General features: G+C 39.5%; 2 protein-coding genes and 1 pseudogene across 2 annotated transcripts; all 3 read right to left on the bottom strand.

The window, feature by feature from the left end:
- Positions 1-18,161: 18,161 nt before the first annotated feature.
- Positions 18,162-19,092, bottom strand: LOC125396259 (vomeronasal type-1 receptor 4-like; annotated as a pseudogene).
- Positions 19,093-37,933: 18,841 nt separating this feature from the next.
- Positions 37,934-41,221, bottom strand: LOC148119817 (vomeronasal type-1 receptor 4-like). Its single transcript, XM_087896684.1, has 2 exons — positions 41,203-41,221; positions 37,934-38,886 (listed from the first exon to the last, which is right to left on the bottom strand). Exon 2 carries the CDS (start codon positions 38,870-38,872, stop codon positions 37,934-37,936), a length of 939 nt encoding a protein of 312 aa, XP_087752810.1. The 5' UTR covers positions 38,873-38,886; positions 41,203-41,221.
- Positions 41,222-59,697: 18,476 nt separating this feature from the next.
- On the bottom strand, positions 59,698-60,745 carry LOC125396288 (vomeronasal type-1 receptor 4-like). Its single transcript, XM_048428135.3, has one exon. It carries the CDS (start codon positions 60,634-60,636, stop codon positions 59,698-59,700), a length of 939 nt encoding a protein of 312 aa, XP_048284092.3. The 5' UTR covers positions 60,637-60,745.
- Positions 60,746-72,089: the final 11,344 nt, after the last annotated feature.

Raw genomic sequence — 72,089 nt, 5'->3', positions numbered from 1 at the left:
GTTGATCATTATGTGATTTCATTCCATATAAATGTTTACTAGTTATTTTTAATAAGTAGTTCTCAGTGTGAAGTTCAAATGCACAACCTTTGCAGCAAGAGCCCTACAGTTAAAGCTGACCATCAAAATATAACCTGAAAATTTTCATGTAACTGCCAGGCTGCAGATAGGGGTGATGTCTAACAGAACCTTGTGTTACTTCCTAGAACAGAGGGTAGCAGAGAACTGTGATCCTAGCAGATGACTCAGGACATCTGTAACCCCACTGAGTTACCTCAGGGCATGTAAGGGAACATGGAACAGCTCTGAACCAGGCGATGCTGATAATGGAATTAATGGAATTAATGAGGGAGTATATACTGCCATGAGATAAGTGCATTTTGTGAGTCATGAGTCCTCAATTTCAACTGCATGTATCCCAGTAAGTAGGGGCAACTGGTTCCCACTATCTGAGAGCTCATGTTGGTATTTGCTTCACTGGGGCCTTTTGGGCAGCTATTAAGTCAGATGGCTTTGCAGCCTGATTTCCCTCCAACCTGTTTGTCAGGCAGACTGCGTTTTATTTACCAGTCCTATCTGATTCCAGAACTTGGACTCAGGTAAGATGCTCAAGTTCTGGAGCTCCATTCTCATTTCTCAGGGATTTGCTGTAAGCTTTGGCACCTTTTCTAGGATATGAAAAATCAGAATATTACAGTGGCTGCATGGGTTTGTGTGTTTTGAGTACTTGTAATGTCTCTGTTCACTGCCCTCCTTTTTGTTCAACTCACAGGATAGCTTTGAGTCTGTGTCCAGATGATCTTACTGGTGACCTTCATCAACCTAGCCTTGTTCTGAGATTTGTGATCAGGTGGCCTCATGATTCCAGAAATGTCAGCTATTGCTTTCAACTGTTCCTTTAGCAAAGAGGTAATTATTGTCTGTTTCAGTAAGTCCTAGAAATCACAGTGCCATCTAAATATCTGTACAAATGAAATATGCTCCAGATATTAATAGAAAATACATCAGCATTAACTGACATATTTAGAATAAAAATTAAGTGTTTTTTCAGTGATTGGAATCTGCCAGAATCCCTGATATCAGTTTACTCAAGTACTGATGGAAGATATTAACATTTTTTCTGTTTGTTTAATCTTTGTTTCATGGGGATTCCTACCTTTCTAGTCCTCTCTTTCCCTTTCCAAGCTTTAAGTCATATTTGAGACCAGGCTGTGATCTTCTAACAATTGATTCCTTTCTACTGAAGTCACTGTCAGTGGATGAAGAGGTGTCTCATCTTCCACATCATTTGGGAAATGCTAAAGGAAATAAATTTAAAAGACAGGATAAACTTGTGTTTAGATTGATGAAGTAAGTTACATCCAGCTATTCTGGTTATCTCTAAAAGAAACAAGCAAGCTGGCGAACAGACAAAAGTAAAAAGATTGTTGTTCTTTGCTGCTTAGCATGGTATAACCTTAAGATGAGCTGTTTCAGGATGTCCTCCTCCATGGTCTGGATCCTAAATAGCAGAGTTCTCAAGATGGTAACGATAACTGTACACTGAGTGCTGTATTCTCCACCAGCCAGGCATACAATGACTGGTTTTAAGACAAGTATTATAATAGTATGTGATAAAATCAAAAGTCTTTAAGGATGGATACAGACAGGAAACCGTCAAACTGGGAATTAGAAGGCTATTGTAATCTATGCCAATATTAGAAAAGTATAAATGTATCAAAAGTAAAAAGTTCAAGTGTTACAAACACTAGTCATAATGCTGGAAAACTTATACCTAAAAGATTTTTTTTGTCTTTCATCTATCTCATTATATTTGAGAGAGAGTCTCTCTGTAAACGAGGTTAGCCCTGAATGACATTCCCTTGCCTCAATCTCTCTAGTTCTGAAGCTGCATTAATGTATCATGATGATCTCCAGGGTTTGACAGACATCTGAAAATCTTATGTACCTTATTAATCCATTTAGAAAGGTAACCTTAGTCAAAGACCCATGTAGAGGTCTGACATGGTACTCTTGCCTGTGGATGGATAGCAATGCCTCGGGATTTCTGTTCCATTTCAATATCTCCAGGAACTAGTCTCCTTTGATCTTTCTGGTGCCAGGGACCACCCTTCTCAGAGGCAGAAGGAAAGTAGGGGTCCTGAAGATCACAAAGCATGGCATCTGCTCCCTGGATTAGCCACATAGAGTCTTCTGCTTTAATGGAAGGCTCCATGATACAGCTGAGAGAATTGAAGATCTTACCTCCATGTACTCACCTGCACCTCTGTGGTGCAGTCGGGCTCTGGAGCATCTCTGGAAAGATGACACTTTCCTGGTCATATTTGTACTTTAGAATTTTTGGACTCTTGGCTTCTATAAGGAATTGCAGATTTCACATTTCATGTTGTCACAGTGTCAGGGGAAGGAAGGCCTCTGCAGAACCCCAGTCCCTGAAGTACAGCTTCCTTCTTTCCACAATTACTACATCTGTTTTGCTCAGAACTTATTTCAAGCTAAGTTAGAGATTAATTATTTTGAGAGGAAAAGTGTGAGTTGAGAAAATGAACAACTAACTAAGTTTTTGTGTATGAAACTCCCTGTATCCCCTGACTGTTTTTTTATCTTTCCAAAGTGTCAAGCTGTGACCTGGGCAGAATCTACTTCTGACACATAGACCAAGTCTCTTGCTGTTCTTTCTCAAATCCCTCATTGGACAGGAGTAGAATAAGTGATTCTCAGCTCTAGGGATTCTGCTTACTGAGTAAGTTCCAAACAAAGACCAGGACAGTTTAGAGTCCCTTGTTCTTCCTGTGCCCATCTGTAGTGAAGAACTTTGCTGTAAATGACTCATTCATTCCTGCCCATTAAATACTTTAAATATCATGTGGGACTTCTAATATAAAAACCTCCCCAATATTTGGCCTTATTCTAAAAGCAATCTTTACTTAGAAAACTTTAAGGGCACTATTTTAACTTAGGTGTTCCTAGAGTGGTCCTTCTGTGTACTTTTCAAGCTAGTTCCCCTGATGCCCATCCTATCCCAGATGCAACATGATACACATAAAGGTGGGTTCAGAACTGAGACTAAAAATGATGGTACCATGTGTCAGGATACAAGATCAACTAAAAAAATTCACTAACCCTCATATATACAAATGATAAAGAAGCTGAGAGAGAAATCAGGGAAGCATCACCATTCACAATAGTCACAAATAACATAAAATACGTTGGGGGTAACACTAACCAAACAAGTGAAAGACATATTTGACAAGAACTTTAAGTCTTGGAATATGGAAATTGAAAACAATACCAGAAAATGGAAAGTTCTCCCATACTCTTGAATAAGTAGGACCAACATAATAAAAATGGCAATCCTGTCAAAAGGAATCTACAGATTCAATGCAATTTTTATCAAAATCCCAACACAGGTTTTCGTAGGACTGGAAACAACAATACTCAACTTCATATGGAAAAACAGAAAACCCAGGAACAATCCTATACATATATAAAACAATGCTATATAAAAAAGAAACTTCTGGAGGCATCATCATCCCTGATATCAAACTCTATTATAGAGCAACAGTAATGAAAACAGTTTGGTATTGGTATAAAACCAATAGATTGACCAATGGAATCGAATTGAAGACCTGGATATGAATCCACACACCTATGAACATGTGATTTTTGACAAAGAAACTAAAGTTATACAATAAAAAAAGCATCTTCAACATATGGTTCTTGCATAAATGAATGTCAGCATGTAGAAGAATACAAATAGATCCATACCTATACCCATACACAAAACTCAAGTCCAAATGGATTAAAGACCCTAATAAAAATCTAACCACACTGAACCTCATCAAAGAGAAAGTTGGAAGTTGTCTGCAATGCATGGGCACAGGAGACCACTTCCTAAATTTATCCCAGTAGCACAGACACTGAGAGCAACAATAAATAAATGGGACCTCCTATAACTGAGAAGCTTCTGTAAAGCAAAGGACACAGCTGTTATGGATTTGCTGCTGGTCCCCACAAACCAAGGTGACTGGTAACCTGGGCATCCCTGGCAGCTAGCCATTTGGGTGGCGGGTGGACAAGGAGCAGACAGATAGGCACACCATACAGAAGGGTTTGCTGCAAGCTGCTGGGGTCCCAAGCAGGGATGGCACATGAGACCATGCGGCAGGCTCCATGTGACTGTGGCGGGTGGTGAGAGAGACGGATAAACATACAATACAGAATAAAGTTAGACATTTATTAGATGGGTTATGGAAGGGAAGGAAAAAGGGGAGAAGGTGGGGATCAGAGAGAGAGAGAGAGAAAGAAAGAGAAGAAGAGAGACACGGGGCGGGGGAAACAGAGAAGTGGGGAGAGAGCCTCTTCCAGAGAAGGGACAGGAAGAGAGGAGAGTGGAGCAGAGGCTGCAAGGAGGAAGTCAATAAGACAAAAAGGCAGCCTGCTGAATGGGAAAAGATCTTCACCAACCACACATTGTACAGAGGACTGATCTCCAAAATACATAAAGAACTCAAGAAATTAGACATTAAATTCTAAATAACACAATGTAAAAAGGAGGGGTTACTGAACTAAACAGAGAATTCTCAACAGAAGAATCAATGACCAAAAGATATTTAAGGAAATGTTCAACATTGTTAGCTATTGGGGAAATGCAAATCAAAACAACTCTGAGATACCATCTTACACCTGTCAGAATGACTAAGATCAAAAACACCAAAAATAGCCTATGCTGGAGAGGATGTAGAGTAAGGGGAACACTCGTCCATTGCTGGTGGTAATGCAAATTTATACAGGCACTCTGGAAATCAGTATGGCGGTTTCACAGAAAATTGGGAATTGACCTCCTGCAAGACCCAGCAATACCACTCTTGGGCATAGACTCAAAGGATGCTCAAACACACTACAAGGACATTTGTTCAGCTGTGTTCATAGTAGCATTGTTTGTAATAGCCAGAACCTGGAAACAACCTAGATGTCCCTCAATGAAAAATGGATAAAGAAAATATGGTGCATTTTTATAATGAAGTACTACTCAGTGGTTAAAAGAAAAAAAAGAAAAAAATTACATCTTGGACTTTACATGCAAATGGATGCAACTAGAAAAAATTATCCTGAGAGAGCTAACCCAGACCCAGAAAGTTGAGCATGGTACCCACTCATAAAGCAAAAAAAAAAAAAAAAAAAAAAAAAACGGAGCCTGTTGTCCATGACCTCAGAGAAGGTAAGTAACAAAGAGAACCCTAATAGAAATGTACATAGATCTCCCTGGGAAGAGGAAATAGTCAAGGTTTCCTGAGAAAATTGGGAGCATGAGAACTGGAAGAGAAAGGAAGGCAGATGTGTGATGTCCTTCTGATATATGTTGCTCTTATTGGTTAATGAATAAAGCTGCTTTGGCAATGGCAGGTCAGAAAATAACCAGGTTAGAAAGGATATAGAGGAAGAGTAGATGGAGTCAGGCAGATACCATGGAGCTGCCAAAGGAGCCAGATGTCCCAGAATCCTACCAGTAGTTCACATCCTTGTGGTGATACACAGATTAATAGAAATGTGTTTATTTAAGATGTAAGAGTTAATCAATAAGAAGCCTGAGCTAATAGGCCAAATAGTTCTGTAACTAATATAGTTTCTGTGTGATTATTCAGGTCTGGGAGGCCAGGAAACAAGCGAGCAGTCTCTATCTACAGTCTCCAGACCCACAATGACATCGTTTGAGAGATTCTGTTTTCCAGAGTTTCTTGTGGTTGTACTTTAATGTCGAGCCTGTTTATAATTGTCCAAATGCATCAACACTAGTTTTCCTAGTTTGGGAACTTAGCAATGTCACACAATTGTTGGCCAAATGTGCTGACTGTGATATTGGCTTGTCTCACTGTCATCTTCAATCTGCCGTGCAAACTCACAGCAGATAAAGGTCATCTCATCTCCACCTCCACTTTCTTATGTTGTTCTCACGCTCTGACTTTGGGGAGAAAATAAAATATCCATAGCTGACAGAAGCATTACTGCCTGTATTTTCCCAGTGTTCACACAAATCTAAAAGTCACATGATAGCAATGGTGGAATGGGAAGATGGTATGAATCCACTTTCCACCTGCCTGGAAACCCTGAGCTGGTCTTGAGACTGTGAGATGCCAGACTTCTTAAGAAAATGAGATGCATTGTTATAATATTTATTTTAATGTCATAATACATTTCATCATTAAAGGAAATGGCAGTTTTGTGGGAAAGGTCTGTAATCACAGCATTGGGGATGCTGCACCAGCTCAAAATCAGCCTGTACTGCTAACTGAATGCCAGATCAGCCTGTGCTACTGTGATTGCTAAAGAAACTCCATTTTATGCTAGGCACCTATCTTGATACCACAGCCTTTTTTCTCTGACTCCAGTACTGGAAGATAAGTTGCCAGTAACCATAACTCAGTGGCTCTTTACCCAAAAATGTGACAATATTTTTTGTTACTATATGAATAATTGCCTTTTTTGGCTTTTGTAAGTCGCTTATCCAGATACCCAAAGAGTGTTTTGAGTACCTTAACCACTTAAACTTGGCAGAGCAGACCAGTTTTTGCTTGCTGGGGTAGATATTGAAGATCTTCTTGTGGTTTTACCACTTAAAAACCCTTCCCCATATCCCTCCTTAATGACATGTCTGAGATTTGGCTTTAAGGCTATCACCCTGCTAGCTGCTAATTCATAAATCTTTTAACTATAATTGGATTGAGTCTATGATCTTCTTCAGGATACAAAATCGATAGCATGACAAAACAAATATTATTCCTCACCTCTAGAATTCATTAGGGCAAAATGTTTGCAATATACATACCTTTAGGGCATAGAGAATAGATGAAGAATAAAATTTCTTCACTTCACGGTGAGCATTCAAGACATTAGGAACACAGATGTCTCTGCTGAAGAGAACATAGGGCTGAAATCAACATAACAATGTTCTAAAAATGTGTTAATATTTAGTGCAAAAGAATCTGTGTCACTATGATTCCTGTATAGAAGAGAATAAAATCTACCCAGAAGAAGAAAAGGAAGCAGGTCATCAGAATGAGAGTGCTCCCAGTAGCTCTGATTTCTGGAGGGGAATTATGTGCACACCTGGAGCTGTGAAGGTAGAGGACGCACTTGTGATGCTCTTACAGATGGAGAGCCATGGACCCGCTGCTCCAGCCCATCAGACTCTGAAAGATGTCTTTTCTTTTTGTTCTTTTGTTTTGGTTTTGGTTGAGAGTATTTTGATTACTGCTTCTATTTAACTTGCTTTGGAGGTCTGTTTACATTGTTCATTTGATCTTAATTTAACCATACTTGGTTGCATATGTCAAGAATTTTATCGATGTATTCTATCCAAACTTTTCCAGTTTGCTGGAATACAGATTTTTATAATATATCCCTATGATTCTCTGGATTTTGTTGCTATCTTTTGTCATGTCTCCCTTTTCACTTCTAATTTTATTGTTTAAATACTCTCTTTTTATATTTTGGTTAATTTAGCTTATAGTTGGTCAATGTTGACTTTTCTAAAGAACCAACTGTTTTTTAAATCAATTTTTTAATACATGTTTCTGTATCATTAATGCCAGCACTGAGTGTGATTATTTCTTGCTCTCAACTCTTTGGGGTGTTATTTTTTTCTTCTCCTAGAGCTTCAGGGGTGTCACTTCTGTGAGATCTCTTCAGACGTTAAGTGTTCCTCTCATGGTCCTCTAGAGATGACTTAGTCCTAATAACAGTTGAATCTGTTTTTACTGTGGACAGTTTTCCTTTCTCCTTCAACGACTATTGATAGTTTTATTAGATATCATTGTCTGGGCTAACATCTCGGTTATTTAAAAAATTTGTATAACATTGTTTCAAATCTTTCTGACTTTCCTAGTCTCCATAGAAATCTCAATTGCTATTTTGATGGATCTACATTTATAAATGACTCCATCTTTCTGTCTGCAGTTTTGACTATTATGTTTTGCTCTGAACATCTTGTATTTTGAATATTATGTGACATTGAATATTTATTTTCTTGTGCTATTTAATCTTCTGTATGCTTCTTTACACCCTGGTAAGTATATATCTGCTTAAATTAAGGAAGTTTCCTTCTATGATGTTTTTGTTTGTTTAAAATATTTTCTATGCCTCTGACTTGGGTCTCTTCTCCTTCTACACCTATGACGTATGTGTTTGCTCTTTCTATACTGTCCAGAGTTTACTCTTTTTTTTCATTTTGCTGATTTAACATTTTTTTTGACTGAATGATCCAGTTCCTTGGTGCAGGAGAATTATTTGTATTCTGTCAATCATGTATTTTAATAAAACGCTGATTGGCCAGGAAGAAAGTATAGGCGGGTCAACCAGACAGAAAGTAGAGGCAGGGCAATGAGAAAAGGAGAAGACTAGGAAGGAGGAAATCCATTCCTCCATTCCTGCCCAGGCCACCGAAGAAGCAACATGTGAGCTGACAGCTAGAAAAGGTACTGAGCCACAGTAACCACAGACAAGAATTATAGGTTACCGTAAGATATAAGAATTAGTTAATAAGAAGACTGAGATAATGAGCCAATCAGTTTTATAATCTTATGGAGTCCTGTGTGTGATTTTCTTTGGGGCTTGCCGGCTGTGGGGTACTGGGCGGGACAGATACCCCAATAAGCAGGCCCCTTCATGTTACAGTTCCTCACCTTGTATTTGAGATGTGATATTTTCTATTCCACAGACAATGTTTACAGGATACCTTCAACACAGCTTCAATACAATTGATGGCCACAGCCCATGGAGAAGAGTTGGGTTTCCAAAAGTCACAGCCCTAACTCTGGCAAAGCACTGACTCCAGTGTCAGACAGGTCTGGCCAATTCTGTTACTGGACACAGACTTACACAGAGCCAAAGTTTTCTTCATCCTTCATCAGGACCTCTGAGATAGAGTTGAGTCAGCCTGCCTCCACACATACAATGTCAGCAGAATGCAGCTTACTGGTCTGCTCTTGATTCCTCCCTCAGTTTCCTGATTTATATAACTCAGGACTATGCACTACCCAACATGGGCTGAATATCAATCATCAATCAAGAAAATGACCCATTATCCTGCCTACAGTCCAATTTAACATTTAACTACTGTGCTTAGAAGATACATAAAACAAAATTGGGTTTTCGCTTGTAATCCCACAGCTTGTACCAGCTGTGCCCTGTCAGCGTTCTTTACATTTCCTGGGTTATTAAGGGTTATCATTGTAATTGTGTAGTCTTCTAAAACTTTTACCAAAAAATGCCATACATGCAAAACAGCATGTCACAACACTAAAGGCTATTTCTGCTTTTGTAAAAACAAACCTGCTTGCTCAAGATAACCAAGGCAATTGCAAGACGTTTGTTTGCTAAGTTGAGACCCTGCTTGCAAATAGAGAGGACAAATGCTTAACATGAACCCAGAGTGCAGTCTTGTGTGTTTTGCCTTTATAAACTCCTGACCAAGGAAGTTGGTTGCTACATCTTGAGAGTTCTGAATCTCAGGAGCAGTCCTGGTGTCGGTCTGCTCAGAAGCAGGGACGAATATCTACATAAGTTAGACTAGTGAATCTATGAATGACCACAGACCCATAACACGATCTGATGTAGGCATTTTCTCCATTGAGGTTCCTCTTCCCAGATGACTGTAACTTGTCTAAACTTCACAAGAAACTGAAGAACACGCTGGCATTCCTTGCCTGCTTTGCAGACAGCTGTTCCATGAAAGAAGAGTGTCTTTTCCCCCCAGCAAATGTTTCCTGCTTATGTCTCCCTGGGAAGAGGACCTTGTGAGTGTGCTAAGTTTAGTAACTTCTTCTGGCTTATGTGTCTTCTTGCTACATTCAGAGGAAATAATTCAATATGAAGGAAATAGCTATGCAGCAATGCCCCATGATGCAATCTGTTGGGTTACTTTCACATCAGGAGTGATGACTGAATTGTGAGCATGAGCCTTACATGGACTATCAAACCCACATAGCACCCTTTGGAGGAGAATTTATCTCTTGTATTTTCCCATTTATTTTGTGACCATCATTCATGGCATATGTATTTTATTATTTATTGATTTATCCTTTGATGTTTCCTTAGCACTTTTAGAAAGAACACCAAGTTATGACCAGAGGAGGCCTCTGTGCGGCAGAGAGTTTGCTACTCTCACTGGCCACCTCCACTGGGCCCTGTATGCTGGACCCAAATGAAAGACATCTGACTTTTCTCCCTCTGTTTTTTCTTATGCATATTGTTCCTGGGGGAGCCAGAGCACATAATATACAGGAATACATTGCAGATTCAATGAGCTGGGGTATAAACCCTTTATGTAAACCAGCAGATGTTCAATAATCGTGTTCTAAAGGTATTACTGTATGTTCTTGTGTCTATTTTCCACTCAGTTCTCTGTGATAATACATTTGTCATGTTTTTGGATCCTGGACTAGAAATAGAAAGAAGAAAGAAAGAGAGGAGAGAGAGAGAGGGGAGGGAGAGAGAGGGACAGAGAGAAAAGAGAAGGGAAGGCAGGAAGGCAGGAAGGCAGGAAGGCAGGAAGGCAGGAAGGCAGGAAGGCAGGAAGGCAGGAAGGCAGGAAGGCAGAAAGAAAGAAAGAAAGAAAGAAAGAAAGAAAGAAAGAAAGAAAGAAAGAAGGAAGGAAGGAAGGAAGGAAGGAAGGAAGGAAGGAAGGAAGGAAGGAAAAGGAAAGAAAGAAAGAAAGAAAGAAAGAAAGAAAGAAAGAAAGAAAGAAAGAAAGAAAGCAAGCAAGCAAGCAAGCAAGCAAGCAAGCAGGCAGGCAAAAGTGTTTCTGTTTAAAAGGCTAAGAGTCCCAGAAATGAAAGTTTATAGATTCTTCCCACTGGTATGCAGGGATGATGTTCATACACTGTAGATTGTGAATAATAAGTGCATTTATACACCTTGGTCCAAGGGTCATGTGGGTCACGTGTCCTCTCTCTCCCTGACCTGGGTGAGAGGAGCCGTGCCCAGCACTGTAGATCCAGTGCAGTGCTGCAGAGGACTCTTCATTGACTGATGAGGAGAGATTTGGGGAGGTCTGTTAACATGATAGAAATTATTCACTTCACTTTTTACCCATTATTCTGGCATGCTGTTCTAGTGAATGAAATTATGCTTTATGACTGAGTGTTATACACAGAATGCCTCTGTATTCCAGCACATGGGAGGCAGAATTAAGATGACTACAACTTTGAAACCAGTCAGTTTCTACTAGTGAGACTTAGTGTTTTGTTGTTTTTATGTTTATTTGTATTAAGGAAAAAATAAGACAGCTGCATGCCCTTACCCACAAATAATAAAACTTAAATTCAACATTAATTTACAAGTAATGTAAAATCAATTTTGGGGCAAGATGCATGTGGATTTCTTTTTTAAGTTTGTCCTCTCCTCTTGTTCCCCTTCTCTTTAGCCTCTCACCCATGGGTGTGTCTTTCATCTGTCCCCTCCACTACTTCAAGGCAGAGTCTCATTTTGAAGCCCAGGCTTTCCTGGAATTCACTATGTATGCTATGTAGGCCTTAAATGCATGGCAATTGTCCTGATCACCATAACACATGTTTGCACTGAGAGTAAGCCACCACACTTGGCCACCTAGACCTTGTGAATTAACCAGATACCTGCCCTGCTACTGTCATTTATCTCTATGGAATAATGAGCACCTCCATCTACAGCATCTCCTGCTGTGTTTCTCAGAGCAAGTATGTTTGGAGGATCAGATTTTAGAAAAGGAGATCCAGGGAAAATGAACCAACAAATCCTAACCTTGATTTTAAAAAAAATTGACAAACAATTCCTGATCCATAATACTAGTAAATACTCAGTCTCCAAGATTTACAATTAAATCTTCTGGTGGGACAGCAGAATGGAGAATGAGGTGTCTGTTTCACCCTGACTGTGAACTTTAGGTCTGCTCAGAGCTTAAGTTTACCAGTTTTTGACTCAGAAAAGAAAAAAGTTACCTTCTAGAAATACTGTGATGAGATTTAGCTTTCTTATTTCTACCAAGGAATTGTTCTCTGAGAAGAAATTTAAAATGCAGAAGACCACATCTGTTCACTAAAGTAAAGAAAACACAGCATTACGAGGAGCACAAACAACTTGAAAGCAGTTCAATAGCTGTGTTTTCGATAGTAGTTCTCCTTTCCTTAAAAAATGATACACGTTCGAACTTCTGTTGAGAATTCTCTGTTCAGTTCAGTACCCCATTTTTTTCCATTGGGTTAATTAGAGTTTTAGTGTCTAGTTTCTTGAATTCTTTGTATATTTTGGAGATCAGACCTTTGTCTGATGAGGGGTTGGTGAAGATCTTCTCCCAATCAGTAGGTTGCCTTTTTGTCTTAATGACAGAGTCCTTTGCTTTACAGAAGCTTCTCAGTTTCAGGAGGTCCCATTTATTCATTGTTGCTCTTATTGTCTGTGCTACTAGGGTTCTACCTAGGAAGTGGTCTCCTGTGCCCATGTCTTGTAGACTACTTCCCACTTTCTCTTCTATCAAGTACAATGTGGTCAGATTAATATTGAGGTCTTTAATCCATTTGGACTTGAGTTTTGCGCATGGTGATAGCTATGGATGTATTTTCATTCTTCTACAGGTTGACATCCAGTTATGCCATCACCATTTGTTAAAGATGCTTTCTTTCTTCCATTGTATAGTTTTAGCGCCTTTGTCGAAAATCAGGTGTTCATAGGTTTGGGGATTAACATGTGGATCTTCGATTCGATTCCATTGGTCAACATCTCTGTTTTTGAGCTAGTACCAAGCAGTTTTCATTACTGTAGCTCTGTAATAGAGTTTGAAGTCAGGGATGGCAATGCCTCCAGAAGTACTTTTATTTTATAGGATTGTTTTGGCTATCCTGGGTTTTTTGTTTTGCCATATAAACTTTATTATTGTTCTCTCTAGGTCTGTGAAGAATTTCGCTGGGATTTTGATGGGAATTGCATTGAATCTATCGATTGCTTTTGGTAGAACTGCCATTTTTACTATGTTGATACTCCCAATCCATGAGCATGGAAGATTCTTCCATTTTCTGGTGTCCTCTTCAATTTCTTTCTTCAAAACCTTAAAGTTCTTGTCAAATAGATCTTTCACTTCCTTAGTTAGAATTACCGCAAGATACTTTATGCTATTTGTGGCTATTGTGAAAGGTGATGTTTCTCTGATTTCCCTCTCTGTATCTTTGGTCTTTGTGTATAGGAGGGCCACAGATTTTTTTGGAGTTGATCTTGTATCCTGCCACGGTACTAAAGGTGTTGATCAGCTGTAGGAGTTCTCTGGTAGAGTTTTTGGGGTTGCTTATGTATACTATCATATCATCTGCAAATAATGAAAGTTTGACAGAAGAAGTTCGAATGGCCAAAAGACACGTAAGGTCATGCTCAACCTCCTTAGCGATTAGGGAAATGCAAATCAAAACCACTTTGAGATAACATCTTACACCTGTCAGAATAGCTAAACTCAAAAACACCAATGATAGTCTATGCTGGAGAGGATGTGGAGTGAGGGGAACACTCATCCATTGTTGGTGGGAATGCAAACTCGTGCAGCCACTGTGGAAATCAGTGTGGCGGTTTCTCAGGAAACTGGGAGTCAACCTCCCTCAAGACCCAGCAATTCCACTCTTGGGAATATACCCAAGAGATGCCCAATCATACTACAAAAGCATTTGTTCAACTATGTTCATAGCAGCACTATTTGTAATAGCCAGTATCTGGAAACAACCTAGGTACCCCTCAATAGAAGAATGGTTAAAGAGGTGTGGAACATATACACATTAGAGTTTTACACAGTGGTAAAAAAAACAATGACATCTTGAATTTTGCATGCAAATCGATGGAAATAGAAAACGCTTTACTGAGTGAGGTAACACAGACCCAAAAAGAGGAATATGGCATGTACTCACTCATAAGTGGATTCTAGCCAGAATTAAAGGACATTGAGCCTATAATTAGTGATCCTAGAGAAGCTAAATAAGAAGGTGGACCCAAAGAAAATCATATAGTTATCCTCCTGGATATTGGAAGTAGATAAGATTGCTAGGCAAAACTTGGGTGCATGGGGGTCTGGGGAGTGGATGTAAGGGGAGATGGTTAGAGAGAAGGGAGAAGGGGAGGATTCAGGAGATCTTGGGGGATTGGGATGGGTGGGATGGAAGAAGGGTGAATATGGGAGCAGGGAAGTAAATATCTTAATTAAGGGAGCCATTTTAGGGTTTGCAAGAGACTTGTCTCTAGAGGGGATTCCAGGTCCAAGGAGAGGTCCCCAGATTGTTCCTTGGGCAGCAGAGGAGAGGGTGCCTGAACTGGCCTTGTCCCATAACCACACTGATGAATATCTTGCATATCACCATAGAACCTTCATCTGGCAATGGATGGAAATAGAGACAGAGACCCACATTGGAGCACTGGACTTAGCTCCCTAGGTCCAAATGAGGTGCAGAAGGAGGGAGAACATGAGCAAGGAAGTCAGGATCACGAGTGTGCGTTCACCCACTGAGACAGTGGGACTGATCTAATGGGAGCTCAGCAAGGCCAGCTTAACTGGGAGTGATAAAACATGTGATCAAAATGGACACTCTAAATGTGGCTGGCAATGAAGGCTGACTGAGAGGCCAAAGACAATGGCACTGGGTTTTTATTCTGCTGCATGGACTGACTTTGTGGGAGCCTGGTTTGTTTGGATGCTCACCTTTATAGACCTGGATGGAGGGGGGAGGACCTTGGACTTCCCACAGGGCAGGGAACCCTGATTGCTCTTAACACTAGAGAGGGTCGTTGGGATCTGGTGATTATAAATGGGATCCCAGGTCCAAGGAGATCCCCAGATTGTTCTCTGGACAGAAGAGAGGGTGCCTGAACCGGCCTTGGCCCATAACCATACTGATGAATATTTTGCTTATCACCATAGAACCTTCATCTGGCGATGGATGGAGATAGAGACAGAGACCCACATCATAACACTGGACTTAACTCCCTAGGTCCAAACGAGAAGCAGAAGGAAAGAGAACGTGAGCAAAGAAGGCAAGATCAGAGAGAACCTTCATCCCACAATGGATGGCGATACAGACGGAGACCCACATTGGAGCACCGGACTGAGCCCCCCAAGGTCCAAATGAGGAGCAGAAGGAGGAAGAAAATGAAAAAGGAAATAAGGACTGCGAGGGATGCGATCACCCACTGATACAAGGGGAGGGATCTAATGAGAGTTTACCAAGGCCAGTTGGACTGGGACTGAACGAGGACGCAATCCAACCAGATTCTCTGAATGTGGCCGAATTCTCTGAATGTGGCTGGCCCGGAGTCTTTCTGAAAAGTCATTGACAATGGCACTGGGACTTGTTTCCTCTGCATATACTGGATTTTGCGGATCCAGTCTGTCTGGACACTCACCTTCGTGGACCTGGAGGGAGGCGGGAGGAACTTGAACTTCTCACTGGGCAGGAAACCCTGACTGCTCTTAGGGATGGAGAGGGAGGAGGAGAGGGAGTGGGGGGAGTGGGAGGGTGTTGGGAGGAGGGGCGGAAATGGAAACTTTTATAATTTAATAAAACTACTAAAAAAAAAATGGCAATTATAAAGTTAAAAAAAAGACTAGAGAGGGAGAGAGAGGTGGAGAGGGGAAGCGAAAAGGGAGACGGGGAGGAGATGGAAATTTTTAATAAATAAATAAATAAAAGAAAAAAACAGAAAACAATAAAACGAAACACAAAGCCGACATAAGACAAAGCCTTCCCTGGTTTCTGTCCTGTTGTTCTCACTCATCTCTTTCCATGCGGATCCCCACTCTCTGGTTTCATAGCCACTTTCTGGTCCCTTTTCAGGCACCACTTGTCACCCTCCAGAGGTAGTGGGACCTGGGAGAATGAGGTGGACAGAAGTCTCTTGCAATAGTCAACTTTATTCATAGCAACAGACAAGATATACTTTGAGGGTAAGAACGTTCACATGAGGTGTTTTTATCCACCGAGGCATCTCTCAAGATCCCCCTCTATTCTTAATGGTGAACACTCTCTCCATCATTCAGGTTAAACACAACTTCCTCCACTCTTTCTCCATGTTCATACATCACTTCTTTTTGAGTCAAATGACATGCAAGTGTTTGTTAGTCTCACCTTTCATGTCAGATTCTGGAAAAACAGCTGTAATAGAAGAGGGTGAGACTCAGAGAAGTAGTGGATGTTCCCTACAAACACGTCTCACATGAGAAATGTGAGAAGGAGCTGGAGGGATGGTTAGGAGACCTGCTCCTCTTGCAGAGGACCCTGGCTCCTTACCCAGCACTCACATCTAGGACTTATGACTGCCTGTATCTCTAGCTCACTGTGGTCAGTGCCTAATATGGTCTGTGTGGGCAGCTGTACAAATGTGACACACAGACACACAGACATAAAATAAATCTTAATACCAGAAGAACAAGGTATTTAATAATCTGTAACAGAATATAATACACATCACTTATTTTAATAATTGGTATTTATAGCACAACCAAGCAAAATATAAAAATGTATACATCATTGTGAAATAGAACCATAATGCTCACAATATGTTACAGGTGTTTAGTTAGATATGACAGGGAATTTTTTAAAATATGGCATAAACTGCCACTAGTGATTCTACAATTTCATGTTCAATGATTATATCAATTTTTTTCAGAATGGGTATATTATGTTCTTAGAAGCATGTTGATATCTTATTGTGTGGATCTAATTTAACAAATCAAGCAGTGAATCCTTTATTTAAATGGACAAAAAATCAGATCCTTTTGCAGCTCTTTGATGACAAACAGCTGGATAGTGTTGTGGAGAGCAACCAGACAATAACCAAGGGCAGCTGATAACAAGCCTCGGTCTGTTTCCATCACACTCTATATTAATCTTGCAAAAAGGAAAATCCATATTTTTAATCAACATAGAAACTATAGATGGAGATAAAATGAAACTTTACCGTGTATTTATTTATCCCGTTTATCCCATATGAAAAATCTTAATTTGTGCAGAGAACCTTCATAAATATAAGACCACAGAAACATTTCAATGCATTTAAGTTCTGTGACTGGTGCATTGGGATTCCAAAAAGTGGATATAGTTCATAGCATTTTTCACAGTTCTGTAAAATGTTTTCTACAGATGGAAATATTCAGACCCTTTGAAGAATCTCAAAACTGCATCATAGCTAAACTAACATTCAGCAACTACAGCATCAGGTACAAGATATGAATTTCTTTGAATAACATGATTAAATCACTATAAAACTGATAAAATAAATCAAATTCGATGTGGAATTCCCCTCTGTATGCTGTGAATATGGTTTATTTCCATTGGTTAATAACAATCTGTTTTCTCCTATGGCAGGGCACAATAGAGCTAGGTGGGAAAAGTATACTTAACAAAGGGAAAAAGAACCTGAGTCAGGCAGTTGCCATGCAGCTGCTGGAGGAGAAAGGCACCGAAACTGTACTAGAGGCCATACCTTCAGGTGATTAATAGAAACAAGTTAATTTAAGATGTAAGAGCTCCCTAGAAATCCATCTGAGCCATCAGGGGAAAGTGTTGTGATTAATTTAGTTTCTGTGTGATTATTCATTCTGGGAAGACAGGAAAACAATGTTCAGTATCCTTTTACACAAATTCATCTGTGTGTTCCCCATCATGGTGATAGTAAAATTAGTTTTACAAAATATAATTAAGACCATTTTCTCTATGCTGGAGACATGACTCGGTAGTTGAGAGCACTAGCTTGTCTTCCAGAGGACCCAGGATCAATTCCTAGCAACCACACTTTTGTTCAGAGCAACCTCTCTAACTCCAGTCAGTCACGGGCTTTTGATTATCTCTTCTACTCTTCACAGGCACCAAGCATGCATGTGTTACAAGGACATAATGCACGAAAGTGTCCACACAGAACAAAAACAAGATGTTTTTTTAAAAAAAAATCCCTTCAAAAGAGAGGAAAAGAAGAGATGAAGGATTTACATATCAATGTAATTTACTGAGATCTCTCTCTCAGTTCAAGGCTGTGAGTTATTAGGAAGATTATTTATTAATAAACACATGCTTAAAATGCCTTGTGAGATTTTTATCTTACTTAAAATATTATAAAACTGGAATATTATAAAATTCATTGAACAGATAAAGGAGAGAGACATTTTCTCAATTTCTCCCACTGAGCATGCCAACACTCAGGGAGAAGTCTATCCCTGTGAATCAACACAATGGGGCTAAAAGTTGCATAACCAAGGATCATAAATTCTTGAATATTTAACATCAAGGAATTGTCTACTAAAGAAAGACTTAAAAGCAGAGAAAAAACACAGTTAGCCCAATAGAAGAAAACAAAACAGAGCATCAGAAGGAGGACACTCTGAGCAGCTCTCAGCTCAGGGGGAGTTCTGTAGAGAAGCTTGGAGTTCTGGAGGTGGAGGACATGCTGGTGGTGCTTGTGGAGAAGAAGTACCATGTAGCCACTGGCCCCTCCCATGGCTCCCTGAAACACTGCATCTCTCAGGACCATGAGAGGGAGAGCAATCCATTTTGTTTTCTGACTTTCTTGCATAAAATAACAATAGTCATCTTTATTCTTAAACTGTGATATATTCAGACTTGTATTTGTGACGGAGTGGATTAGGTTCATACCTATTAAAGCATTGAGCATCCAAAAGAATGGAAAGAATGGAAGGATGTGCCATGCAGACTTTGGTCTGAGACTCCTCCACCCAGATGCTCTGGGACTGATGATGATGGCCTGGACCACAGTGAGGAGACCGCTAGTGCAGATGGAGACCCCACGGGCCACCCTTGTCAGGTAAATGAGGATCTTGCATCCTATGTCATCTAGGAAGTTTCTCAAACCAAAAGCTGCCATTGTCTTTGGCAATCCTTTTGCAAGAAGGATTATGATGTTTGTGAAAGCCAAGTGGATGAGAATAAGGTGTATGGGTTTCTTCTCAGGGCCTCCGAACCAACTGAACATATAATTCACAGAAACAGAAATGTTCCCCAGAGTTCCAAACACAGTCATGAAGAGGAAAACTATTTGCTTAATAAATATCAAAAGCATTTCTTCCTTCCTGGGTAGAAAATCTTGTATTCAGGATACATAAAGTTTTCCAGGAAGACATTGGTAATGCTAGACATTTATCTGAAAAACATTTTGCATAACATCATTTTCTGTTGTACGAGAGTCAGTGATGGACACATGTGCTGCTGTGGACTGGGTCCCTGAACTCCTCCTCTTCCCTGTGGACTCTGAGTTATGTGTGTGCTCTGACAGGTGAGCTTGGTAGCTGGAATGAAACCCTAAAGTTTTAAAGGAGGTATGTTTGAGCTCTATATTAGCAAATATGACTTCTTAAAATGTGTATTCGTGTGTGTGCCTGTCTGTCAGTCTGTCTGTGTACATGAGTGGATTAACAAGTTAGCTCTCAAACACAACTGAAATGTACTGCAAACTTCCCCAACCAAACTTTTTCTTTTTTTTACTCTCCACTGAATTTCCAAAGGCATAGGTCCCTTTCATATTTGTATCTTAATTAATGTAACAATGTTTAGATTTGCATTTGGCATCAAAGATTTCTACATCCTAATATTTTTAAAGTTTGTATGTTGACCATTCTATGATTTCACTCAATATGAATATTTACTAGTCTTTTTTAAAACGTCGTTCTCGATGTCAAGTTCAATCGCACAACTTCTTTAGATAGAGCCCTACAGTTAAAAGTGAATTATTTAAATGTAACCAGAAAATTTTCATCTAACTGCCAAGCTGCAGATATGGTTGGTGTCTAGCAGAACTTTTTGTTGCTTCCTAGTAGAGAGGATAGCAGAGAACTGTGATCCCAGTGGACGACTCAGGGCATCTGTGCCCCACTGAGTTACCTCAGGACATCTAAGGGAACATGGAACAGCTATGAACCAGGGGATGCTGATGAGGTAAACCTAAATGGGATTAATGAGGGAGTATATACTGTCATGAGAAGAGTGCAGGTTTTGAGTCATGAGTCCTCAGTGTCAACTGCATGTAGCACAGTAAGTTGGGGCAAATGGTGTGAGCAGGCGTTCCACTATCTAAGAGTTCATGGTGCCATTTCCTTCTGTGGGGTCTTTTGAGCAGTAATTATGTTAGCTGGTATTGCAGCCTGCTTTTCCTCCAACCTGTTTGTCAGACAGGCCGCTTTTTTTATACACCAGTCCAAGCTGATTCCAGAACTTGAATCTGGGTAGGATGTTATTCCTCAAGTTCTGGAGATACATTTTTGTTTCTCAGCGATTTGTGCTTAGCTCTGTGCACATTTTCTAGGATAAGAGGAATCTGAATATTACGGTGGCTGCATGGTTTTTTGTGTTCTGAGTACTTGCAATGCCTCTGTTCACTGCCCTCATTCCTTTTAAATTCACAAGATTGTTTTAAATATCTATGTCCTGATGTCTTATGAATAACCTCATGGTTTGAAATGACAGTTATTGCTGTCAATTGTTCCTATAGAAAAGAGTTAATTATTGCCTGTGTAAATGAGTCTTAGAAACCCTGATACCATCTAAATAGCTGTACAAATGAAATATGATTCTGATAGTAATAGAAAGCACATAGTATAGACCCGAAAATGTGGACCCATTTTTACCTTGTCTGACAGGCAGAGAGTTAGAGGCTGTTTAAATGATTGACAAATTTTTCTGTATGTCTCTACTTAGGATGTGATTGTTTTGTTTTTGATATTAAAATAGTTTATTTAAGTAGGTCTGTGCCATTCTGACAGGTAGTCAGGATATGCAGATGTACAGAGCATGGCAGCCCTGATGATATCACAGCTACTAATGCCTCCATAAAGAAAAGCAAAAAGAGATTCCTAAGACCATAATCCTGCCCTCTTCATACCACCATGATGCAGGCCCAGAAAAGGGTACCTAAACCAATAATCTTGACAACAATTTACTGCAATCTAAAAAGAAAAAAAAAGAAAGAAAAAGATCATGGTGATAACTGGTGATTTCTAGCCTCTTGATGGACTTGCTACACAGATTTCCAGACTTAATGAGTCCTGTTTACCTTGGAGCCATACCAAAAAATACAGACTAACCATTTCACTGTTTTACTCTTTGTGACACAGAAGTCATTTTGACAGTAAGGTATCCAATCTACTGTTAAAATGTTAGACCTAAAATCTGAGACCTCAATTTTCCCCTCAGGTAAAAAAGAACTCTTTCCAAGGAATGATTAATGCCCCTCTTCAAATATGAGGAGGGAAGCCTAAGGGTTTTGCTGCTGCTCAGAGACTGAGACAATTACTTAAAAGAGCAATGTGGTTGGACTTCACCCATCAAAAAAACCTTTTCTTGTCTTTTAGTTAAAATGATTTATAAAATTTGTAATATGACAAATTACATGTTTATCACTAATTTCCACTCTAAAATTATAGTATTTACCTGGTAATATTTGTACCTGCTTTAGTTTACCATAAATGTTTTTAAAAAGTTTGATGTTTCCTATGAGGGCTTAAATTTGACATATTTAATAAAAACTTAGATTTTAATATGACAAAATTGTTAAAAAACACTCCAGACCAATTAAAAAAAGACATTCCAACCCTGATGATCCTTCTCCCCTTTAATTAAAAGACTGTAAGGGCATGTCTATTCACAAAACATTATCTAATAGTAGATAAACTCTCTTAACAACAATTTCCCGCAGAGACAGAGATCCCAGAGGAACTTTTCCCCCTAACCCTTGTTTTCAGAGGTCAGCAATCACTGACAGGTTTGACCCTTTTTCCTCCCAGGCCCCTAAGACATGGACATGTATAATTAAAATACATGTACAAAAGACGTCTAAGTCTGGGATATATGAAAGTGTTCAGCTAAGGCAGACACTATCAACTGTCTTGTTGCAAAATTACAAGCTTTATTAAAATTAATAAAAAGAGAAGAAATTGTGGAGGCCCAAAAATGTGGGCCCATTTCCACCTTGTCTTGCAGTCAGAGAGTTGGAGTTTGCTCAAATGATCAACAAGTTTAGCTGCACATCTCAACTCAGGATCTGATTGCTTGGTTCTTTTAACATTAAAAGAGATCATTTAAGTAGGTCCATGTCACCCTGACAGGTGTTCAAGAAATGCAAATGGACTTTTGCTTCTTCTTTTGTAACTATGAGGTCACTTGGGGAGTCTTTGCCTTCAGCATCCATGGTCTAGAACAACTCACTGCTTAAACAACAAATTGTTAATGTTTAGATATCTCAGAGTGATAAATCAATTGACTTTTTGAGTTGTCTTACATATCATGTTAATAAAGTCTTTTGTTAACTATTCTCTTCACACCCTTCATCCCCTCCCCTGTTTACTTTGGGAATAAAAGCTGTGGAAAAATAAATGCAGGCGATTTTCAGAACTCACAGGAATGCACTCCCAATACTTTCTATGTTTTATGTTCTGTTATTTTCATGGGTATCTGTATTCTTTAGTTTTATTTCTAAATTCTCACATTTCTACCCTGGAAAGAGGCATTTTTGTCAGAGCTGGTCCTTGGCAGCACATCAGCATTCACTGATATATTTAGATTTTAAAAAATTAAGTGTTTTTTCGGTGATTGGAATCTGTCAAAATCCCTATTGTCAGTTCAAGTACTGATGGAAGATATAAGCACATTTCTGTTTGTTTAATCCTTGCTTTTGAGGGGCATTCCTACTTATCTAATCCTCTCTTTCCTTTTCAAAGCTTTAAGTCATATTTGAGACAAGTCGCTGATCTTCTAATAATTGATTTCTTTCAACTGAAGTCACTGTCAGTGGAGGAAGAGGTGTCTCACCTTCCACATTATTTGGAAAATGCTAAAGCAAATGAATTTGAAAGACAGGATGGACTTGTGTTTAAATGGATGCGTGATGCCAGGATCAGTCTAACTCCCAAGAGCCCGAAGAAAGTTATATCCATCCATCCTGGTTTTCTCTAAAAGAAGCAAGCAAGCAGGCAAACAAACCAAACAAAAAACCATCGTTGTTCTTTGCTGCTTAGCATGGGATAAACATGAGATGAGCTGTTTCAGGATGTACCTGGGTCCTAAATAGCAGAGTTCTCGAGATGGTAATGATAACTGTTACACTGAGTGTTATATTCTTCACCCAGCAAGGAATACAATGACTGAATTTAAGACAAGTTTAAAAATAGTATGTGATTAAATTGAGAGACTTTAAGGATGGGTACAGGCAGCAAAATATCAAACTGGGAATTAGAAGGCCGTTGTAAAACTATGCCAATATTAGAAACTTGACAATGCATCCAAAGAGAAAAGCATAAGTATTACACACACTAGTGACACCGTGGAAGGCACAGTGCTGGCAAAATGACACCCGAAGGAAAGATGTTTTTGTCCTTCATCTATCTAGTTATTTTTGAGAGAGAATCGTCCTCTGTAGAGCAGGCTAGCACTAAACAATTCTGTTGCCTCAGTCTTTCTACTGCTGACATTACAGGAATGAATCATGATATTCTCCAGGGTTTACAAACATCTGAAAATCTTATCTATCTTATTGTTCCATTTAGAAAGGTAACTTAGGCAAAGACCCAGACAGAGCTCTGTCATGGTATTCCAGCCTGAGGATGGAGAGCGATGCCTCAGCATTTCTGTTCCATCTCTGTATCTCCAGGATCTAGTTTCCTTTGATCTTTCTACTGCCAGAGACAGAAGGAAAGTGAAGGTCCTGAGGTTTACTGCTGCCTGGATTAGTCAGAGAGAGTCTTCTGCTTTAATGAAACTCGCCATGGCACAGCTGAGGGGATGGAAGGTCTGACCTCCATGTACTCACCTGAACCTCTGTGGTGCAGACAGAATCTGGAGCAGCTCTGGGAAGGTGACACCTGCCATATTTGTATTGTCAGGATTTGTGGGGCTCTAGGCTTGCATCAGGTATTGTAGACTTCCAGTTTCATGTGGTCACAGTGTCAGGGGAAGGGAGGCCTCTGCTGAGCCCCAGTCCCTCAAGTACAGCTTCCCTCTCTCTCAACAATTACTCCATCTATTTTGTTCAGCAGTTATTTCACGATTAATTATGGTTTAATTATTTCTGACAGGAAAAACAAGAAGTGAGAAAATGAGCAACTAACTTAAGTTTCTGTGTACAGAGTGCCCTCCCTCTTCTGACTGGTTTTCATCATTTCAAAGTGCCAAACTGTGACCTGGACAGGACCTATTTCTGACACATAGACCAGGTGTTGAGTGTTTCATTCCAAAATTCCTCATTGCACAAGAGAAGAATAAATGAGGCTAAGCACTGAAGAGTCTGCTTTCTGAGCAAGTCCCAAACATGGGCCAGGATGATTTAAAGTCCATTGTTCTTCTTGTCCCTGTCTGTGTAAAGTACTTTTCTGTAAATGATTCTTTCATTCCTACCAATTAAATACTTTAAATTTCATGTGGTACTTGAAATATAAATGCCTCCCAAATACTGACTTTATTCTAAAAGTAATCTTTACTTACAAAACTTTAAGGACTCTTTTTAAACTTAGTGATGCCTAAGAGTGGTCCTTCCGTGTATTTTTCAAGCTAGTTCCTAGGAAGCCCTTCCTATCCAAAATGCAACATGATGTAAATAAATGTGGTTTAAGAACTGAGATTAAAAACGATGGTATCATCATTGTGTTCTTGGAAGAAAGAACCACAGGGTTGCCTTGGGAGGTGTGTTCAAGGTTATGGCTCTTAATCTGTGCCTTGAATATGGTGTCTTTACATACATACATACATATATATGTGTGTGTGTGTGTGTGTGTGCAAGTGCCACATAACAGAAGCTAAATATGCTTCTGTATAAATGAATTGATAGCTTTTGAGGAAACCAGGATTTCTATCCTTCCTATTGAAAGGGGAATCCAGAAAACCTGGAAACAAAGGTATATATTACATATGTCAGGATCAATTGAAGTTGAAAAATAAGAGTTGTTGGCCAAATGGGCATGAAGAAAATCCAAACACCCCAGGCTGCTGCTAAGACTGTAGGTTGTTCCTCACAAACTCATAGCAAGGCCCCACTGCTGAATACAACACCTGCTTAGCTCATTAAACTGGACAGGTGGAGTCATTGCCTACATAGAGGCTCTACCCCTGTGTTTCAGCTTCTTTGGTGCAGTAATGTACTCTGTATACTTTCAAAAGAGAAACACAAACACCAACCCAGCCATAACCCCTTTATCTGCAATGGTATCTTACCTGCCTGCAAGAAAAGCCAAGGAAATGGTGAAACAAAGCTTGTGTCAACCGATGAGTGACTTGACTTACGGTGACCATGAAATGAAATCCATTTCTCATATTGCTACGGTGATCGTGAACCTGAGAGCTGATTGCCAAGGGATATAGAGCAAAACCAAGTAGAACTGTGTAACATGAGGGGTCTTGCTTGTTTGTTGGGGTTTTTGTCCTGCCCGACCCCCCAGCTGTTTAGTCCCAGAGAAAAATCACACAAGACTCCGTAAATTATATAGCTGATTGGCCCATTAGTTCAGGCTACTTATTAGCTACCTCTCACATCTTGATTAACCCATTTTTCTGATCTATTGTAGCCATGTGGCTCAGTACCTTTTCCAGTGGGGCAGCTCACATCCTGCTGCTTCAGTGATCTGGGCAGGAGTGGGAAGAACCAACTTCCTCCTCCCCAGAATTCTCCTGCTCTCCTTGCATCATTTCCACTTCCTGTCTGGTTTTCCCGCCTACACCTCCTGCCTGGCCAATCAGCAGTTATATAAAACATGATTGACAGAATACAGACAATTCTCCCACGCCAGGACTGGTTTAAAAAAGAAAAAAAAAAATGCAGTAATAAAATGACTCCGAATGATATTCTATTGCATTCATAGATCGGTGTCTTGTCCAGACATCATCAGAGAAGCTTCCTCATGCAGTAGACGGGAACAAATAACAGACCCACAGTCAGACAATACACAGAGAATGAGAGACCTTGGAACACTTAAATGGGACGTCTCCATCAAATTCTTCACCTCAGAGGTGAGAGAGTCCTGTAGAAGAGGTGGAAAGAGTGTGAAAGCCATATGGTAAGCAGCTCAAGTAAGTCTCAAGAAAATGAGACTCTCTAAATTGACATGATCAAAGCCCATATGAACTCAGAGCGACTGAAGAACCATGCCCAGGAACTGCATGGGTCTGCACCATATCTTCTGTGTATATATCATGGCTTAACATTGAGTATTTTTATAGGAGTCCTGAGTGTAAAATTGAGTTGTTATCTGATTCTTGTGCCTTTTTGGGGTTATTTTCCTTCTGTTTGCCTTAGTCAACATCAATGTTTTATCTTATTAAATTTAAAAAAATAACTAATGAATTGCATGAATGAATGAATGAATGAATTAAAACCTAACAAGTGGGAGAAAGGTTAATGACTAAACTGTCACTTATACTTTCACAGAAAGCAAAACTCAGTTTTCTCCAAGAGTCACATTGGGTGTACCAACCACTCCAGGATAGGTCTCAGGGGCAGGAGTAGCTGAAAATATATGCTTGGACTACGGAAACTTTTGTTTCTGTTTTGTTCTGTTTTGTTTTTTAAATTTTTTTGTGCTTTTATTTGGTTAAAGTTTGGTGACTGTTGTTTAGGGGTTTTTTTTGAATGATTTTTGTTTGTTTGTTTGTTTAGTTTTATGTGACTTTACTGTTATATTCAACTTTGCATGTGTTGTGAGAAAGAGTTAAGTTGAGGTAGGTAGAGATGGGAAATGATCTGGAAGAACTTAGGGCAGAGGAAGAATTATGAACAAAATGCATTTAAATTTTAAAATTGTTTTAAATGGTAAGGTAAAAAAACAATAATAAAGAAATTTAAAATAATTATCTTTGATTTAACAAAGAGCACTTCCTTCTGTCTTTTTATTTTGTGCAGAAAAATCTAAATATCTTTGTTGTCTTTGAAATAAAAAGAAAAAATAGGAGTTTAAAGTTTGTAAGACTTGAAATAAGTTGGTCTATAAAAGATGATAAAACACCAGAAAGAGAACCCTGCATGTAGTTTCAATCTGGGAGGAGATATGTAGTGACAAATTGGCTCCCCACAAGGAGAGTACATGATGGGGGTCACTGGTAACCTCCATTTTGTCTCACACACTGACCTCATATGAAGGATATTCCCTTGTAACAGGGTAGCACTGAAGAGTAATAAACCCTGGCTGGAGAGTCTGTTCAGTGGTTAGAATACTTTGCTTCCGAGTCTGAGTGTCACTTCAGTTAATACCTGGTGGGTGGCAGGTGTAATTCCAGATTCAGAATCCAGGGATAGGTTCCCCCTAGAGGAACTGTGTAGTGAGATAGGCCATTTGTTTTGCCCTGTGTTTGATTGACAGCTCCCGACTCAGTAAAGAGGACAATGGAGGATGATTCCTGACACCAACCTCAGTCTCCTGCATGCAGGGGAGCACACATGTGCATGTGCACCTCCTCACATACGTGTGCCCGTCCAGTCCCAAAGATGTGCACACACATGAAAAATTGAAACTACAAAAAATTCCATAAGGCCCCTCCTTGTTTCAGAATTTAGGAGCCAAACTGACAAAGCAAATGGCTTTATTTATTGTTTGGAGAAAGTAGGGAAAAAGACTCTTTCTCTCCCTCTTGTCTACAGCAAAGTTACAATTTTATAACAAAGATAAGAAATCCAGGAAATGCCCATATGCCCTCATTACTATCAGAACTTTCTTGGGGGGGGGGTGAAAATTTCTCATTTGGGAACAGAACTTTATATTTTTGGTTGTGAGCCTAGCATTTAATGACTGAGCCATTTCTCCAGCCCAAGTTCAGCCTCTGACAGTGCCAGGGATCCAGCCTTGCCCTCCCCGAGGGTGGGACCTGCTCACGGGCAAATTTCAATTGTCTCTGTGTATTGTAAAAAGAAGGGAATATACATTTCTTTTTAGAATGTCTGCTCTCCAGCCATGATAGTTCCATCCTGACACCTCTTTCCCTGTTTGTCTCATGCTCTTTGTTCTCAGTAGAGCCTATGGTAAGTAGGCAATGCTGGGGTATTTCCCTGACATGATAAACATGGGAGCACATTGAGGAAACATAAATGTGGATGATCGTTAGCTCTTCCTTTTTCTTTGTAGTCCTACGTTCCTGGCAAAGGAGTCTCCTTCGGCGTTTTTGACAAGTGAGCAAGAGATCCCAAGTCACATGATGGGCACAGTGGAGAGGGAGGCAGGTAAGGATCTGTCCAGCATCCATCCAGGGAAATGTTTCGGCCAACTGGAATATCTATTTGGATGATTTAGTAATATATTTTGTGTTGTTCTGTTTAAGTACTTTGTGTAAAGGTCTGTTTGGATCACAATTATTTTATCGGAAAGGTACAAATGGCATAGCACTATCGTTCTGATGAGTGACCCCTGGATGCTTCACAATGTGTTAAGAAAGAGAACAGGAATGGACTACCTACCGAAGAGGTCTTGTTATATAACACACTCCCATAAGAATGATTTAATCCTTGACATCTCCTCTTTGGAAGAGTCACCAATGAACCAACTCCATTCCAAATAAGGTTCTACATCATCAGTATTGCCAGTTGGGCATCACACTTTCTACCCATAGATCAGTAAGTGACCCATAAACCATATTGAAACCACAGGATTTGCTTAGTATGCATATCTTAAACTCTACTTGTCTTTATTTGAGCATGCAGTCTTATCCTCCAAACCATTTCATCCAACGAATTACCATCAACCCTTGCTAAGGATTTCAAGTAAAAAAAAATAAATAAATCTGTCAAACTTAGCATTGTAGTCTCCAGTAAACATTAATGATTCTATCTTAATTTATTGGAAATAAAGCTAAATCATACTACCACCATAGTTATTAACACCCAAATCCAAGCATCTCGCATTTTTATATCCACAAAGATTGCTTGATCACATCTCAGGTGACGACATCATGCTCTTTCTGTCAAAGAGGACCTGCTCTTGCATGGGATTTTGAGTTTAAGCAGCCACATTTTCTGTCTACCAAGCCACCCTTTCCCCAGGCTCATTCTCGATGGTGAGGCACAGGGAGTGAAAAATGGAATTGCTACTTGCTGATGTAAGTTTGCTCTAAAAACCACCTTCCACTCAGGGCCTCTCATTGGCCCTGTTGTCACCATCTAGTCAAGAACCATCTAGAACCACACAGTCCTTTCATTGCTCTCCTTTCCTATTGCATCTGTACCACTGTCTGATTCTTTCCTTGTCTGACTCTGCTCATACTCAACCTGCATTGTTCACAGTCTTATTTTGTATTAGCCCATTTCTCTTACATTTTTCACTAACTTACACAATGTGGCCAGTGACAGCACCAAGTGGTGACTTTTAAAATGTATGATAATCTGTCGTTCTTTTAGTGAATGTTCTTCAGTGGCCTCCTAGTATTCTTATAAGCAGACTTACACATAGTGTCTATTATTAGGATTTTGCTACATAGACTTGATCCCCATCTCAGGCACCTCAGTAGTCCCACTCTGGCTCCAGGAACCTGGAAGTTTCCTAGACAGCAGCTTGTTTTGCTTTCAGCAAAGGAATCAGCCCCAGCAGCAGCAACAGAGCAAATCAACTCAGAGGCATGAGGGAAAGACAGCCATGCAAGCCCAAGGCAAGAAGCTCTTCCCTCTGACACTTTCTTTTAATGTGGCAGATTCCTTCAGGGACCACCCACAATTGGGTGGTGCTTCCCCCATCAATCAAGGAAGTCAGAACAATTTTAAGGTGAGGCTCCTCAGTGAACTGACATAGAAACTATTCATACTCGTGGTCTTGAATCTGTATCATCAAAACGTTAAGAACTGATGTGAGGTTCATGAAGATCTTTCCCCTGTCTGTAGGCTTTTGGTCTGCTGTTTTTGTCTTATTGACCATGTCTTTTGCAAAGTCTTGAAGACTGCTGGGCTCAGAATTTTTCTGGACCCTCTGAATTCACCTGTGTCCCAGGTCATGTGTTCTCAGTGCCGCTGATATCCTGATGCTTTGCAAGGGTGAACTACCTGGGTTCCACCAAGAAGATTATGCCTGAATTCTCAGCACTGCAGACCCCAGTCTGAAGCTCATCATGTGTGTACACAGCACCAGGGAACATGGAGTCTGGGATTCCATGGAGAAGGATAGGGGATACCTAAAGAACACCGGGATGTTCATTGTAGACTGTAGTTAGTTAGTGACTGTGAGAAGGGGAAGCTCCAGTGTTAATCATCTGTCAGTGAGGTATTTAGTGTAATAGTGAGGCCCTGACCCTGAACATAGTCTCCTGATATGGGATGTCCCTCTCTATATATGTTGCTTTTATTGGTTAAAAAGTAAAGCTGTTTTGGCATATGGCAGGACAGATAATAGCCAGGCTGGAAGGGATATAGAAAGAGAGTAAGCAGAGTCAGGGAGATATCATGTAACAACTGAAGGACATAGACACCTCGGAACCTTATTGGTAGGTCACAGCTTTGTGGTGATATGCAGATTAATAGAAATGGGTTAATTTAAGATGTAAGAGTTAGTTAGTAATAAGCCAAGCAGTGTTGTAATAAATAGAGTTTCTGTGTGATTATTTGGATCTGAGTTGCCGGGAGACAAGCGAACAGTCTCTGTCTCCAGCCTCCAGACCCACAATGCTATCGTTTGAGAGAGCCTGCTATCCCAGTGTTTCTTGTGGTGGTTCTTTGTGGTGTTAATTATCCAGTTGCATCATCACTAGTTTTCTTAGTTTAGAAACTTAGCAATGTCACACGATTGCTGATCAAATGTGCTGGCATATGATATTGGCTTGTCTCACTGTCATCTTCAATCTGCCGTGCACGCTCACCACAGAGAAGGGTCATCTCATCTCCACCTCCACTTTCTTATGTTACTCTCGTGCTCTAACTTTGGGGGCAAATGAAATATTCATATCCAACAGAAGCATTACTGCCCTATTTTCCCAGTGTTCACACAAATCTAAACGTCATGTGATAGTGTTGGTGGAATTGGAAGATGGTATGAATTGACTTTCCACCTGCTTAGAAACCCTGAGATAGTCTTGAAATTGTTCAATGTCGGACTTCTTAAGGAAAGGAGGTGTTTTGTTTTAATATTTAATCTAATGTCATGATCCTTTCCAGCATTAAAGCAAATGGCATTTTCATAGGAAAGGTCTGTAATCACAGCATTTGGGATGCTGTAACAGCTCAAGATCAACCTGTCTGCTAACTGAATGTCAGGTGGCCTGTGCTAGTGTGATTGCTAAAGAAACTCCATTTTATTCTTGGCACCCACCTTGGTACCTCCTAGCCATTTGTCTCTTCTGAATGGCTTGGGTTTGTGGTCTGTTTTGTCTTTTGTTAAAATGTTTATGCCTGCTTGCTTCTTGTATCCATTCACTTGGAATTGCTTTTTCCATTCGTTTACCCTAAGGTGACGTCTTGAAAATAGCAGGTTGTTTTTCTTGTGCCCATAAACGATGGATATCATTTAATGATCCAATCTGTTAGTTTATGTTTCTTATGGAGACTGTTCGTATTAATACTCATTAGTGGACAATGTGCCTTACTTTCTGCCATTTTTTTTTCATTTTGTAGTGCTTTATTAGACTTCTTTTGATTAAATGTTCTGCATCTCTTGGGTGTGCTTGATCATCTCTTCAGATTTAAATATTCCTTCCAATATTCTCTGTAGGGCTGACTTAGTGAATAAATAGTGCTTAATGAATAGCTATCAAAAGTTAGTCCACTTTTCTGGAGCATTTGTTTCTTTAACTGGTTCCCAATGGTTTCAACCTCCTTATAATCAGTCACCCAAGCATTTGTTAGATTCTCCATCAACAAAAATACAAACTGGCCACTACAGGACTAGCAAAGTGCTTCATAACAAGCCTATGATCATAATATCTACTAGTCTCTTTCTGTAACTGTAACACCTGAGGAAGGTAACTATAAGGAAAAGAGGTTTAACTTGTTCATCATCAGGGACATGCTTTTCAACACTGGCTATAAAAGGATATAATAAGTACATTAATTTGGTTGGCATGCTCAAAAGTTTTCTGGACTGAAAAAATAACCCTTTCTTGATCCAAAAAGGCTGCACACTTCTATAAACCCCTCCCTACTATTTGCTGTGTCTCTCTATATGTCCTCAGTACTCCAAAATATCTAGGGCTAATTTTAGTCAGCTAGTAGCTAGCTCCATCTTCTTATTCAAAGTAAACCTTGTTGGCACAGTGGATGGGCAGTGCAAACAATTTCTCTCATAACACAAGACAACCCTATGAGAATAACTACTGTAAGGATTCATAGCCAGGGTATAATTCACACCTTTAATCCCAACACTTGGGAAGCAGAGGCAGACACATGAGAATTACAGTGATTTAAATTTGTATACCACTCACAAAAATACTAAAATTCAAAGTGGATGGCCTTTGTGAATTAAAAATAAAAACACTTTAAACTGAAATTTATATATAAAGAGAAAGGGCAATATAGGTACATTTATACACACATACTAAGGGATGTTTAGTTTTGAAATTTCAGAAGAATCTTTTTAATTGAAAGATAATACTTTTTCTGCTGCCAAAAACGTTTTTCCCTACAAAGATATAACCTTCCTTAAAAGGAAGAACCCACAGTTAGGGGTGGGGCAGGGTTTTGCTTTTATCTTTCCAGGAGACTAAAAGCATCCATCTCAGCAATCCAGAGACCACTGGACAGTGAAATATCTGAAGAAAAGGGACATATCATCAAGAGAAAATATCCAAGAAAAAGAGTAAATTGGCCTAATAAAACCTTTTAAGTCCCCAAGAGTAATGGGGCCCTGCAATAATGAATCTACCTGACTTGCGGTAATGCCGCTAAGTTGACAAACACTATTCAATGATCAGTGTTGAGTTACAAACTGCTCAGGACATTCAAATCACTGAGTTAATATATATTGAACATTTTACAGAGATGTGAACTCAGAAATATTTATTCCTAAAACTGCCAAATATAAAAAAGCTGGACATTGTGGAAAGCTTGACAGGGGCCAAAAGTCCCTTAAGTTCATGCTCAACTTCCTTAGTGATCAGGGCAATGAAAATCAAAACAACCTTAAGATACCCTCTTACACGTGTCAGAATGGCTTAAATCAAAAACACCAATGATAGCTTATCCTGGAGAAGATGTGGAGTAAGGAGAACACTCATCCATTGTTTGTGGGAATGCAAACTTGTGCAACCACTTTGGAAATCAGTGTGGTGGTTTCTCAGGAAACTGGGAGTCAACCTACCTCAGGATCCAGCAGTTCCATTCTTGGGAATATCCAAGAGATGCCCATCATACTACAAAAGCATTTGTTCAACTATGTTCACAGCAGCACTATTTGTAATAGCCGGAACCTGGAAACAACCTAGGTGCCCCTCAATAGAAGAATGGATAAAGAAGGTGTGGCAATATATACTTTAGAGTTCTACTCAGTGGTGAAAAACAATGACATCTTGAATTTTGCATGCCAATGGATGGAAATAGAAAACACTTTACTAAGTGAGATAACCCAGACCCAAAAAGAAGAATATGGTATAGACTCACCCTTAAGTGGATTCTAGCCATAAACAAAGGACATTGAGCCTATAGTTCATGATCCTAGAGAAGCTAAATAAGAAGATGAAACCAAAGAAAAACATATATTTATCCTCCTGGATATTGGAAGTTGACAAGATCATCGGACAAAAGTTGGGAGCAGGGGATGGGGGTTGACTGGGGAGAAGGGAAGATGGGGAGAGAGAAGGGAGAAGGGGAGGATTGGGGAAAGCTTGGGGGAATGGGAGGGTTGGGATGGAGGAAAGGTGGATATGGGAGCAGGGAAGAAGTTATCCTAACCAAGGAAGCCATTTTAGGGTTGGCTAGAGTACTGGCTTCTAGAGGGGTTCCCAGGTGTCCAAGGGATTTCCTCAGCTAGTTCCGTGGGCAGCAGAGGAGAGGGTGCCTGAACTGAACTTATCCTATAGCCAGACTAATGAATATCTTGCTTATCACCATGGAACCTTCATCCGGCGATGGATGGAGATAGAGACAGAGACCCACATTGGAGCACTGGACTCAGCTTCCCTCTCTCTCCACAACTACTCCATCTATTTTGTTCAGCAGTTATTTCACGATTAATTATGGTTTAATTATTTCTGACAGGAGAAACAAGAAGTGAGAAAATGAACAACTAACTTAAGCTTCTGTGTACAGAGAGCCCTCCCTCTTCTGGCTGGTTTTCATCATTTCAAAGTGCCAAACTGTGACCTGGGCAGGACCTGTTTCTGACACATAGACCAGGTGTCGTGCTTTTCTTTCCAAAATCCCTCATTGTACAAGAGAAGAATAAATGAGGCTAAGCACTGAAGATTCTGCTTTCTGAGCAAGTCCCAAACATGGGCCAGGATGAATTAAAGTCCCTTGTTTTTCTTGTCCCTGTCTGTGTAAAGTACTTTTATGTAAATGATTCTTTCATTCTTACCAATTAAGTACTTTAAATTTCATGTGGTACTTGAAATATAAATGCCTCCCGAATACTGACTTTATTCTAAAAGTAATTTTTACTTACAAAACTTTAAGGGAACTTTTTTAACTTAGTGGTGTCTAAGAGTGGTCCTTCTGTGTATTTTTAAAGCTAGTTCCTAGGAATCCTTTCCTATCCCAAATGCAACATGATGTAAATAAAGGTGGTTTCAGAACTGAGATTAAAAATGGTGGTATCATCATTGTGTTCTTGGGAGAAAGAACCACAGGGTTGCCTTGGGAGATGAGTTCAAGGTTACAGCCCTTACTCTTTGCCTTGAATCATGGTGTCTTTATACCATGCAACTGGTGCAAGTGCCACATAACAGAAGCTAAACATGCATCTGTATAAATGAATTGATAGCTTTTGAGGAAACCGGGATTTCTATCCTTCCTATTGAAAGGGGAATCCAGAAAACCTGGAAACAAAGGTATATATTACATATGTCAGGATCAATTGAAATTGAAAAATAAGAGTTGTTGGCCAAATGGGCAAGAAGAAAATCTAAACAACCAAGGCTGCTGCTAAGACTGTAGGTTGTTCCTCACAAACTCATAGCAAGGCCCCACTGCTGAAGACAACACCTGCTTAGCTCATTAAACTGGACAGGTGGAGTCTTTGCCTACATAGAGGCTTTACCCCTGTGTTTCAGCGTCTTTGGCGCAGGAATGTAATCTGTATGCTTTCAAAAGAGAAACATAAACACCAACCCAGCCACAGACCCTTTATCTGCAATGGTGTCTTGCCTGCCTGCAAGAAAAGCAAAGGAAATGGTGAAACAAATCTTGTGGCAGTAACCAACCAATAACTGATTTGACTTAAGGTGCCCATGAGATGAAACCCATGTTCAGCACTGCTCAGGTGACCAGGAACCTAAGAACAGATTGCTCAAGGATCTAGGACCAAGTACTATTGGCCTACGAAAAGAAAAAAAAAATGTAGTAATAAAATGACTCCTAATGATATTCTGTTGCATTCATAGGTCAGTGTCTTGTCCGAAATACCACCAAGCAAAATGTTTTTAATTATTTTACAGTTTGTTTTGTGTGTTTATGTGCGTGTCAAAGCATGCATGTGGAGGTCAGAGGACAACATGTGGGAATCAGTCTTCTTCATGAGAGAAATATCAGGTTGTCTATTTTGTCAGTAGATGCTTTAACCATGGGGCATCTCTCCTGAATCCTCTCTATTCTTAATGTTGAACAAATTTTCATCATTAAGACATAACACATCTTTCTTCACTCCTTCTCCATGTTCATACATAGCTTCCTTTTGAGTCAAATTACACAGACTGACTGATAAATTGTTCATTAGTCAGGTCCTCTATGTAACAGAAGAGGGTGAGACTCAGAGTAGTAGATGTTCCCTACAAACAAGTCACACTACAGGAGAAATGTGAGAAGGAGCTGGAGGGATGGTTAGGAGACCTGCTCCTCTCAGAAAACCCTGGTTCCTTACCCAGCACTCACATCTAGGACCCATGAATACCTGTAGCTCTTGTTCCTCAGGACCCAGTGTCCTTTTCTGGGTACCTGTTAAAATGTGGCACATACTCACACAGACAACGACACATACACATAAATAAAAACAAATCTTTATATTAGAAAACCAATTTAATTAATAAATTATAGTACAATATAATACAAATCACTCACTTTGGTATATAGAGCGTACTATATAGAGTTTTGCATATAGAGTGTAATCAAGAAAAATATGTACTCATCACGGTAGAGTAGAACTGCGGTGTACCTGTTATAACTGTTTTAATCGAATGTGACACATCTGAAAAATAGTTGTGGATATGATAACTGAAAAGAAAATTGTACAGTTGTTAGATGTAGGCAAAGTTGTCTGTCCAGACAGCCAATCAGCTCTGTCCTGTCAGCTGCTCTCTGAATAGCCGCACAGAGACTTATTATAAATGCTTGACCAATATCTCAGGGTTCTTACTAGCTAACCCTCACGTTTTGAATTAACCCATATTTCTTGTCTACACTGTGTCACCTGGCTCAGTACCTATACGCAGTAGGCAAGTTCATCTTCTGCTTCCTCTGCATCTCCTTGAGACTCCTGAGACTCTTTCCCTTCTTCTTTGAAATCTCTTTTTGTTTGCCAGTTCCGCCTAACCTCTACCTGTCCATCTATTGGCCAGTCAGCTTCTTTGTTAAACTAATCACAGTGGCATATATACACAGTGTAAAGTAATATTGCACATTAGAGGTAGGTTTATGCCTTAATTTTTAAAAACTTAAGTGTCACATCTGACATCCTTCATTTAAATTAGTGTAGAACCAGACCCTCCAGAGCTCTGGTGACAAACAGCTGGACAGTGTTGTGCAGAGCACCCGGCGTTAACAAAGGGCAGCTGCAAACAAGCCTCCGTCGGTTTTCTTTTTTCTTTCTTTATTTTTTAAAGGTGAATCCTTTATTAAAAACTTGAAACACTCTTCGGCATCACATCTTCATCAATACTCTTAGGTAGCCTGCACTGAAAACTTAGCTTTTCAACACAGAGGGTCAGTCACCTTCCATGTACATTTATTTAGGTATTTTGAAAAAAATGCAAATTCACACTTTATTACTCAGCATAGAAGCTATAGACAGATAAAAATGAAACTTAACTGGGTATTCATTAACCAGTTCATCCTTTATGTACAGTGTTTATTCCTGCAGAGAATGTTCACGAATATAAGACCAGTGAGAAGTTTCAGGGCATTTAAGTTCTGTGACTGAGCATTGGTCATCTAGGGACTGACTGCACAGGACATGTCAGCCTTTCACAATTCAATTTTGTAAAATCTTTTCAATGGATGGAATCTTATAGACAGACATTTTGAAGATTCCCAAAATAGCCTTGTGGTACTAAAATTTAGCAAAAACAGTGTCATGTATCAGATATTGAATTTCTTGGACTAACAGAATTAAATCACTTGAATTTTTATAAAATTTACAAAATGCATCTTTTTGCTTCCAGTCATGGTAGTAATAAATCAGTTTTACAAATCCTAATTAAAACTTCTCCGTGCTTGAGAGATGGTTCACTTAAGAGTACTATCTGGTTTTGCTGAGGATCCAGGTTCAATTTCTAACAAACATACTTTGGTTCAGAACCATAAGTCTTATTCCAATGAGTAACAAGCCATTTGATGGAATCTTCTAGCATCTGGGGTACCAAGCACACACAAAATATGCAAAAATAAAACATGACTATTCATACACAAGGAATGAATACAAATATGAAAAAGTTTAAAGAATAAAGTCCCTTCAAAGTGTGGCAATAAAGAGAATGAGGTTTCTATTTTGCTAAGGTCACCCCTTCTCTCTACTTAAGACTCGAGGCTCTAGAAAGATAGTCTGAGAATAAAGACAAGTTTATGCTACTTTGTGATATTTTGACTTATGCACAATATTGTAGAACTGAAAGTTGATCCACATTCATTGCACAGAAAAATGGGAGAAATAGTTTCTTGAATTCTCCCACTGAGCATGCCAGCACTCAGCCAGAAGTCTATCCCTGTGAATCAACACAAGGGGGCTAAAAGTTGCATAACCAACGGGTATAAATTCTTGAATATTTCCCATCAAGGAATTGTTCCCTAAAGAGAGACTTAAAAATAGAGAAAAAGCACAGTCAGTCCAATAGAAGAAAACAAAACAGAGCATCAGAAGGAGGACACTCTGAGCAGCTCTAAGCTCAGTGGGAGTTCTGTAGAGAAGCTTGGAGTTCTGAAGGTAGAGGACATGCTGGTGGTGCCTGTGGAGAAGAAGTACCATGTAGCCACTGGCCGCTCCCATGGCTCCCTGAAACACAGCATCTCTCAGGACCATGAGAGGGAGAACAATCCACTTTATTTTCTTACTTTCTAACATTAAGTAACAATAGTTGTCACTATTCTTAAACTGTGATATATTCCGGCTTGTACTTGTGATGGAATAGATTAAGTTCACACTTATTAAAGCATTGAGTATCCAAAAGAATGAAAAGAATGGAAGGATGTGCCATGCAGACTTTGGTCTGAGCCTCCTCCACCCAGATGCTCCTGGACTGATGATGATGGCCTGGACCACAGTGAGGAGACTGCTGGTACAGATGGAGACCCCACGGGCCACCCTCTCCAAGTAAACAATGATTTTACATACTCTGTCATCTAGCAAGTTTCTCAAACCAAAAGCTGCCATTGTCTTTGGCAATCCTTTTACAAGAAGGATTATGATGTTTGCAAAGGCCAAGTGGATGAGAATAAGGTGGATGGGTTTCTTCTTAGGACCTCCCCACCAGCTGCACATATAATTCACGGAAACAGAAATATTACCCAGAGTGCCAACCGTAGTCATTAAGAGAAAAATTGTCTCCTTAATAAAATTCAAAACCATTTCTTTCTTCCTAGGTAGAAAACTTTGTGTCCAGGATGCAAAGACTTTTTCAAGAAAGTGTCAGTACTGCTACAGGTGGATCTGAAAAACACATTTTGCACCGTATTGATTTCTAGTGTGCAAGATGCAGCGATGGACACATATAATGGTGCATATTAGATCCCTGACTGCCTCCTTTTCCCTGCATTGTGGACTCTGGGATATTGTGTATACTCTAATAGGTTAGTTTGGTAATTGCTATTCAAAGTCAAAAGTTTTAAAGGAGATTTTTTTTTAGTTCTACACTAGTAAAAATGACTTTTTCAGATTGTGTGTGTGTCTGTCTGTCTGTCTGTCTGTCTGATTGCATGCATGTATTATCCTAGTTAACTCTCAGCATAGCTGAATTGAACTCCAAGTTCTCCATCCAAAAGTTCTTTCTGCTTCTTATTCTATTTCAGTTCCCCTCCCCCAACTCCCAAAGTCTAAGATTCATGCTGACCCTGTCTGCCTTCCCCACATCACACAGACACTGGGAAACCCTGCTGGGTCAGCACCTGTAATATCTCTCAGCTCTGCTAAATTTACCCTCCACACTGCCTGCTCCTTTGTCTGATATTCCTTCCTTTTCTTCATCTCAAGTAATATAATAATTTCTAGATTTTCCTTTGGCTTTGAAGCTTTATAACTTGTTTCTATATGAATATTTTAAAAGTTACTCTGTTGACCATTCTGTGACTTCACTCCATATACACGTTACTGGTTATTTTTTTTAAGTAATCCTCAATGCCATGTCAAATTGTAAAACTTTTCCACATAGGACCTGACAATTAAAACTGAGTCATAAAAAGATATGCTGAAAAATTCAAGGATCCACCTGGTAGCAGCTAGGGAATGTGTCTAGTACAACACCTTAGTGCTTCCTAAGAGAGGGCATAGCAGATAACTGTGACTCTAGTGAATGAATTCAGGACATTTGTGACTCCAGTGAGTAACCTCAGGGCATCTCAGGGAGCAGGAATCAGCTCTTCACTAGGGGAGAAAATGAGGAGGATTGAAGAAAGGGATTAATGAGGTGTTAGGTGTTCTGGTGAGATGAGTGCAGTTAATGACTTCTGAGTTCTCAGCATTGGCTATGTACAGTACAGTAGGTTTAGGCATACTAGAATAAATAGGAATTCTCCCTTCAAGGAAGTCATGGTGGCATTTTCGAGCAGCAGTTATGTCAGATGGTTTTGAAATGTACTTCTTCTCTTGGTTTTTTTTTTTTCAACTTATTTATCAAACAAGCTGCTTTATTCTACAACAGTCTGAGCTGATTCCAGAATTTTAGCTCTTGGCAGGATGCTATTCTTCATGACTGAAAGTTCCATTCACATTTCTCAGGGATTTGTAATAGCCATTAGCAACTTTTCTAGAAGAAGAGGAGTCCGCATGTTTCATGAGTTTATGGGTTCTGAGTACTTGGACTACCTCTGTCCACACTGCTCTTCATTCTGTGAAATTCACAAGATTGTTTTAAATGTCTGTGTCTTGATGATGTCACCTGTGCCCTGCATAAACTGAGCTGTGCTCCCAGGTTTAAGTTTATGGTGCTTCATGACTTTAGAAATATCAGTTATCGTTTTTCAATTGCTCCTCTGACAGAGGGGTAATTGTTGCCTGAATTATCAGTACTTCCTAGAAATCACAACAGCAACTCAAATATTTGCACATAATGAAATATGCTCCAGGCATTAATACCAAGCACATAATCATTCATCAATATATTTGGAATAAAAATTAAGTGTTTAGTCAGAGGTTAAATCCCTTCAAAAATTCACCTTAAATACTGATGGAAAATATTAACACTTTCCTGTTCATTTAATGTTTGATATTCTGGTAATTCCTATTTTTCTAGTCTTCTCTTTTTTCCCCAAAAGTTTCAATCATATTTCAGAACAGATTCTGATCTTCTAATAAGGGATTCCTTCTACTGGAATGCACTGTCAGAGGAGGGAGAGATGACTCATCTTCCACATTATATTAAGTAATGCTATAGGAAATTAATTTAAAAGACAGGATAGACTTGTTTTTAGCTATGTGGATAATCCCATGTCTGGGAATAAACCCCAATAACCTGATAGATTACATCCGATCAGGTTTTCTAAAATCAAGCAAACAAAAGCAAAACAGATTATTTGTCTTTACTACTTAGCACTGGAATAAAACTAAAATGAACTATCTCAGGATGTTCTATTTCACAACCTTGATCCATTATAGCAGAACGTCTCAAGATGGTAATGATAACTCTTTCATTTGGTTTAAGTTTCTCCACATACACCAGGCATAAAAAGACTATAGTTGGTATATATATATATATATATATATATATATATATATATATATATATATATAATGTGATAAACTGCAGAGACTAAAGATGGATACAGAAGGAAAACCTTCAAATTAGAAGTTATGATGTCATTGTAAAAGACATATGTGCCAGTACTTGAAAAGTGGAAATGTACCAAAAGTGAAAAGAGCCAATGTCACAAGAGCTAAGGATACTGTAGGAGTCACAAGGCTGGCATATATGGTGACTAAAACAAGAAAGTTTGCTTGCTTTTCTTGTGTCTTGTTATTTTTGAGACATGCATTGTAAACCAGGGTAGCCCTGAGCAGCAATGACCTTGCCTCAGTCTCTCTAGCGCTGACATTACACGAGTGTGTCATTATTGTCTCTAGAGTTTTACAGACATCTGAAAATCTTCTATATACTAGTGATTCCTTTAAGAAAAAAACAAAAACAAGAAAGAAACCTTAATCAAAGACCCAGCCAGAGCTCTGTCAGGATACTCCTGCCTGAGAATGGATAGCAAGGCCTCAGCATTTCTGTTCCATCTCTGTTTCTCCAGGAACTAGTCTCCTTTGATCTTTCTGGAGCCAGAACCAGAAGGAAAGTGGAGGTCTTGAGGTTCAGAGTCTCTAACCTGCTCCTTGGATTACTTCTTCTGCTTTAATGAAAATCTCCACGGCAAAGATCTTACCTCCATGCGCTCACCTGAATCTCTGTGGTGCAGACAGAATCTTGAGCAGCTCTGGGAAGGTGACACTTGTTAGGCCATATTTGTACCTGTTAGGTTGGGATTTGTGGGGCTCTTGGCTTCTACCAGGTATTGCACACTTCAAGTTTCATGTTGTCACAGTGTCAGGGGAAGGAAGGCCTCTGCTGAGCCCTGGTCCCTGAAGTACAGCTTCCTTCTTTTCATAATTACTACATCTGTTTCGCTCAGAACTTATTTCAAGCTTAATTAGGGATTAATTCTTTTGAGAGGAAGGATGTGAGGTGAGAAAATGAACTAAGTTTCTGTGTACAGAACTCTCCTGATTCTTTCATTTCCTTCACATTAAATGCCATATGGGACTTGAAATGATGCCTTCTTGACCTTATTCGAAAAGCAATATTTACTCATTATAAAACTTCAGTGATATTTCTAAAACTTATGCTTACACAAGAGTGGACATTCAATTTACATTCCATTCTAGTTCCTAGGAGGCTGTACCTGTCCCAGATGGAAAATGACATAAAGAAATATACAGAGTTAAGATTAGAACATCATTATTTCGTTCTTGAAGAAAAGCACCATTGGGTTGACATAGGAGATGAGTTTTAAGTCATGGTTCTTACTCTGTGCCCTGCATGATGGTGTCTCCATACATATAGGTGCAGCTCTACACATATTAAAATCCAAAAATGCTTCTTCTATTTATGAAATGATAGTTTTTGAGTAAACCAGATTTTCTCTGATGTGGGATTTCCCTTTGTATGCTGTAAATACGTTTTATTGCCATTAGTTAATAAAGAAGCTGCTTTTGAACAATAGTTTAACAGATTATAGCCAGGCTGGGAAAGATAGAGAGAGAGTCAGCTGAGTCAAAGAGAAGCCATGGAGCCACCCTAGGAGACAGATGCCTTACCAGTAGGCTACAACCACATGGCAATACACAGACTAATAGAAATGGGTTCATTTAAGATATGAGTTAGCTAGAAATATAATGAGCTAATAGGCCAGGCAGTGTTGTAATTAATATAGTTTCTGAGTTATGATTTCGGGTCTGGGCGGTCAGGAAATGAACAGTCTCTGTCTACATCTGTCCTCTCTATTGAAAATGGAATCCAGGAACAGGGAAACTAAGTTATATGTTACATATGGCATGGTAGGCAGATATTAGGGAAAAAAGGTTGTTGGCCAAAGTGCCCCATAGAATCCCCAAACAACCCAGGCTATTGCCAAGACAAGATTCTAGGTTGCTCCTCAGAAACTGACTCCAAGGCTTCATTGCTTAACATCTCATGTACACTACTCACTGAAGTTGGAGATGTCAAGTCTATGCCTACAATGAGTCTTCACCCCTATGTTCCAACGTCTTTGTTACAGGAAGGTTCTCTGCATGCTCTCAGAAGAGAAACCCAGGCACAAACTTTTGTCTACAATGGCATAGACAAAAACTGCTGCAGTATTTGCTAGGACACTGGTATTACAAAGTTTGTGGCAGTAACCAACTCCACAAGATGAAACCCATGTTTGACACTGCTTGGCTAACCAAGAACCACAAAGGGTAAAACCAAATATTACCAGTACTGCAAGGAGAAATGTAGTGATAAAAATGACTCCTAATGACATTGTACTATATTCATAAATCAGTGTCTTGTTAATCCATCATCAGAGAAGCTCCCTCCTGCAGCAGATGGGAACAAATACAGAGACCCACAGTCAGACACTACACAGAGAGTGAGAGACCTTGGAATATTCAGTCCTAAATGGGATGTCTCCATCAAATCCCTCCCCTCAGAGCTCAGAGACTCCCACAGAAAAGGACGTGGAAAAAGCATTAGCATCAGAGCAGATATACGACACCAAAAAAAAAATCTAAATCACCATGAGCAAAGCTCATAAGAATGAATAGACTCAAGCAGAAAGCACAGGGCTGCATGGGTCTGCACCAGGTCCTCTGTGTGCTTCCAGTTCTTATGAGATTCCTCAGTGTGTGAATGAGTAGGCCTCTGATTCTTGTGCCATCTTTTAGGTTCTTTCTTCTCATTTGCCTGTCTTTTCTAACTTCAATGTGATAGCCTTGTTTTTCTTATTATATATGTATATGTATATATGTATTCTATGAAAATGAATGAATGGAAAACTAGCCACCGGGATACAGGTTAATGACTGAAATGTCACTTACACTTGCTAGGAGAGGGAAAATCGGTTTTCTTGACACTGGGTATATCAACCACTCCAGGACCTCACATTCAGTTGAGCAACACATAATTAGATTCTACAGTTTTTCCTTTCTTTTTTTTGTGTGTGTGTTTGTGTGTGTATGTGTGTTTGTACTTTTATTTGGTTATAGTTTGTTGGGTTTTGCTTTTTGGATGTGTATTTTTTTAATTTTGTTTTTTTCTGTTTTGGGGAGTTTGTTCTTGTATTGGGTTTTTGGTTTTGGTTTTTTTTTTTTGAGAAAGAGCTTGCAGTTTGTGGGTAAAAAGGAAGAGAGGATCTGGAGGTACTTGGAGGAGGGGAAGAATATATTACAAATATATTTGAATTTAAATTTGTTTTTAATGTTAAAAATATAGTAATAATAAATAAAATTTTAAAATAATATCTCTGGTCCAACAAGGAATACTTCCTTCTGTTGTCTGTTTTTATTGTTTTTGGGAAACCTCTAACTTTGTTGTCCTTAAAACATAAAGGAAAATAAAACAATTTAAAGCCTATACTTCTCTGACTAGTTAATTTAGTAAAAGACAATAAAATCTCAAAAAGCAAGTCCCTCATTCTGCTTCCATAGAGGAATTCCATAGAGAAAATTGAGCACCGCAGACAGAGGACATGCTGGGGTCACTGGTCACCTCCACTTTGTATTGCCAGCTTACAATATTCCATTGTAACAGGGGAGCAACTTACATTAATAAACCCTGGCTGGAGAGATTGCTCAGTAGTTAAAGTGCTTTGCTTCCACATGTGAGAGCCACCTCATATAAATGCCTGGTGGGTGGCAGCTTGCCTATAATTCCAGCCTCAGAAGCCAGGGACCTGCTATCCCTAGAGGAAGCTGGGTAGTGAGATTAGCCATGTTGATGAGCCCTGTGTTTGACTAAAAGATCCTGACTCAGTGAAGTAGAAGATGGAGGAAGACTGGTGACACCAACCTCAGTCTCCCGCAGGCAGATGAGCACACATGTGCCTGTGTACGGCCTCAACGCACACCTGTGCCCCTCCACTCCCAGAGATGTGAGCAATGGAAAGTGCAAGGAATAAATAAATAGATAAATAAATAAGAAATAAATACCATCCCTTCTTTAAGGAAATTAGAAAACAGCATGTGAAAATAGCAGGATTTATTCATGGTTTTTCTGAACCAGAAAGAGAGACTCTCCCTTTCTCTCCTCCTTCTCTGTAGCAATGTTAGGAAATTAGGAGAAAACAGGAGAATTTTGGAAAAAGTAAGACAGAGATGCATTCACCATCCAGAAGCAGAGGAAGCAAAATGAGAATGCCTTATTGAGAAAGGGAAACAAGCCACGTGGCTAAACATAGAGAGGAATGATGGCTTAGTTTGAGTTGTAAGAGCTAGTTAGTAAAAGCCTGAGCAAAAGGTCAAACAGTTTACAATTAATATAAAGCTCTGTGCATTTATTGGGGACTGAATGACTATGGAACCAGGTGGAACAGAAACTTCCATCTTCAGGTTCTATCTTAGCTTATTGGAAATCTAGTTAAATCACACTATCCCTATAACTACTACCACCTAAGTCCTAAGTTCCTACATTGTGTTTTTTATTGAGTTATATATTTTTCTCCACTCCCTTCCCTTCCTCCCCCCATTCCTTTCTAGCCTCTTCTATGTTCTTTATGCTCCAAATTTACTCAGGAGATCTTGTCTTTTTCTACTTCCCATGTAGATTAGAATCACGTATATCTCTCTTAGGGTCCTCTTTGTTATCTAGGTTCTCTGGGTTTGTGAACTGCAGGCTGGTTTTCCTTTGCTTTATGTCTAAAAGCCACTTATAAGTGAGTACATATGATATTTGTCTTTCTGGGTCTGGGTTACCACACTCAATATTGTGTTTTCTAAATCCATCCATTTGCCTGCAAATTTCAAGATGTCATTATTTTTATTTCTGCTGTGTAGTACTCAAATGGGTAAACGTATTTCATTTTTTTTAATCTATTCTTCAGTTGAGGAAAATTTAGTTTGTTTCCAGGTTCTGCCTATGACAAACAATGCTGCTATGAACATAGTTGAGCACATGTCCTTGTGGTATGATTGAGCATACTTTGGGCATATACCCAAAAGTGGTATGGCTGGGTCTTTAGGTATGTTTTTTCCAAATTTTCTGAGAAATCGCCATACTGATTTCCAAAGCAGGTGTACCAGTTTGAACTTCCACCAGCAATGGAGAAGTGTTCCCTTTATTCTTAGAGGTGTAAGGTAGAATCTCAGGGTTGTTTAGATTTGCATTTCTCTGATGACTAAGGATGTTGAGTATTTCCTTAATTGTCTTTCAGCCATTTCAGATTCCTCTGTTAAGAGTTCTCTGTTTAAGTCTGTACTCCATTTTTTATTGGATTATTTGTTCTTCTGATGACCAATTTCTTGAGTTCTTTGTATATTTTGGAGATCAGTCCTCTGTGTGATGTGGGGTTGGTAAAGATCTTTTCCCATTCTGTAGGCTGTCATTTTGTCTTGTGACCATGTCCTTTGCTTTACAGAAGCTATTCAGTTTCAGAAGGTCCGATTTATTGATTGTTTCTCTCAGTGTCTGTGCTATTGGGGTTATATTAGGAAGTGATTTCCTGTGGTCAGTGTGTTCAAGTGCACTTTCCACTTTCTCTTTTATGAGGTTCAGTGCAGTAATTTTATGTTGAGGTCTTTGATCCATTTGGACCTGAGATTTGTGCATGGTGATAGATATGGATAGATTTGATTCTTCTACATGTTGATATCCAGTTATGCCAGCACCATTTGTTGAATATGCTTTCCTTTTTCCATTTTATATTTTAGCTTCTTTGTCAAAGATTAGGTTTTCTTAGGTGTGAGGATTGATATCTGAATCTTCTATTTAGTTCTATTGGTCCTCCTGTCTGTTCTTATGCCAATACCAGCCTGTTTTCAGTACTGTAGCTCTCTAGTGAAGTTCGAAGTCAGTGACTGTGATGCCTCCAGAAGTTCTTTTATTGCACAGGATTGTTTGGGCTATCCTCGGTTTTTTGCTTTTTCATATGAAGTTGAGTACTTTTCTTTCGAGGTCTGTGAAGAAGTTTTCTGGAATTACAATGGGCTTTGCATTAAAACTGTAGATTGTTTTTGGTAAGATTGCTATGTTAATTTTACCTACCCAAGAGCATGGGAGATCTTACCATTTTCTGGTGTTTTCGTCATTTTTTTTTCTTTAAAGATTTAAAATTCTTGTCATTCAGGTTGTCCACTTCTTTAATTAGAGTTACTTCAAGATATTTTATGTTATTTGAGACTATTGCGAAGGATGATGTTTCTCTCTCTTTCTCAGTCCATTTATCATCTGTGTAAAGGAGGGATACTGATTTTTTTATTGATTTTTCTTGAGCTCTACATTTTTCTTTGCTCCCCTTCCTGCCTCTCCTTTCTTCCTGCAACCCTCCCCCCAAAGTCCCCATGCTCCCAATTTACTCAGGAGATCTTGTCTTTTTCTACTTCCCATGTAGATTATACCTATGTAAGTACTTCTTAGTGTCCTCATTATTGTCTAAGTTCTCTGGGATTGTGTTTTATAGGCTGTTTTTCTTTGTTTTGTGTTTAAAAACCACCTATGAGTGAGAATATGTGATAATTGTCTTTCTGGGTCTGGGTTACCACACTCAAAATAATGTTTTCTAACTCCATCCATTTTCCTACAAGCTTCAAGATGTCATTTTTTTCTGCTGTGTAGTACTCCATTGTGTAAATGTACCACATTTTCCTTATCCATTCTTCAATCGAGGGGAGGGATTTGATGGAGACATCCTAGTCAGGGTTATGTATTCCAAGGGCTCTCACTCTCTGCAGTATCTGGCTGTGTGTTTCTGTATTTGTTCTCATCTGCTCCAGGAGGAAGCTTCTCTGATGATGGCACTACAAGACTCTGATTTATGATTATAGTACAGTGTCATTAGGAGTCATTTTATCTCTACATTTCCTCCTTTTCAGACCTGAATTATATGGTTTTACCCTAGGCCCCTGGGCCATTTAGTCTCAGGTTCTTGGTTAACCAAGCAGTGTCAAGCATGGATTTTGTCTTGTGGCATTGGTTACTGCCACAACATTTGTGCTACCAGTGTCCTAGCATGTATTTCAGGAAGTATGCCATTGTAAATAAAGAGTGTGTTCCTGGGTTGGTGTGTATGTTTCTCTTTTGACAGAATGCAGAGTACCTTCCTGTAATAAAGATGCTGGAACATAGGGATGAAGCTCCTTTGTAGGCATCAATTTGACATCTCCAAGTTCAGTTAATATTGTAAGTGAGGTGTTAAACAATTCAGACTTGCAGTCAGTTTGTGAGCAGCAAAAGCCTGGAAATAGCCTTGATTGTTTAGGTATTCTATGGACCCTTTTGACCAAAAAACCCTTTTTTCCACTGTTTTTGTCTGTTGTGACATATGTAATGTACAACTTAGTTTCCCTGATCCTGGATTCCACATTCAATAGAAAGGACATAAATTTTGTTTTCCTCAAAAGCTGTCATTTAATTTCCAGAAGAAGCATTTTCAGCTTCTAGTATGTGTCAACTGCACCTATATGTATGGAGACACAATCATGCAGGGCACAGAGTAAGAGCCATAGCCTCGAACTAATCTCCTATGTCAACCTAATGGTGCTTTCTTTTCTAGAATAAAATAATGATGTCATCACTTCTAATCTTAGCACTGTATATTTCTTTATATCATTTTCCATCTGGGACAGGTAGAGCCTCTTAGGAACTAGAATGGAATGTAAATGGAGTGTCTGCCTTTGTGTACATATGCATTAGAAATGTCACTTAAGTTTTATGATGAGTAAATATTGGTTTGGGAATAAGGCCAAGAAAGTATTCATTTCATGTCCCATATGACATTTAGTGTGAAGGAATGAAATAATAAGTTACATGATTGGGTATCTCTTGGGTGTATTCCCAAGAGTGGAATGACTGGCTCCTGAGGTAGACTGACTCCCAGTATCCAGAGAAACCGCCACACTGATTTCCAAAGTGGTTGCACAAGTTTGCATTACCACCAGCAATGGATGAGTGTTCCCCTTACTCCACATCTTCTTCAGCATTGGCTATCATTGGTGTTTTTTATTTCAGCCATCCTGACAGGTGTAAGATGGTAAATCAAAGTTGTTTTGATTTGCATTTCCCTGATAGCTAAGGAGGTTGAACATGACCTTAAGTGTTTTTGGCCATTTGAACTTCTGTTGAGAAATCTCTGTTCAGATCAGTATCCCATTTTTTAATTGGGTTAATTAGAGTTTTAGTGTCTAGTTTCTTGAGTTCTTTATATATTTTGGAGATCAGACCGTTATCTGATGCGGGGTTGGTGAAGATCTTCTCCCAATCAGTAGGTTGCCTTTTGGTCTTAATGACAGTATCCTTTGCTTTACAGAAGCTTCTCAGTTTCAGGAGGTCCCATTTATTCATTGTTGCTCTTATTGTCTGTGCTACTGGAGTTATATGTAGAAAGTGGTCTCCTGTGCCCATGTGTTGCAGACTACTTGCCACTTTCTATTCTATCAGGTTCAGTGTGGTTAGATTTATACTGAGGTCTTTAAACCATTTGGACTTGAGTTTTGTGCATAAAACTGGCCTAATCCCATAGCCACACTGATGAATATCTTGCATATTATCATAGAACCTTCATCTGGTGATGGATGGAGATAGAGACAGAGATCCATATTGGAGCAATGGACTGAGCTCTCAAGGCCCAGATGAAGAGCAGAAAGAGGGAGAACATGAACAAGGGAGTCAGGACCAGGAGGAGTGTGTCCACTTACAGAGACGGTGTGACTGATCTAATGGAAGCTCACCAAGGCCAGCTGGACTGGGAATGAACGAGTATGTGATCAGACCAGACTCTCTGAATGTGGCTGACAATGAGGGCTGACTGAGAAGCCAATGATAATGGCACTGGGTTTTGATTCTACTGCATGTACTGGTTTTTTGGGAGCCTAGTCCGTTTGGATGCACACCTACCAAGACCGGGATGGAGGGGGGAGGGCCTTGGACTTCCCACAGGGCAGGGCACCCTGACTTCTCTTAGGACTGGAGAAGGAGGGAGAGGGGGAGTGAAGGAAGTGGGAGAAAAATGGGAGGAGCGGAGGAGGTGGAAACTTTTAATAAATTAATTAATTAATAAAAAAACAAAAAATGGAATAACCATGTGTATCTTATCAGATCACCATGGTTTAAAACTAGAAGTCAACAGCAATACTACTTGCAGAAAACGCACAAACACATGAAAATCAGACAATGCTCACCTGAATCATCAATGGGTCAAGGAAGAAATAAAGGGAGAAATTAAAGACTTCCTAAAATTTAATGTAAATGACCACACAACATACCCAGATTTCTGGGACACAATGAAAGCAGTATTAAGAGGAAAATTCATAGCACCATATGCCTACATAAAGAATTTAGAAAAATCTCACACTAATGAGTTAACAGAACATTTGAAAACTTTAGCACAAAAAGAAGCAAACTCACCCAAGAGAACTAGATGACAGAAAAATAATCAAATTGAGAGTTGAAATCAACAAAATAGAAACAAAGAAAAGAAAACAAAGAATCACTGAGATGAAGAGTTGGTTCTTTGAGAAAATCAACAAAATAGACAAAACTTTATGCAAGCTAGCCAAAAGGCAGAGAGAGAATATCCAAATTAACAAAATCAGAAATGAAAAGGGAGATATAACAAGAGACATGGAGGAAATCATCATGTCATATTTTAAAAGCCTGTGCTCCACAAAATTGGAAAAGTTAAAGAAAATGGACAACTTTCTGGATAAATATCACTTACCAAAATTAAATCAAGACCAAATAAGCAGATTAAACAGACCTATAACTGCTGAAGAAATAGAAAAAGTCATCAAAATTCTCCCAACGCCCCCCCCCAAAATCCAAGGAACAGATGGTTTCAGCTCAGAATTCTACAAGATTTTCAAAGAAGAACCAATACCAGTACTCCTAAATTATTCCACACAATAGAAACAGAAGAAACATTACCAAACTCTTTTTATGAGGCTGTAATTACCCTGATACCCAAACCACAGAAAGACATTACTAAGAAAGAGAATCACAGATCAATCTCACTCTTGAACATCGATGCAAAATTGCTAAAAAAAAAAAAATGCTTGCAAATCTAATCCATGAACACATCAGAATCATCATCCACCATGATCAGGTAGGCTTCATTCCAGTGATGCAGGGATGGTTCAACATACAAATCCCTGTTAACAAAATGCACGATTTAAACAAACTGAAAAATAAAAACCAAATTGTCATCTTATTAGATGCTGAAAAAGCCTTCGACAAAACACAACACCCCTTTATGATAAAAGTCTTGGAAAGGGATACAAGGAATATACCTAAACATAATAAATGCAGCATATAGCAAATCAACAGTCAATATCAAACTAAATGGAGAAAAACTCTCAGCCATCCCACTGAAATCAGGAACAAAACAAGGTTATTCACTCTCTCCATATCTATTCAATATAGTTATTGGGGTCCTAGCTAGAGCAATAAGACACCAAAAAGAGATCAAGGGGATAAAAATCAGAAAAGAAGAAATCAAATTCTAATTATTGACTGATGATATGATAATTTACATAAGCAACCCCAAAAATTCTACCAAGAAACTGCCACAACTCATAAACACTTTCAGTAATGTGGCAGCATACAAGATTAACTCAAAAAAATCAGTAGCCCTCCTGTACACAGATGATAAAAGGGCTGGGAAAGAAATCAGAGAAACATCAGCCTTCACAATAGCCACAAATAACATAAAATATCTTGGAGTAACTCTTAGTAAACAAGTATGGTGCAGGACAATTGTCTATATTCTGTCAATTATGTTTTAAATAAATGCTGATTGGCCAGTAGCCAGGCAGCCAGACAGGAAGTATAGGCAGGACAACCAGACAGGAAGTAGAGGCAGGTCAATGAGAACAGAAGAATTCGGGAAAGGAGGAAGCCCATTCCTTCCCAGTTCTGTCCTAACCACAAAGGAAGGAAGATGTGATTGCCCTGCTGAAAAAGGTACTGACCCATGTGGCTAACATAGATAAGAATAATAGGTTCATGTAAGTTATAAGAGTTAATAAGAAGCCTGAGCTAATGGACCAATCAATTTATCATTAATATAGATCTCTATGTGATTTCTTTGGGGCTAAATGGCTATGGAACCTGTTGGGAGGACAAAAACCAGGCAGGACAAAACCCAGACAACACAAGTGGAAGACTTGTATGACAAGAACTTCAAATCATTGAAGAAAGACTTCTTCAATGAAGAAGACTCCAGAAAGTGGAAAGATCTTTCATGATCATGGATAGGTAGAGTTAACATAGTAAAAATGGCAATATTACCAAAAGTGACCTACACATTCAATGCAATGCCATTGAATGTTTACAGCAAAATTCTGCACAGACCACGAAAGAACAATACTCAACTTCATATGGAAAAGCAAAAACCCCAGGATAGCCAAAACAATCCTGTACAATAAAAGAACTTCTGGAGGTACCACAATCCCTCACTTCAAAATCTGCTACACAGCTACAATACTGAAAACAGCCTAGTATTGGCATAAAAACAAACAGGAGGACTAATGGAACCGAATTAAAGACCCACACGCCTTGTAACACCTGATTTTTGACAAAGAAGAAAAAAAATAAAATGGAAAAAAGAAAACATATTTAACAAATGGTGCTGGCAAACTGGATATCAACATGTAGAAGAATGAAAATAGATCTGTATCTATCACCATGCACAAAACTCAAGTCCAAATAGATCAAAGACCTCAAAATAAAGCGAGCTTCACTGAACTTTATAGAAGAGAAAGTGGGGAGTACACTTGAATGCATTGGCACAGGAGAACACTTCCTAAATATAACCCAAGTAGCACTGGCATTGAGAGAAACAATTAATAAGTGGAACCCCCTGAAACTTCAAACCTTCTGTAAAACAAGGACATGTTCAATGAGACAAAATGACAGCCTACAGAATGGGAAAAGATATTCACTAACCCCACATGAGACAGACAGCTGATCTCCAAAATATACAAAAATCTCAAGAAATTGGTCATCAAAAGAACAAATAATCCAATAAAATATGGAGTACAGACTTAAACAGAGGATTCTCAACAGAGGAATCTAAAATGGCTGAAAGGCACTTAAGGAAATGTTCAGCATCCTTAATCATCAGAGAAATGCAAATTAAAACAACTCTGAGATCCCATCTTACACTTGTATGAATGGCTAAGATAGAAAAAAGCATAGATGGCAACTTATGCTGGAGATGTTGTAGGGTAAAGGGAACACTCCTGCATTGTTGGTAGGAATGAAGGCTGGTACGGCCCCTTGAGATGTCAGTGTGGCAATTTCTCAGAAAATTAGGAAACAGCCTTCCTCAAGACCCAGCAATACCACTTTTGGGTATATATCCAAAGAATGCTCAATTGTGCCACAAGGACATGAGCTCAACTATGTTCATAGCAATATTGTTTGTCATAGCAGAACCTGGAGACAACCTAAGTGCCCCTTGACCGAAGAATGGATAAGGAAAATGTGGTACATTTACACAATGGAGTACTACACAGCAGAAAAAAATAACGACATCTTGAATTTTGCAGGCTAATGGATAGAGTTAAGAAACATCATTTTGAGTGAGGTAACCCATATCCAGAAAAGCAATTGTACTCACTCATAAGTGGCTTTTGAACAGAAATTAAAGAAAACCAGCCCACAAATCACAATCCCAGAGAACCTTGACAACAATGAGGACCCTAAGAGAGATATACATAGCTCTAATCTACGTGGGTAGTAGGAAAGATAAGATCTCCTGAGTATATTGAGAGCATGGGGACCTTAGGACAGGGTTGAAGAAGAGGGGAGAGGCAGGGAAAGGAGCAGAGAATAATATAGAACTCAATAAAAATCAATAAAAAAAAGGTAGAAAAAGTAGAAAACACTATCCTGAGTGAGGTAACCCAGACCCCCATAAAATGAATATGGTATGTACTCACTCATAAGTGGATACTAGCTATAAACAAAGGAAAATGAGCCTATAGTTCATGATCCTAGAAAAGCTAAATAATAAGGTAAACACAAAAACATATAGACCCACTGGAAATTGGAAACAGACATGATCACCTGACAAAATTGGGAGCTTGGTGGCAGAGGGGAGATGAGGAGGTTAAGGAGAACTTGAGGGAATGGGATAGTCAAGATGGAGGAAGGACAGATATAAGAGCAAGGAAAGAGATATCTTGAATGGGGAGCCATTATTGGGTTAGCAAGAAACCTGGCTCTAGAAAAATTTCGAGAAAACCACAAAGATGACCCCAGCTAAGACCCTAAACAATAGAGGAGAGGGTGCCCAACTGGCCTTGCCCTGTATTCAGACTGATGACTATCTTAAATAGAACCTTCATCCAACAACAGATGGGAATAAAGGCAGAGTCCCACATCGGAGCACTGAAGTGAGCTCCCAAGGTCCAGTTCAAGAGTGGAAGGAATGAGAATATTAACAAAGAGGTCAAGATCATGAGGAATTCATCCACTGACACAGTTTGCCTGAGCTAATGGGAGCTCACCAACTCCAGCTGTACTGGGAAGGAACAATCATAGGACCAAAATAGTCCCTCTGAATGTGGTTGACAGTTGTATGACTGGGGGAGACTGAGGAGCCACTGGTAGTGGCACTGGGATTATTTCTACTGCATGTACTGGATTTTGAGATCCTATTCTCTTTGGATGGATACCGTGCCCAGCCTAGATGTAGTAGGAGGGCCTTGGACATTCCATAAAGCAAAATGCTTTACCCTTTCTGAGGATTGAGGGGGTGGGAGGGTGTGTGGAGGAAATGGGAGGAGGTGAGGGAGTGGGAATTTGTATTGGTATTTTTTTTTAAAAAAATCTAATTAAAAAAGGTTTCATCATCCAGCTTATAGCCATAGAAGAAATTAACCATCTCTTTCTCATGGTTAATAACATCCTTATCTTCCCTAAAGATTTTTATATCCATCCAGATTAATGTCCAAGTGACCCAGAATTGAACGGGAATCTTTTTACCTTATTTATGTATCTTTGCAGTGTGTTTTTGGGACTCTGTCCCATACTTCCTCATTTAAATTTCTTTCTTCTGAAAATCAGGGCTTGTACTCACAAACAACTTGGTGTTTTTTATAGTAGTGCTCCTTTTTTCTTTAAAAAGTGAAACACACACTCAACGTAAGACAAAACCTTCCCTGCTATCTGCCCATTATTCTCACTCTTCTCCTTCCGTGAGGGTCCCCACTCTCTGATTTCATAGCCAACTTCAGGTCCCTTTTCAGGCACCACTTGTCACCCTCCAGAGGTAGTGGGACCTGGAAGAATGAGGTAGACTGGAGTCTCATGCAACCGCCAATTTTATTCAGAGCAGCAGACAAGTTGTACTCTGAGGGTAAGAAAGTTCATATGAGGTCAGTCCATATACAATGGCAAAGACAAGCTAAGCATAACAAAATCAAGTTCTTCACAGAAGCCCACAAAGGACTTTTTAAACATTTAAGTGAATATTGATAACAAGCAATAAGAGGCAATCTGACATAAACCACTCCTTTCTGCTATGCCTGGACGGAGTGTCGAAACACAGTCCAAGAAAATTTCTGTGATTTGGAGATACCGAGAGAGAAGATTTTTGTCCTGTTTTCTTGGGGTGTTTCCACAAGTGATAGGGGAGTTCAGTCAATCACATTCTGTTTTAGGGGCGTGCCGCCCTTAGGCTAAAGCCTGCCTATAAACCTAGCAAGCGCGCTAGCTAGCTCTCTTTCGTCTGGCTCCTGCGCCTGGACGGATCTTTTGAATCCTGGTGTAAGCTGTTGTAGTCTTACTTCTGTTTATTAAAGCTGTATATTTTGTATTAAGATAGTCTGGGGATTTTTCATTACCAATCGCCCTGCGGCATCACACAAGCACTCAGAACTCTCAAACTACTCCATTCCTGGGTCATGTTCTTTAATGGAGCGAAGGGATTGTTTGGTTTACACTTCCACATCACTATTTATCATCAAGGCATCAGGACAGGAACTCACCTAGTGCAGGAACCTGAGGGCACGAGCTGATGCAGGGGTTATGGAGGGGTGCTGCTTATGGGATTGTTCACCATGGTTGCTTGGTCTAATTTGTATAGAATCCAGGACCATTTGCCCAAGAGTGGCACTACTCACAAAGGGTTTGGAACTCCCCCACTAACCAGCAATTAAGAAAATACCCAACATTTTGATCTTATAATGGTGTTTTTTCTCAATGGAGGTTTCTTCCTTTCAACTCTAGCTTGCCTTAAGTTGATCAAACTAGCCAATCCATGGCCATTGGCCACCATGAAGCTGTGGTAAGACCCACAGAATATGCTTGGCACAGTAGAGTGGCAGCATGTTCGATGGTACTGGTAATGAGATGGTTAGAATCTCATGGGGACATGGAGGCCGTTTCCACAGCTTCACCTAAGGTTCCAGTCTCCATTCTTCCTGCCAAAGCTACTGTTGGCTTCGGGAGTGTGTAGGAGGTCATGCCGGTACATTTGAGTCTCCTATGCCCTATAAACTACAATGTATTCTGGTAATCCAAGTAATCAGGTACACTCAACTCAACATAGATGGAAACAATTCCTTGCACAGTTTTTACCCTAACAGGGGTAAACAATTTTCTTAATTTCTTCCTAGGAAAAGTCACATGACAGGAAGAATTTGAAGGTGAAAACTGTAAAGATCTGAGTAGCCACGCCTTCATATTCCTGGTTATAAGAAGGAAGCAGCCACCAGCAGGTTTACAAATGGAGGCAGTTTCTGAGGGCTGTAGGGTATACACCACACTTTGAAGGTTCTATTCTCTGTTCTATCAGATTCCACTTATTAGTAAAATTACGTGGTAATTGTGTATATGCAGCTGACTTATATAATTTATCATTATGTAGCACACATCGTTGCTAGTGATGAGAAATCTGTCCAGCTTAACGAAATGATGAAGTCATTTATACTAATTCATGTGTCCAATCTCATGTGCTTTACCTGAAGGACATAATTGAATCTAATATTCAGGTTTCCTTTACTATCCTCTATATATTTTAAATTTTCACCATATATTAAATTTTAATTTATGTTATGATAAAGCTTTTATTTTAAATTTTTTCCAATCTACTGTTTTTTCAGGGAAAAATTCACAATAGCAACTCTATATACCACTCAGAGACCAGACCATCCTAGTTCATGCTCTGTCAACTGTTATGTATCTCCTGTCTGTTTTTTTTTATTTTAAATTAAAGTTTTCATGGTGCGTTCAAGTGTGTATGTCTCAGCATGAAAGTGGTGGTCAGAAGACAACATGTGGGAGTCAGTTTTCTTCATCAGAGATAGATCAAATTGCCTGACCTTTTGGCAGGTGCTTTTACCCACTAAGGTATCGCTCCATAGCCCTCTCTATTCTTAATGGTGAACACTGTCTCCATTACCCAGGTTCAACACAACTTCCTCCACTCTTTCTCCATGTTCTCATATTGCTTCCTTTTGAGTCAAATGACATGAAAGTGTTAGCCTCACCTTTCATGTCAGTTTCTGAAAAACAGCTGTAACAGAAGAGGGTGAGACTCAGAGAAGTAGTAGATGTTCCCGACAAACATGTCACACTACGTGAGAAATGTGAGAAGGAGCTGGAGGGATGGTTAGGAGACCTGCTGTAGGACCTGCAGAGGATCCTGGTTCCTTACCCAGCACTCACATCTAGGACTCATGACTGCCTGTAGCTCTCGCTCCCTGTGGTCAGTGCCCTCTTCCAGTTTGTGTGGTGAACTGTACAAATGTGACACACACTCACACAGACACATACATAAAATAAATTCTTATAGTGGAAGAACATGTTATTTAATAATATGTAGCACAATACAATACACATCACTTACTTTAATGTTTTGTATATACAGTGCAACCAAGCAAAATATAAAAATGTAAACGTCATTATAAAGTACAGCCATGATACACCCAAAATGTAACAGATGTTTAGTCAGACATGACAGAACAATTTTTACAAATAAGGCATAAAACTACCTTTAGTGATTCTACAATTTTCTGATCAATGAATATATCAATTATTATTTTTCACAATGCATCTATCAGATTGTTAGAACCATATCGATATCTTATTGTGTGAATGTAATTTAAGAAATCAAGCAGTAAATCCTTCACTTAAACGGATGTAGAATGAGATCCTTTTGCAGGTCTTTGATGACAAACAGCTGGATAGTGTTGTGGAGAGCAACCAGACATTAACAGGGGGCAGCTGCTAACAAGCCTCAGTCTGTTTCAGTCACACTACTTATTAATTTTGCAAAAAGGCAAATCCACATTTTTTAATCAACATACAAACTATAGATGGATAAAATGAAACTTCTCCGTGTATTCCTTATCCAGTTTACCCCATATTGACAATCTTCACTTCTGCAGAGAACCTTCATAATACAACACCACCAAAACATCTCGGTGCTTTTAAGATCTGTGACTGGTGCATTGAGATTCCAGGAAGTGGACATAGTTCATATCATTTTTCACAATTCTGTAAAATATTTTCTACAGATGGAAACACTTTTAAGAATTTCAAAACTGCATCATAGCTAAACTAATATTTAGCAAGTACAGTATCAGGTACAAGATATGGATTGCCTTGGATAACATGATTAAATCACTATGAAATTGACAAAATTTGCCAGTTTTGATCTGGAAATTCCCCTCTGTATTCTGTGAATATGTTTTATTACTATTGGTTTTAAAAGAAGCAGCTTTGTTCAATGGCAGGGCAGAATAGAGCTACGTGGGAAAACTAAACTGAAGGAAGGGAGAAAGAAGGCAGAGTCAGGCAGTTGCTATATAGTTACTGGAGGAAAAAGACACCAGAACAGTACTAGAAGGACGCACCATCATGGTTACTGATAGAAATGGATAAATTTAAGATGTAAGAGCTAGCTAGAAGTCCAGCTGAGCCATCAGGGAAACAGTGTTGCGATTGGTATAGTTTCTCTGTGATTATTCTGGTCTGGCAGCCAGAAAACCAATACACGGTGTCCTTTTACACAAATTCATCTGTGTGCTTCCAGTAACGGTAATAGGAAAATCAGTTTACAAAATATAATTAAGACCATTCTCTCTGTGCTGGAGACATGGCTCAGTAGTTGAGAGCACTAGCTTGTCTTCCAGAGGACCCAGGTTCAATTTCTAGCAACCACACTTTTGTGTATAACAAAGTTTCTGATTCCAGTCAGTCACAGGACATTTGATAATCTCTTCTACCTTTTACTGGCACCAGGCATGGGTACGCTACAAGAAATAATGCTGGTAAATTATCGATACACAGTACAAATATAGGAATTATTAAAAAAATTCCCTTCCAGAAAGAGGAAAAGTGGAGAATAAGGTTTCAATTATCACTGTAATTTACAAAGATATCTTTCTCAAGTCAAGGCTGAGTCACCAGGAAGACAGTCTAAGAATAAACACATACTTAAGCTGATTTGTGAAAATTTTGTCTTACCCACAATATTACATAACTGAGAGCTCTTTCACAATCATCTAATAGAAAAATAGAAGAGATAGTTTCTCAATTTTTCCCACTGGGCATGCCAACACTCAGGCAGAAGTTCTTCCCTGTGAATCAACACAAGGGGGCTAAAAGTTGCATAACCAAGTGCCAGAAATTTTTTAATATTTACCATCAAGGAATTGTCCACTAAAGAGAGACTTAAAAGTAGAGAAAAAGCACAGTCAGCCCAATAGAAGAAAACAAAACAGAGCATCAGAAGGAGGACACTCTGAGCAGCTCTCAGCTCAGGGGGAGTTTTGTAGAGACGCTTGGAGTTCTGAAGGTAGAGGACATGCTGGTGGTGCTTGTGGAGAAGAAGTACCATGTAGCCACTGGCTGCTCCCATGGCTCCCTGAAACACAGCATCTCTCAGGACCATGAGAGGGAGAACAATCCATTTTGTTTTTTGACTTTCTTGCATAAAATAGCAATAATTGTTTTCACTCTTAAACTGTGATATATTTAGGCTTGTACTTGTGACGGAATGAATTAGGTTCATACCTATTAAAGCATTGAGTACCCAAAAGAATGAAAAGAATGGAAGGATGTGCCATGCAGACTTTGGTCTGAGCCTCCTCCACCCAGATGCTCTGGGACTGATGATGATGGCCTGGACCACAGTGAGGAGACCGCTGGTGCAGATGGAGACCCCACGGGCCACCCTTGACAGGTAAATGAGGATCTTGCATCCTATGTCATCTAGGAAGTTTCTCAAACCAAAAGCTGCCATTGGCTTTGGCAATCCTTTTGCAAGAAGCATTATGATGTTTGTAAAAGCCAAGTGGATGAGAATAAGGTGTATGGGTTTCTTCTCTGGGCCTCCGAACCAACTGAACATATAATTCACAGAAATATAAATGTTTCCCAGAGTGCCAAACACAGTCATGAAGAGGAAAACTATTTGCTTAATAAATTTCAAAAGCATTTCTTCCTTTCTGGATAGAAAATCTTGTATTCAGAATACAAACAGTTTTTTCCATAAAGCATCAGTAATGCTAGACATTTACCTGAAAAAACATTTTGCATAATAGCATTTTCTGGTGTACGAGAGTCAGTGATGGACACATGTGCTGCTGTAGACTGGGTCCCTGAGCTCCTCCTCGTCCCTGTGGACTCTGAGTTATGTGTGTGCTCTGACAGGGGAGGTTGGTAATTGGAATAAAACTCTAATGTTTTAAAGGAGATATGTTTGAGCTCTATACTAGCAAAATTGACTTGTTAAAATGTGTATTTGTGTGTGTGTGTGTGTGTGTGTGTGTGTGTGTGTGTGTGTGTGTTTGTCTGTCTGCCTGTCCACATGCATGGACTGAGATAGTTAACTCTCATCATAAATGAATTGAGCTGCAAATTTCCCTAACAAAATTCTTCTTTTTTCTCTCTCTCTCTCTTTTTTTATTTTCCTCTTAATTAGTGTAACAGTTTCTAGATTTGCATCTGGCTTCAAAGCCTTATAACTTAAATTTTGACATCCTAATGTTTTTAAAGTTTTATGCTGATCATTCTGTGATTTCACACCATGTAAGTATTTACTAATTTTTTAAAAAGTAGTTATCAATGTCAAGTTCAATTGCACAACTTTTTCAAATAGAGCCTTACAGTTAAAGCAAATCATAAACATATAATCTGAAATTTTTCATGAAACTGCCAGGCTACAGCCAGGGATGGTGTCTAGCAGAACCTTGTGTTGTTTTCTAGAATAGGGAATAGCAGAGAGCTCTGATCCTAATGGATGATTTCAGGGCATCTGGAACACCCATGAGTTGCCTCAGGACACATAAGGGAACATAGAACAGCTCTGGACCAGGGGATGCTGATAATGTAAACCTAAGAACAGGATTAATTATGGATTATATATTGCCATGAGTACAGGTTTTGAATCATGAGTCCTCAATGTCAACTGCACGTAGCACATTAAGTAGGGGCAACTGATGTGAACAGGGGTTCCACTATCTCAGAGTTCATGGTGGCATTTGCTTCTGTGGGGCCATATGAGCAGCTATTATGTCAGCTGGCTTTGCAGCCTGCTTTTCCTCCAACTTGTTTGTCAGGCAAACTGGTGTTTTTATACCCCAGTCTGAGCTGATTCTAGGACTTGGACTCGGGTAGGATGCTATACTTCAAGTTCCGGAGATACATCTTCATTTTTCAGAAATTTGTAGTAAGCTTTGGGCACCTTTTCTAAGATATGAAAAATCTGAATATTACAGTGGCTGCATGGGTTTGCGTGTTCTAAGTACTTGCAATGTCTGTTCACTGCCCTCCTTTTTGTTAAACTCACAGGATTGCTTCAATTGTCTATGTACCGATGATTGTATGGGTAACCTTCATCAACCTAGCCTTGTTCTGAGATTGGTGTCCAGGTGGTCTCAAGACTCTAGAAATATCAGTTATTTATTTCAACTATTCCTCTAGCAAAGAGGTAATTATTGCCTGTTTCAGTGAGTCCTAGAAAGCATCTAAATATCTGTACAAATAAAATATGCTCTAGATATTAATAGAAAGCACATCAGCATTCACTACCACAAAATTAAAAAATAAGTATTTTCTTTCAGTGATTGGAAACTGTCAAAATCCATATTTTCAGTTCACTCAAGTACTAATAGAAGATATTTACAATTGTCTGTTTTTTCAAACCTTGCTTTTGTGGGCATTACTAATTTTCTTGTCCTCTCTTCCATTTTCCAAGCTTTAAGTCATATTTGAGACCAGGCTCTGATCTTCTAATAATTGATTCCTTTCTACTGAAGTCACTGTCAGTGGAGGAAGTGCTATATCACTTTCCACATTATTTGGGAAATGCTAAAAGAAATGAATTTGAAAGATGGGATAGATTTGTGTTTAGATGAATGGGTGGTGCCAGGATGAGTCTAAGCCCCAAGAGCCTGAGGTAGGTTACATCCACACATTCTGTTTTTCTCTAAAAGAAATAAGCAAGCAGGCAAAGAGACTAAACTAAAAAGATTGTTGCTCTTTGCCACTTAGCATGGGATAAACATAAGATGAGCTGTTTCAGGTTGTTTCCTCCTCCACAGCCTGGGTCCTAAATAGCAGCAGTTCTCAAGATGGTTACGATAACTGCTACCCTGAGTGTTATATTCTTCACCAGTCAGGCAAATAGTAACTGATTTTAAGACAAGTATTATAATAGTATGTGATAAAATCGAGAGCCTTTAAAGACAGATACAGACAGAAAACCATCAAACAGAGATAGAAAGCTATAGTAAAGCTATGCCAATATTAGAAACATGAAAATGCATCAAAAGTGAAAAGCATAAGTGTTACACACACTAGTGACACCGTGGAAGCCACAGTGCTGGCAAACTTACACCTGAAAGAAGGATTTTATTTTTTCATTAATCTAGTTATTTTTGAGAGACAGTCTCCCTCTGTAAATTAGGATAGCCCTGAACAATTTCCTTGAAAAGTCTCTCTAGTGCTAACATTACAGCAATGTATCATGATCATCTCCAGAGTATACAGACATCTGAAAATCGTTTGTATCTTATTGATCCATTCAGAAAGGTAACTTAGGCTAAGGCCCAGCCAGAACTCTGTCATGATACTCCAGTCTGAGGATGGAGAGCGATGCCTCGACATTTCTGTTCCATCTCTGTATCTACAGGAAATAGTCTCCTTTGATCTTTCTGGAGCCAGGGCCAGATGGAAAGTGGAGGTCCTGAGGATCACAGAGCCTCTCACCTGCTCCCTGGATTAGTCAGAGAGAGTCTTCTGCTCTAATGGAACTGTCCATGGCCTAGCTGAGAAAATCGAAGGTCTTACCTCCATGTACTCACCTGGACCTCTGTGGTACAGACAGGCTCTGGAGCAGCTCTGGGAAGGTGGCACTTTCCAGGTCATATTTGAACTGTCAGGATTTGTGGGGCTCTTGGCTGACATCAGATATTGCAGACTTCACATTTCATGTGGTCACAGTATCAAGGGAAGGAAAGCCTCTGCAGAGCCCCAGTCCCTAAAGTACAGTTTCCCTCTCTCCCCACGATTACTACATCTGTTTTGCTCAACAATTATTTCAAGCTTAATTATGGTTTAATTATTTTTGACAAGAATAACAAGAAGTGAGAAAATGAATAACTAACTTATGTTTCTGTGTATGGAGAGCCCTGCAACTTCTGACTGGTTTTCATCTTCTCAAAGTACCAAGCTGTGTCCTAGGCAGAATCAACTTCTGACACATAGACCAGGGTCTCTCGTTTTTCTTTCTAAAATCCTTCATCAGACAGGAGTAGAATAAATGATACTAAGCACTGCAGATGCTACTTTCTGATCAAGTCCCAAGCATGGACCGGAACGATTTAGAGTCCTTGTTCTACCTGGACCTGTTGGTAGTGAAGGAATTTTCTGTAAATGATTCTTTCATTCCTGCCCCTTAAGTACTTTAAATATCATATGGGACTTACTTGAAGCCTGTAGAAGGAACGGCAGGCCGCTTCCCGCCACCCGGCTAGCTTACACCCGAAATAATTACACGGAAACTATATTCATTTAAACACTGCCTGGCCCATTATCTGTAGCATCTTATTGGCTAACTCTCTCATATTGATTCAACCCATTTATAATAATCTGTATCTCACCATGAGGTGGTGGCTTACAGGGAAATATTCAGCATGTCTGACCTGGCGGCTAGCTGCATGGCATCTGCCTCATTGCCTTCTTCCTAGCATTCTGTTCTGTCTACTCCACCCACCTACATTCTGATCAATCAGGTCAAGCAGTTTCTTTATTATTTAACTAATGAAAGCAACAAATAAAAATAAGACCCACCTACATCAGAACTCCAATACTGACTTTATTCTAAAAGTAATTTTTACTTACAAAACATTAAGGGCAGATTTTTTAACTTAGCAGTGTCCAAGAATGGTCCTTCTGTGTATTTTTCAAACTTGTTCCTAGGAAGCCCTTCGTATCGCAAATGTTATATGATGTAAGTAAAAGTAGGTTCAGGACTGAGTTTAAAAACCAGATGGAGAGACGACTCAGCGGTTAAGGGCATTGCCTGCTCTTCCAAAGGTCCTGAGTTCAATTCCCGGCAACCGCATGGTGGCTCACAACCATCTGTAATAGCTGAAAAAAACAGAGAACTCTTACAGCTGATAAATACCGTCAGTGATTTGGCAGGGTACAAGATCAACTCAAAACAATCGATCTATACACAAAGGATAAAGAAGCAGAGAGGGAAATCATAGAAATATCACCTTTCAATATAGCCACAAATAGCATAAAGTATCTTGGGATAACACTGACCAAGAAAGTGAAAAATCTATTTGACAAGAACTTTAAGGCTTTAAAGAAAGAAATTGAAGAGGACACCAGAAAAGGGAAGGATCTCCCACACTCTTGGATTGGTAGGATCAACATAGTAAAAATGGCAATGCTATGTATAGATTCTATGCACTCTCCATCAAAATCCCTAAAAAACTTCAAGCACTATATTGAAGAGGAATGGTGAGAGTGGCGGAGAACCACGTTGGAACACTGGACCTAGCTCCCTATGTCCAAATAAGAGGCAGAAGGAAAGAGAACATGAGCAAAGAAGGCAAGGGCAGAGGAAACCTTCATCCGACGTTGGATGGCGATACAAATGGAGACCCATATTGGAACACCGAACTGAGCACTCCACGGTCCAAATGAGGAACAGAAAGATGAAGAAAATAAAAAAAGTAATCAGGACTGCAAGGGATGCGAGCACCCACTGATACAAGGGAACTGATATAATGAGAGTTCACCAAGGCCTGTTGGACTGGGACTGAATGAGGTCGTGATCCAACCAGATTCTCTGAATGTGGCTGGCCCGGAGCCTTTTTGAAAAGCCATTGACAATGACACTGGGACTTGCTTCCTCTGCATATACTGGATTTTGGCGCTCCAGTCTGTTTGGACTCTCACCTTTCCTGGACCTGGAGGGAGGGGGGAGGAACTTGAACTTCCCACAGGGCAGGAAACCCTGACTGCTCTAGGGGATGGAGAGGGAGGAGGAGAGGGAGTGGGGGGAGTGGGAGGGTGTTGGGAGGAGGGGCTGAAATGGAAACTTTTATAATTTAATAAAAAAAAAAGAAAAAAAATCCCTAAAAAATTCTTCACAGACCTTGAGAAAACAATAAACCCAGGATAGTCAAAACAATCCTATACTATAAAGAAACAATAGAAAGAATTGTTTTAATTGTTTCTATAAAGGAACTTCCATAGGCATTACCGTCCCTGACATCAAACTCTATTACAGAGTCACAATAATGAAAACAGCTTGGTATTGGAATAAAAACAGAGACATTACCAATGGAATAGAATTGAAGACCCGGATATTAATCCACAAACACATATGAACGCCTGAATTTTGACAAAGAAGCTAAAAGCATACTATGAAAAAAAAGAAAGCATTTTTAACAAATGGTGCTTGCATAACTGGGTGTCAGCCTGTAGAAGAATGAAAATAGATCCATATTTATCACCATGCACAAAACTCAAGTCCAAATGAATTAAAGACCTCAATATAAATCCGACCACACTGAACCTGATAGAAGAGAAAGTGGGAAGTTACCTACAATACATGGGCACAAGAGACCACTTCCTACATATAACCCCAGTAGCACAGACAATAAGAGCAACAATGAATAAATGGGACCTCCTGAAACTGAGAAGCTTCTGTAAAGCAAAGGACACAGTCATGAACACAAACAGGCAACCAACTGAATGGGAGAAGGTCTTCACCAACCCCACATCAGACAAAGGTCTGATCTCCAAAATACATAAAGAACTCAAGAAACTAGACATTAAAATTCTAAATAACCCAATTAAAAAATGGGGTACTGAACTAAACAGAGAATTTTCAACAGAAGAATTTCAAATGGCCAAAAGATACTGAAGGACATGTTCAGTTTCCTTAGCTATCAGGGAAATGCAAGTCAAAACAACTTTAAGATACCATCTTACCCCTGTCAGAATGGCTAAACTCAAAAACACCAATGATAGATAACCTATGCTGGAGAGGATATAGACTAAGGGGAACACTTATCCGTTGCTGGTGGGAATGCAAACTTGTACAACCCCTTTGGAATCAGTCTGGCAATTTCTCAAAATATTGGGCATCAACCTACCTCAGAATCCAGCAATACTACTTTTGGGAATATACCCAAGAGATGCCCTAGCATACTACAAAAGCATTTGTTCAACTATGTTCATAGCAGCATTGTTTGTAATAGCCAGAATCTGGAAACAACCTAGATGCCCCTTAATGGCAGAATGGATAAAGAAAGTGTGGAACATATACACATTAGAGTACTACTCAGCGGTAAAAAACAATGCCATCTTGAATTTTGCATGCAAATGGATGGAAATAGAAAACACTATCCTGAGTGAGATAACATATATGAATATGGTATGTACTCACTCATTCATGAATTCTAGCCATAAACAAAGGTCACTGAGCATATACTTCATGATCTAGAGAACCTAAGTAATAAGGTGAACCCAAAGAAAAGCATATATAGATCCTCCTGGAAATTGGAAGCAGACAAGATCGCCAGGCAAAAGTTGGGAACATGTGGGTAGGGGTGAGGTGAGGTGAAGGGGAGCAGGGGAGAGAGAAGGGAGAGGGGGATGTTGGGAAGAGCTCGGGGGAGTGGGATGGTTGAGATGGAGGAAGGACAGATATGGGAGCAGGGAAGAAGATTATCTTAATTAAGGGAGGCATTGTGGGGTTGGCAAGAGGCTTGACTCTAGAGGAGTTCCCAGATGTCCACAGGGATGTCCCCAGCTAGGACCGTGGGCAGTGGAAGAGAGGGCATCTGAACTAGCATTGTCTTGTAGTCAGACTGATGACTATCTTGAATATCACCATAGAAACTTCATCCAGCGACAGGAGATAGAGACAGAGACCCACATTCAATGCTGGACTGAGCTCCCAAGGTCCAATTAAAGAGTAGAAAGAGGTAGAATATGATCAAGGAAGTCAGGACCACGAGGGGTTGATCCACCCACTGAGACAGTTTGCCTGAACTAATGGGAGCTCACCAAAGCCAAATGCATTGGGACTGAGCGAGCATGTGATCAAACTGGATCCTCTGAATGCAGGCTGACATTTGGGGCAGACTGAGAAACCAATGATAATGGCACTGGGATTTGTCTCTACTGCATGTACTAGATTTTTGGGATCCTTGTCTATTCGAATGCATACCATCCTGGATGGAGGGTGGAGGGCCTTGGACTTCCCACAGGGCAGGGTACCCTGTCCTGTCTTAGGACAGGAGGGAAGGAGGGGAGGATGAGTGGGGGAGCGTGAGCGAAGTGGGAGGAGGGGATGAAGTGGAAATTTTGATACCTATTATTTACAAAGTAATAAAAAAATTATCAGAGAAACAAGGTAATCATTACTTTAAAAACTTTAAGGGCAGCTTTTTAACTTAGCAGTGTCCAAGAGTGGTCCTTCTGTGTATTTTTCAAGCTAGTTCATAGGAAACCCTTCCTATCCCAAATGTAACAAGATGTAAATAAAGGTGGGTTCAGGGCTGAGATTAAAATCAATGGTATCATCTTTGTGTTCTTGTAAAAAAACCACCACAGGGTGTTCATGGGAGATGAGTTCAGGTCTTACTCTGTGCCCTGAATCGTGGTGTCTCCATACATAGAGGTGCGAATGGCACATAACAAAAGCTAAACATCCTCTGTGTAAATGAAATGACAGCTTTTGAGGAAACCAGGATTTCTATTCTTCCTATTAAAAGGGAAATTTAGAAACACTGAAACTAAGATATACATGCATATGCCAGGGTAGATAGAAATTCAAAAATAAGAGTTATTGGTCAAATGGGCATGATGGGAATCGTAACAGCCCAGGCTGCTGTCCAGGCTGTAGGTTGCTCCTCACAACTCACAGCTCAGCCCCACTGCTGAAGACAACATCTGCACAGCTCATTGAAATGGAGAGGTCAAGTCGGTGCCTATAGAGAGGCTTCACACCAATTGTTCAGCTTCTTTGATGCAGTAATGTACTCTATATGGTCTCAAAAGAGAAATATAAACTCCAACCCAGCCACAAACCCTTTATCTACAATGGTGTCTTACCTGCAAGAAATGCCAGGGCAATGGTAAAACAAAACTTGTAGCAGTAACCAATTAATAACTAATTTGGCCTAAGGTGCCTATGAGATGAAACCCATGACCAAAACTGCTCAGGTGCTCAAGAACCTGAGAACATGTTGCCCACGGATCTAGAATAAAACCAAGTACTACTGATCTAAGAAAAGAAAAAAAATGAAGTAATAAAATGACTCCTAATGATATTCTATTGCATTCATAGATCAGTGTCTTACCCAGACGTCATCAGAAAAGCTTCCTCCTGCAGCAAATGGGAACAAATACACAGACCCACAGTCAGACAATACACAGAGAATGAGAGACCTTGGAACACTCAGCCTTTAAATGGGATATCTATATCAAATTCTTCCCCTCAGAGGTCAGAGAATCCTGTAGAAGAGGAGGTGGAAAGAGTGTTAGAGCCAACTGGAAAGAAGGACTTTAAGAAAACGAGACTCTAAATTGACATGAGCAAAGCCCATGTGAACTCACAGCAACTGAAGAAGCATGGCCAGGGACAGCACGGGTCTGCACCAGGTCCTCTGTGTGTATACTATGGTTTAAAGTTTAGTGTTTTTAAAGGACTCCTAGTGTGCAAATGACTTGTTCTCTGATTCCTGTGCCTTCTTCTGGGTGATTTTTCTTCTGTTTGTCTTAGCCAACATTAGTGTAATAGCTCTTGTTTTATCTTACTGTATTTTTTAAAAAATAGATGAATGAATGAATGAATGAATTAAAACGTAAGCAGTAGGATAAAGGTTAATGACTAAACTGTCACTTATGCTTTCTCTGAAAATAAAAATCAGTTTTCTCCAAGAGTCACACTGGGCGTACCAACCACTCCAGGATAGGGCTCAGATGCAGGAGTAGCTAACTAACATATGATTGGACTACAAAATCTTTTGTTTTGGTGATATTATTTGGTTAAAGTTTGGTATTTGTTTGGTTTTCCGGATGTATTTTTTGTTTGTTTTTTTTGATTTTATGTGATTTCAATGTTATATTCATTTTTGTGTGTGCTGAGAAAATGAGTTTGGATTTGGGAGGGCAGAGATTAGCAAAGAATCTGGAAGGACTTGAGGAAGGGAAGACTATGGTCATAATATATTTAAATTTAAAAATTTTTTCAATAGTAAGATAAAATAGCAATAATAAAAAGAAATTTAAAAATAATTATCTCTGATCCAACAAGGAGCACTTCCTTCTTCTTTTTATTTTGTTTAGAAAAATTTAAATTATAAATTTCGTTGTTGTCTTTGAAATAAAAAGTAAAATATAACAGTTTAAAGTTTGTAGAGCTTGGAATAGATTGATCTATAAAAGATGAGAAAATATTAGAAAGAGAACCCTTCATGCAGCTTTCATCTGAGAGGAGATTAGTAGAGAAAACTGGCTCCCCAAAAGAAAGTACATGGTGGGGGTCACTGGTAACCTCCGTTTTGTCCCACAGGCTGATCTCATATGAAGGATATTCCCTTGTAACAGAGTAGCACTGAAGAGTAATAAACCCTGGCTGGAGAGACTGCTCAGTGGTTAGAATGCTTTGCTTCCAAGTCTGAGTGTCACCTCAGTTAACACCTGGTGGGTGGCAGCTGTAATTCCAGACTCAGAAGCCAGGGACAGGTTATCCCTAGAGGAACTGGGTAGAGAGATTGGCCATTTGTTGTGTTCTGTGTTTGACTGAAAGATCCTGACTCAGTCAAGGGGACAATGGAGGATGATTCCTGACGCCAATCTCAGTCTCCTGCATGCAGGGGAGCACACATGTGCATGTGCACCTCCTCACACACGTGTGCCCATCCCGTCCCAAAGATGTATACACACATGAAAAATCGAAACTACAAAAAAATCCACAAGGTCACTGCTTCTATCAGAAATTAGGAGCCAAACTGACAAAGCAAATAGCTTTATTTATTGTTTGGATAAAGCAGGGGAAAAGACTTTTCCTTTCTCTCCCCCTTGTCTGCAGCAAAGTTACAATTTTATAACAAAGATAGGAAATCCAGGAAATGTCCATGTGTTCTCCTAACTATCTGAAGATTTTCTGGGGTTCAGGGCAAGTTCCTCCACTGATAGCATCAGGGCTCCAACCTTCCCCTCCCCAACGGTGGTACCGGCCCATGGGCAAATGCCAGTTGTCTCTGTGTATTGTAAAATGTATGAAACATATGTCCCTTATTAGAATATCTGCTCTTCTGCCATGACAGTTACATTCTGACACCTCTTTCTCTGTTTGTCTCATACTTTTGCTCTTGGTAGAGCCTATGATAAGTAGGCAATGCTTGGGTATTTCCCTGTCATGATAAACATGGGAGCACATTGAGGGGACATAAATGTGAATGATCATTAGCTCTTCCTTTTTGTTTGTAGTCCTACATTCCTGGCAATGGGGTCTCCTTCAGTGTTTTTGACAAGTGAACAAGAGATACCAAGTTGCATGGCGTGCACAGTGGAGAGGGAGGCAGATAAGGATCTGTCCAGAAATGTTTCTGCCAACTGGAATATCAATTTGGATGATTTAGTAATCTATTTTGTGTTGTTATAAAATAATTGAGATTAAGTACTTTGTGTAAAGGTCTGTTTGGATCAAAATTCTCTTCTCTGGAAGGCACAAATGGCAGAGCACTATCGTTCTGGTGAGGGACACCTGGATGCTTCACAATTTTTTAAGAAAGAAAACAGGAAAGGACTATATACAGAAGATATCTTGTTGTATAACACACTAACACACTTCCATAAGAATGACTTATCTTTGACATTGCTACTTTGGAAGAGTCACCAATGAACCAACTCCATTTCAAATAAGGTTCTACATCATCAGTACTGCCAGATGGGCATCACACTTCCAACCCATAGATCAGTAAGTGACCCTTAAACCATATTGAAACCACAGGATTTGCTTAATATGCAAATAATATTTAACATATCTGAAACTCTACTTGTCTTTATTTTAACATGCAATCCAATTCTCCAAAGAACATTAGGAGTAGGACACTGCACAGCTCTCAGCTCAATAATGTATATCTAGAAAACTGTTTCGTCTCAGAGCTCCTTTCTTCTATGTAAAGGACAGTCATGCTTGTAAGGTTGCAGTTCCCCATTCTTCCAGCTCTGCACCCTCATCTGTGGTAATGTTTATAGATCATTCTGTGTTGCCACGAATGCTGTTGTAAGTGCCACTTTTCTTACACTAGCTAATAGGTGTATGGCATCTACTTGTCTTAGTCCCTGTTATATTGCTATCAAGAGCAAGGCAGTTCATTTTAAAGAAAGCATTTAACTGGGTACTTG

Source organism: Myodes glareolus, chromosome 14 (assembly GCF_982192425.1).
Source record: "Myodes glareolus chromosome 14, mMyoGla1.1, whole genome shotgun sequence".
NCBI lineage: Eukaryota > Metazoa > Chordata > Mammalia > Rodentia > Cricetidae > Myodes > Myodes glareolus.
This window is presented reverse-complemented; position numbering and strand designations above follow the sequence as displayed.

Bases quoted from the DNA above. Each gene is read 5' to 3' on its own strand.
- LOC148119817 (XM_087896684.1), bottom strand. From the start codon at position 38,872: ATGGTTTTGAATTTTATTAAGGAGACAATTTTTCTCTTAATGACTACG.
- LOC125396288 (XM_048428135.3), bottom strand. From the start codon at position 60,636: ATGCTTTTGAAATTTATTAAGCAAATAGTTTTCCTCTTCATGACTGTG.